We start from the raw sequence: 72089 nt of genomic DNA, 5'->3' as shown, positions 1-72089 counted from the left end.
GATCTTCTCCAAGTCATTAAGGTTTCGAGGCTGACGTTTGGCAACTCAAACCTTCAGCTCCCTCCACAGATTTTCTATGGGATTAAGGTCTGGAGACTGGCTAGGCCACTCCAGGACCTTAATGTGCTTCTTCTTGAGCCACTCCTTTGTTGCCTTGGCCGTGTGTTTTAGGTCATTGTCATGCTGGAATACCCATCCACAAACCATTTTCAATGCCCTGGCTGAGGGAAGGAGGTTCTCACCCAAGATTTGACGGTACATGGCCCCGTCCATCGTCCCTTTGATGCGGTGAAGTTGTCCTGTCCCCTTAGCAGAAAAACACCCCCAAAGCATAATGTTTCCACCTCCATGTTTGACGGTGGGGATGGTGTTCTTGGGGTCATAGGCAGCATTCCTCCTCCTCCAAACACGGCGAGTTGAGTTGATGCCAAAGAGCTCCATTTTGGTCTCATCTGACCACAACACTTTCACCCAGTTCTCCTCTGAATCATTCAGATGTTAATTGGCAAACTTCAGACGGGCATGTATATGTGCTTTCTTGAGCAGGGGGACCTTGCGGGCGCTGCAGGATTTCAGTCCTTCACGGCGTAGTGTGTTACCAATTGTTTTCTTGGTGACTATGGTCCAGCTGCCTTGAGATCATTGACAAGATCCTCCCGTGTAGTTCTGGGCTGATTCCTCACAGTTCTCATGATCATTGCAACTCCACGAGGTGAGATCTTGCATGGAGTCCCAGGCCGAGGGAGACTGACAGTTATTTTGTGTTTCTTCCATTTGCGAATAATCGCACCAACTGTTGTCACCTTCTCACCAAGCTGCTTGGCGATGGTCTTGTAGCCCATTCCAGCCTTGTGTAGGTCTACAATCTTGTCCCTGACATCCTTGGAGAGCTCTTTGGTCTTGGCCATGGTGGAGAGTTTGGAATCTGATTGATTGATTGCTTCTGTGGACAGGTGTCTTTTATACAGGTAACAAGCTGAGATTAGGAGCACTCCCTTTAAGAGTGTGCTCCTAATCTCATCTCGTTACCTGTATAAAAGACACCTGGGAGCCAGAAATCTTTCTGATTGAGAGGGGGTCAAATACTTATTTCCCTCATTAAAATGCAAATCAATTTATAACATTTTTGACATGCGGTTTTCTGGATTTTTGTTGTTGTTATTCTGTCTCTCACTGTTCAAATAAACCTACCATTACAATTATAGTCTGATCATTTCATTTTTTTCAGTGGGCAAACGTACAAAATCAGCAGGGGATCAAATACCTTTTTCCCTCACTGTATGTCGAATTTTATGTTCCTTTTGATGGCATAGAAGGCCCTTCTTGCCTTGTCTCTCAGATCGTTCACAGCTTTTACCTGTGGCGCTGATGTTTAGGCCGTGGTATTTTTTAGGTTTTTGTGTGCTCTTGGGTAATGGTGTCTTGATGGAATTTGTATTTGTGGTCCTGGCAACTGGACCTTTTTTGGAACACCATTATTTTTGTCTTAATGAGATTTACTGTCAGGGCCCAGGTCTGACAGAATCTTTGCAGAAGATCTTGGTGCTGCTGTAGGCCCTCCTTGGTTGGGGACAGAAGCGTTAGATCATCAGCAAACAGTAGACATTTGACTTCAGATTCTAGTAGGGTGAGGCCTGTTGCTGCAGACTGTTCTAGTGCCCTCGCCAATTCGTTGATATATATGTTGAAGAGGGTGGGGCTTATGCTGCATCCCTGTCTCACCCAAGGCCTTGTGGAAAGAAATGTGTGTTTTTTGCCAATTTTAACCGCACACTTGTTGTTTGTGTACATGGATTTTATAATGTCGTATGTTTTTTCCCCAACCCCCTTTCCATCCATTTGTATAGCAGACCCTGTGCCAAATTGAGTCAAAAGCTTTTCTGAAAACAACAAAGCATGAGAATACTTTGCCTTTGTTTTGGTTTGTTTGTTTGTCAATTAGGGTGTGCAGGGTGAAAAGCCAATTTGACATTTGCTCAGTACATTGTTTTCACTGAGGAAATGTACGAGTCTGCTGTTAATGATAATGCAGAGGATTTTCCAAAGGTTGCTGTTGATGCATATCCCACGGTAGTTATTGGGTCAAATTTGTCTACACTTTTGTGGATTGGGGTGATCAGTCCTTGGTTCCAAATATTGGGGAAGATGCCAGAGCTAAGGATGATGTTAAAGAGTTTAAGTATAGCCAATTGGAATTTGTGGTCTGTATATTTTATTATTTCATTGGGGATACCATCAACACCACAGGCCTTTTTGGGTTGGAGGGTTTGTATTTTGTCCTGTATTTCATTCAATGTAATTGGAGAATCCAGTGGGTTCTGGTAGTTTTTAATAGTTGATTCTAAGATTTGTATTTGATCATGTATATGTTTTTTCTGTTTGTTCTTTGTTATAGAGCCAAAAAGATTGGAGAAGTGGTTTACCCATACATCTCCATTTTGGATAGATAACTCTTTGTGTTGTTGTTTGTTTAGTGTTTTCCAATTTTCCCAGAAGTGGTTAGTCTATGGATTCTTTAATTACATTGAGCTGATTTCTGACGTGCTGTTCCTTCTTTTTCCATATTGTATTTCTGTATGTTTTAGTGAGTCACAATAGTGAAGGCGTAGGCTCAGGTTTTCTGGGTCTCTATGTTTTTGGTTAGATAGGTTTCTCAATCTCTTTCTTAGGTTTTTGCATTCTTCATCAAACCATTTGTCATTGTTGTTAATTTTCTTTGGTTTTCTGTTAGAAATTTTTTGATTTGATAGGGAAGCTGAGAGGTCAAATACACTGTTTAGGTTGTCTACTGCTAAGTTTACACCTTCACTATTACAGTGAAACGTTTTGTCCAGGAAGGGATTGAGTTTGTTGTTGCCTATTTGTTTTTGGTAGGTTTCCACACTGCTTTCCTTCCATCTATAGCATATCTTAATATTATTCAGTTCCTTTGGCTTTGATGCCTCATGATTGAGTATTGCTCTGTTTAAGTAAACTGATTTTGCTGTGATCTGATAGGGGTGTCAGTGGGCTGACTGTGAACGCTCTGAGAGACTCTGGGTTGAGGTCAGTGATAAAGTAGTCTACAGTACTACTGCCAAGAGATGAGCTATAGGTGTACCTACCACAGGAGTCTCCTCGAAGCCTACCATTGACTATGTACATAACCAGCGTGCGACAGAGCTGCAGGAGTTGTGACCCGTTTTTGTTGGTTATGTTGTCGTAGTTGTGCCTAGGGGGGCATATGGGGGAGGGAATGCTGTCACCTCCAGGTATGTGTTTGTCCCCCTGTGTGCTGAGGGTGTCAGGTTCTTGTCCAGTTCTGGCATTTAGGTCGCCACAGACTAGTACATGTCCCTGGGCCTGGAAGTGATTGATTTCCCCCTCCAGGATGGAGAACCTGTCTTCATTAAAGTATGGGGATTCTAGTGGGGGGATATAGGTAGCACACAGGAGGACATTTTTCTTTGTTGAGATAAATTCCTTTTGAATTTCTAGCCAAATGTAAAATGTTCCTGTTTCGATTAATTTAATAGAGTGAGTTAGGTCTGCTCTATACCAAATTAGCTACCCCCTGAGTCCCTTCTCTGTTTCACACTTGGTAGTTTGGTGGATGGGACTACCAGCTCTCTGTAACCTAGAGTGCAACCAGTGGGTCCATATCCTCTATACCATGTTTCTTGTAGGATGACAATGTCTGTATTTCAGATTTCTTTGGTGAAGTCCAGATTCCTGCTCTTTAGGCCAAAGGCAGATGACCTCAGGCCTTGGATATTCCAGGATGAGATAGTGAAGGCTTTGTGCTCCATAAAGTGTCCAATGTTGTTAGTCGTGTGGTTTGGCCTCAGACCAGTAAGTGTGAGCAGAGCCTGCTGAGCATCTGGTACATGCCATTGGCTTGGGCTAGTGTAAGAGTGGGGGCCTGTTTGCCTGCTCACGGCCTGGGCGTATGTGTGACTTTCATGTTGAGGCCCTCTTTGCGGGAGTGGGGGGCATGGGGTGGGTAGGAGGGGCATAGGTCTGATCTGAGGGGGCCTAAATGGGGTGTGGACATGGTTGACTTGGGGGGGTGTTGATTGGTTGGGGTGGGGATGTGGCAGGTGGTGCTGTGGTCTGGATGAAGGTCCTCTCGGCGTGGGTCTTCTATGTGTAGGTCCGGGGTGGGGGTCCCGCAGGTCTGGGAGAGTGTCTCGTTGGTTTGGGCGGGGTGTCTGTTGATCTGTTGCTCCTGTGTGAGGTTTTGGGGCTGCGGTTGAGGGTGATGTCCTTTAGGGTCCGGGCGAAGGTGGGCACTGCTGCCTTGTATAGGTGGATCTTGTCGTAAAGGCTGTTCAAGTCCAGGGTGGAGTGGTGGGCCAGGTAGACATTTGGTTTTGAGGCACAGTCCGGGAAGTACTTGCGTTTACCCGCTGTATGGTAGCAGGGTGGAAATCTTTTCGTAGTAGCAGGGTGGAGATAACCACTTGTGCGTTGGGGAAAGTGGAAGAAGCTTTTTCAATCACTCCCTTGAGTGCTGTGGCCACCCTTTCCTGCTGTGTTATCAGGTCGTTTGTGCCTGTGTATTATTATGTGGCTGCGTGATCCTAGTTGGTCCTCAGACAGAAGGTCTAGGGCGCGCTGGGTGTTTGGACACCAGAGTTTAGCCACTGTGGTTTTGGGGAAAAGTTTTCTTGTATGCATTTCCCATTTGAGTCCATAAGGAGTACAATCTGTGGCTTGTGTATGTCCTCAGTGGGTGTGTGGGGGTCATCATGAGGGCTATCAGGGTGGCTGACAGGGGGGGTGCTCAGAGGGGTTGGGATCCCCTGGGCTTGGGGTTCTTCATTTGTTTGTTTGTCTGGCTGTGATGTTGAGGCTATGACAGGGTCTAGGGTGGACTGTTCTGCTGTGGTGTTGAGACTTTGGTCAGGATCTGAGGTGGGCTGTTCTGCTGGCTTCTCTGCGGGAGTGGCCCGCTCTCTAATGGGTTGTTCTGTCACCCGTCATCGTTCTCACCTTCTCCTCCAGCACTCGGAGGAGTCAAGATCTCTCTCTCTTGTTCTCGCTCTCCATCTCTCTCTCTCTTCATCTTCCTCCCTCCCCCCTTCTCTCATCCACTCTGGGGCATTTCCTGTCCTGGGCCATTTTTCATATCAGCAAATATCTACTCCTCCTCATAAGTGCTACTATGCCTATTAATGCTACTACAGGAACCACTGAGCATACAGCAGGCAGGCTCTGGCAGATAGTATGAGAAATACCTCATTTCCCAGATAGCATGTTTGTCCCAAATGGCACCCTATACCCTTTATAGTGCAACGCTTTCAACCAGGGTCCATAGGGTAAAAGTTAGTGGACTATATAGGGAACAGGGTGCTATTTGGGACGCATGCAGCTCCTCCTTTGTCTCGTGCTCACTCACAAAGAGGATGTCCTCTCTCTTATCTTCCATTAACAGTTTAAAGGGGATAAGGAACAGGAGCATGTTACAAAGCCGAGAGGGCCTGGAGAAACTAAACTTGCTTTTAGTCAGTTTCACTCTTGGAAAGAGCTCCCCAGCAATGGGTTTTAATGGAACTGTGGTTTCTGACACCACATCAGCTTCTGTATGTGTCTTAGACAAAAGGGTCAAACAAATAATTGATCCTGAATCCTGAATTTTTTATTTCTTGGTAGTTTTGCTCAAGGCCAAGAAAGAGTCGAAGCCTAACATCCACTACTAGCATGTTTTTCTTTCTGAACACACACTCACTAGCTGTGGCTCTTAGTGCTTTTGGCCTCTTATTCTATTATTCTCCCTGTTATGTGAAGGCGAACTCCCTGTTGTCTTGTATAGAGATGCATTCAGACATCCTGCTATTTACTTGACATTGCCACTCTTAATCAAAGCCTCAAGGTTGTTGTGAATAGCCACTTCTATAAATGGCATGCGTGTTGCTATGTGGACTCTCAAGGCTAACCTTTAATACTGAGATTTAGGGGGTGGGGGGAGGGGGAGGGTCCTTCATTCTGTCCTTTATTAATACTTAATTATGTCCTTTACATTCTGAACGTTTTTGTTAACCATAATTCCCTTGTTTAGCGATGGCTGCGTCCCAAATGACACATTATTCCCAATATAGTGCACTCATTTAAACCAGGGCTCTGGTCAAAACTAGTGCACTATATAGGGAATAGGGTGCCATTTGGGACGCACACCTGTCTAGCTATTCAAGTAAAACTGCAACATACACTCAGTGGCCATCTAGTACTGGGTCGAACCCCCCTTTGCCTCCAAAACAGCCTGAATCAAGGGACCTAACATGTGCCAGGAAAACATTCCCCACACCATTACACCACCACCACCAGCCTGTACCATTGACACCAGGCAGGATGGGGCCATGGACTCATGATGCTTATACCAAATCCTGACTCTGCCATCAACATGACGCAACAGGAACCGGGATTTGTCCGTCCAGGCAATGTTTTTCCACTCCTCAATTGTTCAGTGTTGGTGTCCACTGGAGCTGCTTCTTCTTTTATTTTTTCTTTAGAGGGTAGATCAGCTTTAATATTGCAGATAGATTGTAACTTCCATCAATGTAATTGTCTGCATCATTTCCAATCCCCCATATGTTTTTTTTCTCGCAAATATATATATATATACAGTGGGGAAAAAAGTATTTAGTCAGCCACCAATTGTGCAAGTTCTCCCACTTAGAAAGATGAGAGAGGCCTGTCATTTTCATCATAGGTACACGTCAACTATGACAGACAAAATGAGGAAAAAAAATCCAGAAAATCACATTGTAGGATTTTTAATGAATTTATTTGCAAATTATGGTGGAAAATAAGTATTTAGTCAATAACAAAAGTTTCTTAATACTTTGTTATATACCCTTTGTTGGCAATGACACAGGTCAAATTTTTTCTGTAAGTCTTCACAAGGTTTTCACACACTGTTGCTGGTATTTTGGCCCATTCCTCCATGCAGATCTCCTCTAGAGCAGTGATGTTTTGGGGCTGTCGCTGGGCAACACGGACTTTCAACTCCCTCCAAAGATTTTCTATGGGGTTGAGATCTGGAGACTGGCTAGGCTACTCCAGGACCTTGAAATGCTTCTTACGAAGCCACTCCTTCGTTGCCCGGGCGGTGTGTTTGGGATCATTGTCATGCTGAAAGACCCAGCCACGTTTCATCTTCAATGCCCTTGCTGATGGAAGGAGGTTTTCACTCAAAATCTCATGATACATGGCCCCATTAATTCTTTCCTTTACACGGATCAGTCGTCCTGGTCCCTTTGCAGAAAAACAGCCCCAAAGCATAATGTTTCCACCCCCATGCTTCACAGTAGGTATGTTGTTCTTTGGATGCAACTCAGCATTCTTTGTCCTCCAAACACGACGAGTTGAGTTTTTAACAAAAAGTTATATTTTGGTTTCATCTGACCATATGACATTCTCCCAATCCTCTTCTGGATCATCCAAATGCACTCTAGCAAACTTCAGACGGGCCTGGACATGTACTGGCTTAAGCAGGGGGACACGTCTGGCACTGCAGGATTTGACTCCCTGGCGGCGTAGTGTGTTACTGATGGTAGGCTTTGTTACTTTGGTCCAAGCTCTCTGCAGGTCATTCACTAGGTCCCCCCGTGTGGTTCTGGGATTTTTGCTCACCATTCTTGTGATCATTTTGACCCCACGGGGTGAGATCTTGCGTGGAGCCCCAGATCGAGGGAGATTTTTAGTGGTCTTGTATGTCTTCCATTTCCTAATAATTGCTCCCACAGTTGATTTCTTCAAACCAAGCTGCTTACCTATTGCAGATTCAGTCTTCCCAGCCTGGTGCAGGTCTACAATTTTGTTTCTGGTGTCCTTTGACAGCTCTTTGGTCTTGGCCATAGTGGAGTTTGGAGTGTGACTGTTTGAGGTTGTGGACAGGTGTCTTTTATACTGATAACAAGTTCAAACAGGTGCCATTAATACAGGTAACGAGTGGAGGACAGAGGAGCCTCTTAAAGAAGAAGTTACAGGTCTGTGAGAGCCAGAAATCTTGCTTGTTTGTAGGTGACCAAATACTTATTTTCCACCATAATTTGCAAATAAATTCATTAAAAATCCTACAATGTGATTTTCTGGATTTTTTTTTCTCAATTTGTCTGTCATAGTTGACGTGTACCTATGATGAAAATTACAGGCCTATCTCATCTTTTTAAGTGGGAGAACTTGCACAATTGGTGGCTGACTAAATACTTTTTTCCCCACTGTATATATATATATATTTGCGAGAAAAAAAACATATGGGGGATTGGAAATGATGCAGACAATTACATTGATGGACGTTACATTCTATCTGCAATATTAAAGCTGATCTACCCTCTAAAGAAAAAATAAAAGAAGAAGCAGCTCCAGTGGAGAACAAGTATTTGATACACTGCCGATTTTGCAGTTTTTCCTACTTACAAAACATGTAGAGGTCTGTAATTTTTATCATAGGTACACTTCAACTGTGAGAGATGGAATCTAAAACAAAAATCCAGAAAATCACATTGTATGATTTTTAAGTAATTCATTTGCATTTTATTGCATGACATAAGTATTTCATACAGAAACCTTTGTTTGCAATTACAGAGATCATATGTTTCCTGTAGGTCTTGACCAGGTTTGCACACACTGCAGCAGGGATTTTGGCCCACTCCTCACTTGTTTGCCCATTCTAATGTTCAATCAAACAGTAACTGAATGCCTTGATGCCTGTCTGCCTGCTTTATATAGCAAGCCATGGCCACGTGACTCACTGTCTGTAGGAGCGAACCATTTCCGTGAATGGGGTGGTATACCTAATAAACTGGCCACAGAGTGTATGATCCAAACAAACATTTACAAGGGTTTCTCGGTCGGAAAGTCATATGACCAACATATCTTATTTTTGGAAAGATGAGTTGAACCAATAACACTGGAACAATGGGGAGTATTATTTGTAGTGACATCTGACCAATCCTTCACTGCTCTGCAAATACTTTTTATTAGGAGAGGAGTCAGGGCGGTGTAATCACAATCCTAATATTTCACAGAGCCCCAAATTCCCCTTTGTGCTCTTGAGCTGAGGACACTGGAGCTCCACTCTCCACATAGCAACGTCTGCCTGCTTGCCTGCTTGCCTGCCTGCCTGCCTGCCTGCCTGCCTGCCTGCCTGCCTGCCTGTCTGTCTGTCTGTCTGTCTGTCTCTGTCTGTCTGTCTGTCTGTCTGCCTGCCTGTCTGATCTGCCTGCCTGGTCTGCCTGCCTGCCTGTCTGTCTGTCTGGTCTGCCTGCCTGCCTGCCTGCCTGCCTGCCTGCCTGCCTGCCTGCCTGCCTGCCTGTCTGTCTGTCTGTCTGTCTGTCTGTCTGGTCTGCCTTTCCATGTGTCTAATTGTTTTGGCAGTGCAATTTGGATCTTTCATGCAGTAGTGAATATTTGTTAAGAAGGCCCACATCGAAAGTGAAATCATTCCCTTTTGCTCCTTGCACTTCAAACACTTGGCAGTGCTCTGGGAGCCATGAGAACACGGAGGGTCTCTGGAGAACCCGGCAGCAGAAAGGCCAGAGCTACGCTGTGTCCCAAATGGCACCTTATTCCCCATTTAGTACACTACTTTTGACCAGAGCTGGGGCTCTGGTCAAATGGAGTGCACTAAATGGGGAATAGGTTGCATTTGGGATGCAGCCCAGAGTCAAGCAGCTGCAGAGGAGGGGAGGGACCCAGCCGGTCTCTCAGAGGAGGCAATGATACTGGAAAATATTATCAAAACCCCTTTTGTTTTCCTTTCAATTCACTCTCTACACCCCCTTTAAGAGTCCCCTTTTAAGATTTGAAGTTTATCATATATATTTTATTATATGCTGTTTATTGGTTCTTACCACCACCAACAAGCTCATTTGGGCCTTTTGTAGCTACGGGCTGTTTACTTGTGTTTTCAGCTTCAAAGTAGTTTTGTCCTCCAGTACTCCTAGTTTTCTAACTCCCACTCTTCTTCTCCCCACCCGGAGGGGTTGTAGGCCGTCTGTTGTGTTAGCTAGCCATGGGGCTCTCTCTCTCTCTCTCTCTCTCTCTCTCTCTCTCTCTCTCTCTCTCTCTCTCTCTCTCTCTCTCTCTCTCTCTCTCTCTCCTTCTCAGCATCTCTCTCTCTCTCGCTCTCTCTCTCTCCTTCTCAGCATCTCGCTCTCTCTCTCTCCTTCTCAGCATCTCTCTCTCTCTCTCTCTCTCTCTCTCTCTCTCTCGCTCTCTCTCGCTCTCTCTCGCTCTCTCTCGCTCTCTCTGCTCTCTCTCTCTCTCTCTCTCTCTCTCTCTCTCTCTCTCTCTCTCTCTCTCTCTCTCTCTCTCTCTCTCTCTCTCTCTCTCTCTCTCACACACACACACGGAGGAACTGAAAGCTGCCTGAACTTTGGTCCATCTGCTCAGCAGAGACAGACATCCTTGTGTTCGGGCCCTTCCAAATGTTGTTTTGCAAATACACTGTCAATACGAGAATCTAGGCCTTGGAGGGTTTTCGTCCCACGAGACCCACCATGTCTAAAAACAGTGAAGTCTTTCAGATCGCCAGGCTGCTGTTTTCCGTCTTAGCTTGCCTGCGCGGTCAGGCTGGGTACATAGGTAGCCTCTTTGAGAGCTGCCTGCACAGGTTTCAGGCTGAAAACTACTGTCACCATATTGATTGACTGTGCTTGACCTTTCGATGCATTTAAGGTTCAAGCCACTCCAGGGACAGATTGAGTTTAAACTTTAGTAAAGTAAGAACCTCATTCAAATAAGAAAGATATTTGGTAATGATTTTGTGGTATATTCTGTAATGTGAAATTAATTAGCCTATACACCTATATTTTAGTTAGGCCAAGTAAGTCCACCAATATTAGTAACGTTCTTTCTCTTTTTAAACTAAAATAAATAGTCAGAGGGGGTATCTAATAAGCCTGAGGGCCACTGTGGCCTGCCTCTACCATGTGAATTTCCAGCCCTGAGTTGCAGAACACAATCAATCTGTGTGTCCATATTGCAGAGGCCAGGAACTGAACTGGAACCTCGCTGTCATGTGATATACAGTGTCTTTCAAATGGCACCCTATTCCCTTTATAGTGCACTACTTTTGACCAGGGCCCATTGGGTAAGTGGTGCACTATATAGGGAATAGGGTGCCATTTAAGATGCATCCATGGTGTTTTCTTCTTCCTTTGAGCAAAAGTTTATGCTTATCTAGACTGTGAAAGTCTCCATACTAATCAATACAACTTTATTTTTCCCCGTTAGGGCAATTAGTAGTAGGGTCTATAAGACTCTTGTTCAGCAGTTTCCTCCTTACCCATCTAAGGCTTTTATATAAATGTTAAGAGTCTCATGTCAACTAGTCTTAAGTCTACTATAAGAACTTGAATGTCAAGGCAAAACCTCATAATGTACTGTATGTATTTAGCAGATGCAGGCTAACTGTGATGTGGCTGTATTTGATCTAAGTGGAGTAGCCATGTAAGAGAGCTCTTGGTTAGGAATATATTCCTTTAGATATCGTAATAACATGGGGTCCTTGAATGTTATAATAATAATAATAATACATGCCATTTACCAGACGCTTTTAACCAAAGTGACTTAGTCATGCGTAAATTAATACATTTTCTCATGGGTGGCCACAGTGGGAACCGACCCATGATCCTGACATTGCAAGCGTCATGGTCTACCGACTGAGCCACACAGTTCATACTTCACAAATCCAGACACTCTATGAATGGGTTAGTGGCAGACAGAATCAACATCTCAAAAAGTATTTTTGACTAACCTTCAGAGAAACTAAGAAATGAACCTCTTCCTTGGCTCCAGTCAGTGCTGTCTGTCAGAACATTTAGAATTTTAATCCGAGGGTATCCTGCTATTGACACACTTGTTGAATTATGCAAGAGAACGTGACAACAGTAATTAATGAGGCAGTCTAGACAGCGCAGGTAGGGTAGACAGAGCAAGTGTTTGGTGGTTGCATTCCTGTTCCACTCCTTTATGTTAATTTATTAATATATGCAAATACAGCCAGTGTGTGTATGTATGCAAATGAAGCACATATAATTTTCTTCATTTTAACACAAAATATAAAAAAAATACCTAATAAAATAAGAAAATGTGTACACAGGTCAACTAGCTCTCACAGTCTCAAGTCAGAATTAGACGTTCATCCATGTTTATCAAATGTCAAATTTCTAAGTTCCAAATTTCGAAGTGTTTAAGGTTAAGGTTTGGGGTAGGCTTAAAAAAATCTTTAAAAAAACATTATAGCGCTGGATTCAAACTTGCAACCTTTGGAATCAGAGGCAGGTGCTTAGGCCCATCCGCCATCCCTGTTCACAATGCCATAGCAAACCCGAGACCCACTTGAAGGTAACAACGCTCACTGTTGCCCCTAGTGGCCGGTTTCCATGTCATCTCCCGACGTCCTCAGACATGGATGGGCGTCGAATACTGACTTGTATCACGGGTGACCTGGCTGATACAGGTATGAGGGCATTCTAAGAATACAATTGTGAAATTTTACAATAAATCAAAAAATCCCTGAACTCCATTCATTATCTGTGCCAGTCAAATGTTTAATGTGCTATAATTGTAGCTCAATTGGTAGAGCATGGCGCTTGAAACGCCAGGGTAGTGGGTTCGATCCCCGGGACCACCCATACGTAAAAATGTATGCACACATGACTGTAAGTCGCTTTGGATAAAAGCGTCTGCTAAATGGCATATTATTATTATTATAATTAAGTCAATATCTGATGGATTATAAACATTCAAAACGTTTTGAGTATCTTCATCCATTGTCCAACTGTTGCATTTAGTAGAATTGCTTTTAAAACCTTTTAACAATTTCGATGACCGTTGCTACTAGTCTACGCTGGTCAGGCCAGCAGAATAATTGATTTAGTGAGTGATGTGTGTTTGTGTTCCAGGGGAGCAGGCCCAGCAGGGCTCCAGAGTGGTGGCCGTCCGGCTACCATTCACCGGCCCGGAAGAGGAGGAGGAGGAGGTCTCTGTCAGTCTGGGGCTCAGCACCGCTGGAGGAGGAGGAGGTCTCTGTCAGTCTGGGGCTCAGCACCACTGGAGAAGGAGGTCTCTGTCAGTCTGGGGCTCAGCACCACTGGAGGAGGAGGAGGTCTCTGTCAGTCTGGGGCTCAGCACCACTGGAGGAGGAGGAGGTCTCTGTCAGTCTGGGGCTCAGCACCACTGGAGGAGGAGGAGGTCTCTGTCAGTCTGGGGCTCAGCACCACTGGAGGAGGAGGAGGTCTCTGTCAGTCTGGGGCTCAGCACCACCGGAGAAGGAGGTCTCTGTCAGTCTGGGGCTCAGCACCACTGGAGGAGGAGGAGGTCTCTGTCAGTCTGGGGCTCAGCACCACTGGAGGAGGAGGAGGTCTCTGTCAGTCTGGGGCTCAGCACCACCGGAGGAGGAGGAGGTCTCTGTCAGTCTGGGGCTCAGCACCACTGGAGGAGAAGGAGGTCTCTGTCAGTCTGGGGCTCAGCACCACTGGAGGAGGAGGAGGTCTCTGTCAGTCTGGGGCTCAGCACCGCTGGAGGAGGAGAAGCAGGAGACACAGACTCATCAGGGGATAATGTGTTCTAGTTCTGCTGCTGACTACTGACCTGCTGTAGTCATTACTGAGACATTACAGAGAAGTGCCTTCATCAAACGACCACCATTTCCATGTCCACCTCCTCCCACTCAGGCTGCAGTTCAGAGGATCGATGATGAGACCACTAAAGCTTTATTACCAGACCTGAACAGAGCTGAGCAGAGAGCGATAACATTACTGAACATTATACTGTACATGTGAAGGCCTTCAGACGGTCGTTAATTATTTACCTCTGTAACCAATAACCATGTGTTTGGACGAAATTGCCTGTCAGATAATCAATATATTGTAAGTAGCAACAATGAATAATTTAGATTGCCTCTTTTTTATTATTATATTTCTTTTTTTTACCAATAAAGTTGATACTTTTTTATGTTTTAATAACTTCTCAACAGTTATCTTAACTTCATACTGACCCTTTGTAAATTAGAGATTTTTCATTTGAATACAAATATTCATTCAAATACGCCCAACTCCAGGGATATCAGTTATGCAGTTGTTTTCATAGCTCTATTGTGATATTCAGACAAGCGAGCCAGTCGTTAAAATGTTTATTTGAGTTATTTCCCAAATCCATATAAATAGTGTGATGATATTGTACAGCTAGCTGTCATGGTAATGGTATTACAGCACATTACACTAGACTAGGAGATTGGGTTTACACTTCATTAGACACACATTTGCTTCCTGCGGCCCCAGATAAAGATGGTGGCTGCGTCCCAAATTTACATTTTTGTCATTTAGCAGGCACTCTTATCCAGAGCGACTTACAGAAGGAATTAGGGTTAAGTGCCTTGCTCAAGGGCACATCAACAGATTTTTCACCTAATCTGCTCGGGGATTCGAACCAGTGACCTTTCGGTCACTGGCCCAACGCTCTTAACCTACTTTTGACCAGGGCCCTCTGGTCAAAAGTAGTGCCCTATGTAGGGGATAGGGTGCCATTTGGCAGTCAGCCATAATGTATCTGATGTTGGTGTGCAGTATTGTATGCAGCACTAACAACGCCAGCCTCATGAGCATCCTGTTTCAATGCACCTAGTTGTTCCAAGAGGAGAAACGATATAAACATTCCTCTCCCTCTCAGCCAAACCGAAGAGAAGAAGTCTGTGGGTTAGGGTTCGGGTTAGGCCCCATTTATTAAACAAACTAAGTTCACCAAGTTAAGGGGATGGTGACTCTGCAATAAACTGATGGTCTCTTTCTCCCTCTTTTTCTCTGGAGTAGCCTGGAATCTAAACTGAATATCGCTCTGTTTCACTAGTGTTACACTTCACTGATGGACTGAATCAGTAAAGGGAAACCGAGCGATGTTCAGGTTGCAGCTCTGGTGAGGACCGGTGTTAAATGTGGCTCCATGTCTGGCCATGCAGTAGTGATAAGTTACGATGATAAAGAGGAGGAAATGAGATTAAAGACAAGAGGACAGATGGTCTGGCATGACACTGAGCAGGAAACTGTCCTCTCTCTCTCTCTCTCTCTCTCTCTCTCTCTCTCTCTCTCTCTCTCTCTCTCTCTCTCTCTCTCTCTCTCTCTCTCTCTCTCTCTCTCTCTCTCTCTCTCTCTCTCTCTCTCTCTCTCTCTCTCTCTCTCCCCCTGCCTTGTATCTTCTTTTAAATTGTCAATTGTGTTTATGTAACATGTCAATTGATTTCAGCATTTAAAGGGCAAATTCATCCTACATTTCTGGAACAGTTTTTTGGGATGGGAATGGTCTTTTGAAACCTGCTCCCATTACAGACTGGGTCTTTCAGTCCATTTGGGACCATGACAGAAGTTCCTGCCCAACAGTAACACTTCCTACACTACAGTACGATGACCTCAGATTGTGTGTAACTAGCTGGGACTGTCCACGGGAAGCTATCAAACTACAGCTAATCTCTGAGCTGGCCTTAAATCACAGAAACTCTGTAACTGTTTAGTAAAGGCCAGAGGTTGAGGGTCATTCACTCCCCACCCCCACCCCAGCGCCTCCAGCTCTCTCTCCGCCAGCCCAGCTATTTATCAAAGACTGATGTGAGGGGAGGGAAATCGAGCGTGAGATTGACCGCTCTCCTCTCACAGTCAGGGACCAGAGTGAACTGTAGTGAGGGACAAGACACCACTTCTTTTTATCCACAACCCTACAGCAAATCCAGCCTGGTCCCAGATCTGTTGGCGTGTCTCGCCAATTGAACTCCTTGGCATGACAATGAATGACCATAGGACAGCAAGACAGCACAAACATATCTGGAACCAGGCTACAGGTTATTTACCCTTATTTTAGATGTTCATTGGCAGTCCAAATGTGGAGGTTTCTAACCCTGACATGAACCACTGGCTTGCATCACAAATGGCCCCCTCTTCTCTATATAGTGTAGTGACTATGTAGGAACAGGGTGCCATGTAGGACAAAGACACCGACATCCTTATGGAGATACCGTAGATTCTGTATTTGCATTCAGTTATGGCTGGAACACAGCAATAGCGTTTAGCTGCCGAGAGAGTACTTGCAAACCAATTTTACATGTAGAATTGCGCAGAAATGTCAGCAGGAGATCCCCATTCAGTGTGATGTGTGTGGCCCTTTAGACTTAGACTTAAAAAACTTTATTTTACCCCGCAGGAACTTCGAAATTGCAGTTATATCAAATCAAATCAAATTTGAATTGCCACATGCGCCGAATACAACAGGTGTAGACATTACCGTGAAATGCTTACTTACAGCCCTTAACCAACAATGCATTTATTTCTTAATAAAAAAGTAAAATAAAAACAACAACAATAAAAAAGTGTTGAGAAGAAAAGAGCAGAAGTAAAATCAAATAACATTAGGGAGGCTATATACAGGGGGGTACCGGTGCAGAGTCAATGTGCGGGGGCACCGGCTAGTTGAGGTAGTTGAGGTAATATGTACATGTGGGTAGAGTTAAAGTGACTATGCATAAATAATTAACAGAGTAGCAGCAGCGTAAAAAGATGGGGTTGGGGTGCAAATAGTCTGGGTAGCCATGATTAGCTGTTCAGGAGTCTTATGGCTTGGGGGTAGAAGCTGTTGAGAAGCCTTTTGGACCTAGACTTGGCGCTCTGGTACCGCTTGCCGTGCGGTAGCATAGAGAACAGTCTATGACTAGGGTGTCTGGAGTCTTTGACAATTTTGAGGGCCTTCCTCTGACACCGCCTGGTATAGAGGTCCTGGATGGCAGGAAGCTTGGCCCCAGTGATGTACTGGGCCGTACGCACTACCCTCTGTAGTGCCTTGCGGTCGGAGGCCGAGCAGAGGCTTGTACATTTGGGAGTGTTTTGATACTTTTAAGCATTTTAATCACATTCCATTTTAACCTAAGGCTTCCACTGTGAGGCCGGGAGTGTGTTAAATGGGCTAAAATGAAGGTTTGATTTCTGCAGTAGGACATGAATGATTCATACTTGGGGTGGAATAGAGCAGAGCATGTATTTAGTTTGAAGATGTTGTTATGATGACTTGGAAAACACTAAGTACTGTTGACTAGTGTTTATCCTCCTGAAGACGCCACCCGTTTATTTGTGTGTTTGTTTGTGTGAGTGTGTTGGCTGTTGTTGTACAACACTGCAACATTCTCAATCTCAAATATTGTCATTCATATTTATAACACTTTAATTTGGGTTACATGAATGAATGAGTGCCTCATCTGAAAATGTTAACTCCACTGTTGCTTCCTCTGAGCACAGTAGACCACACAGCAAGACACTACTCTACTGGCTCAGTTAAAGCTATAGTCATGTTAATCATGGCTTTCACAATGTTGATGATCATTGTTTGAACCCACATTTCTCCATTTAGAGTATGTCTCTGTTTCTGTATTTTATTAAAGGAACTCTGAAGTTGCATTCTAATGTCAGATTGCATTGATGGAGACCATCAGACATGAACGACTGTATTTGTAGTCTTTGTTTAAACATACAACCTCTCATTTCAAAATTGTCAACTCTTTCCAAAGGATCCCTGATGCCTCTCAAAATGGCAATTAAATCTGCATATCAAATTAGCCTTTTCCTTTAATTAATCATGTGGAAGAAGGACTTGATTGTATGTCCCAAATGGCACCCTATTCCCTACATAGTGCTCTTATTTTAACCATAGCCCTTTGGGCCCTGGTCAAAAGTAGTGCACTATAAAGGGAATAAGGTGTCATTTTGGATGCAACCGCTGTACTTCTCTATCTATCCCCCTGCCTGCTCCAGTCAGTCAGACAGTCAGTCAGTTAGCTTCAGTGAGCCAGTTAGTTAAAATAATCTACTAATGAGATTATTTAGATCCTGAGGAGTTTGTTTGGACTCAAGCAACAGCTTTTGTTTCCTTTAAAGTGATGGACTCTATTAGGTAGAATCCTGGGCTTGTGTCCCAAATGGCACCCTATTCCTTATATAGTGCATTACTTTTGACCAAACCCCTATGGGCCCTGGTCAAAAGCTGTGCACTAGAGAAAAGGGGGCCAATTGGGATGCAAGCCAGTGGTTCATGTCAGGGTTAGAGACTTCAATGTTTGGACTGCCAATGAACATCTAAAATAAGGGTAAATAAAATGTAGCCTGGTTCCAGATCTGTTTGTGCTATCTTGCTGTCCTATGGTCATTCATTGTCATGCCAATGAGTTCAGTTGGTGTGTAGGAGGAGCCTTGTTATTTGTCTATGCTGTGTTTTAATGGGGATAAACCTAGCAGGAGGGCCATAGTAAGTGTATTGGGTCCAGAGCCGCATCACTGACAGGCTCGGTGTCTGTCCTAGTCAGCCACATTACCCTTGCTGGTCAATGATACATGGAATTCTATACGCCAGTGATTGCATTTTACTCTTACCGTGTCAATTGTTTTCTGTTTCCATCGCAAGAAAAACTGCATTCCAATTAGCTCATTACTTTACACTGTTTTCTCTCCCAGTCTGAGATAAATGATGAGGTGTGTGTGTGTGTGTGTGTGTGTGCGTGTGTGTGTGGCAGCTGTTAGATTGAACATGAAGGGTGTCAGATCAGAACATCTCCACCTCACCTTCTACCACCTGTGAGAGAGTGATTGATGGATGGATGAGATTAAGAATCCTGGCCGCACCTTTTAATTTCTCACTAGATACTGCAGCCCTCAGAGCTTAGCTCGATATTTCAAGCCAGTTGTCATGGCTATGTAGATACAGTATGTCTGATTGTTATGTAGAGTTGAGTACAAATATCGTCCTGGCTGCCTGGCATATTGTCAACAATCAAGCTCCTTGGGGTGTGAAAGGCATAATTGTATTCAAATAAATTCCAACAGGAGATTCTGCAAACCAAAAGGGAACAACAGACATCTGACTGAACCATGCAAATAGCAAGCATTGATTTTAACAAGCCAGCCAACAGGGAACAACAGACATCTGACTGACCATGCAAATAGCAACATTGATTTTAACAAGCCAGTCTACAGGAGATTTCACACATTCAGTTCACCTCGCTTTGTGGATTGAATTACATCTACAGTACATTGGTAGAACTATATTGTTTTACATTTTATATACAGAACAACAAGAAAGGGACAAGCACCGGAAATTCGTGTAAGCTAACGTGTGACGGTGCAGATGTATCTGACTGTTATGTATTCAATGTGTCAATGTTGTAATTGTAATAAAAAGGCTCACGGTTCCTGGATCCTGGTGAGAGAAAGACATCATGTCTGTCAATGAGCGATTTATCTAGATATTTGTCCATGGTGTTTCTAACTGTAAGACAACACCAGTGTCTGGATGTTCCGGTCTAGTGGTGATTAGCTTCCTTGTGACGTCACACTGTCACAGAGGGAGCAGTTGTGTCCACATGCGTGGAAGTAAGCGCTCAATCGTCTTACCCTTTTTTCTGGAAGACAGGAATCTTTTTGTCAGGAAGACGGAGAAAACGGAAGACCAGCTGAGAGGAAAGGACGGGAGGGAAGCAAGACAACAGTCAAGCCCCTCATGTCCTCCCCCACTGCCCCCTGTCTATGTTCAGTCCAACCCAACCATGTTACAGGCAGCTGTTTTCTGCAGCTGTAGACTCCAGGACATTGGCTATCCACAGTACACATACAAAGAGCCTTCTATTTGTACAGATCAGGGGCCCAAAATTGCGTAGCAACGCGTAGGCTGTAAGTGTCTAGGGTTCACAAAACAAAACAAAAAAAACATTTACCAGCAAAGTACAGTAGTTATTTGTTATGGATATCTACAATTTACTGGAGTAATTTGTGAAATCCCATTGTCATTTTAATTTTGAATGTCAACCTGTGAATACAGTAAATGTATTAATTAAAGACATAGACAGACATTATTACAGTGTATAGAGTGATAAACCGTATAGGCCTATATACTGTGTATATCTGAGTGAAGGGCAGTGGTTTGAGCACGGTCCCATATAGTCCTGATGACTTATTTAGCAGACTGACATTGCTGTGTGTCTGGGGATATTCACAGGTGGAGCGTAGGAAAACCAAAGGAGAGCAGAGGCAGTGAGACAGACGGTGAATAATGCAAGGATGTAAAACAAATTAAGTAGAACTGAGACTCAGGACAGAGGCACTGGAGTAAGCTGTATCAAGTAAATATATACTGAACATTTCACGACTGGGCAGGGGTGCATCCATAGGTGGGCCTGGGAGGGCATATGCCCACCCATTTGGGAGCCAGGCCCAACCAATCAGACTGAGTTTTTCCCCACAACAGACAGAAATACTAATCAGTTTCATCAGCTGCCCAGGTGGCTGGTCTCTTATTATCCTGCAGGTGAAGAAGCCAGAAGTGGAGGTCCTGGGCTGGCGTGGTTACATGTGGCCTGCGGTTGTGAGGCCGGTTGGACGTACTGCCAAATTCCCTAAAACGACGTTGGAGGTGGCTTATGGTAGATAAATTAACATTACATTCTCTGGCAACAACTCTGGTGGACATTCCTGCAGTCAGCATGCCAATTGCACGCTCCTTCAAAACTTGAGACATCTGTGGCATTGTGTTGTGTAACAAAACTGCACATTTTAGACTGGCCTTTTGTCACCAGCACAAGGTACACCTGTGTAATAACCATGCTGTTTAATCAGCGTCTTGATATGGCACACCTGTCAGGTGGATGGATTATCTTGGCAAAGGAGAAATGCTCACTAACAGGGATGTAAATAAAAATGTGTGTACGAAATTTGAGAGAAATAAGCTTTGTGTGCATATGGAACATTTCTGGGATCTTTTATTTCAGCTCATGAAACATGGGACCAACACTTTACATGTTGTGTTTATATTTTTGTTCAGTATAGCAAATGAATACGATTCTGCCTACTAGTTGCTCCTGACTGGATAATCGGCATCCTCAGGCAATGTGTCTGTCTGTCTGTTTGTGTGTATGTCTAACTGTACAGTGAGGGAAAAAAGTATTTGATCCCCTGCTGATTTTGTACGTTTGCCCACTGACAAAGAAATGATCAGTCTATAATTTTAATGGTAGGTTTATTTGAACAGTGAGAGACAGAATAACAACAAAAAAATCCAGAAAAATGCATGTAAAAAATGTTATAAATTGATTTGCATTTTAATGAGGGAAATAAGTATTTGACCCCCTCTCAATCAGAAAGATTTCTGGCTCCCAGGTGTCTTTTATACAGGTAACGAGCTGAGATTAGGAGCACACTCTTAAAGGGAGTGCTCCTAATCTCAGCTTGTTACCTGTATAAAAGACACCTGTCCACAGAAGCAATCAATCAGATTCCAAACTCTCCACCATGGCCAAGACCAAAGAGCTCTCCAAGGATGTCAGGGACAAGATTGTAGACCTACACAAGGCTGGAATGGGCTACAAGACCATCGCCAAGCAGCTTGGTGAGAAGGTGACAACAGTTGATGCGATTATTCGGAAATGGAAGAAACACAAAATAACTGTCCATCTCCCTCGGCCTGGGGCTCCATGCAAGATCTCCCCTCGTGGAGTTGCAATGATCATGAGAACGGTGAGGAATCAGCCCAGAACTACACGGGAGGATCTTGTCAATGATCTCAAGGCAGCTGGGACCATAGTCACCAAGAAAACAATTGGTAACACACTACGCCGTGAAGGACTGAAATCCTGCAGCGCCCGCAAGGTCCCCCTGCTCAAGAAAGCACATATACAGTGGGGAGAACAAGTATTTGATACACTGCCGACTTTGCAGGTTTTCCTACTTACAAAGCATGTAGAGGTCTGTAATGTTTATCATAGGTACACTTCAACTGTGAGAGACGGAATCTAAAACAAAAATCCAGAAAATCACATTGTATGATTTTTAAGTACTGAATTTGCATTTTATTGCATGACATAAGTATTTGATACATCAGAAAAGCAGAACTTAATATTTGGTACAGAAACCTTTGTTTGCAATTACAGAGATCATACGTTTCCTGTAGGTCTTGACCAGGTTTGCACACACTGCAGCAGGGATTTTGGCCCATTCCTCCATACAGACCTTCTCCAGATCCTTCAGGTTTCGGGGCTGTCGCTGGGCAATACAGACTTTCAGCTCCCTCCAAAGATTTTCTATTGGGTTCAGGTCTGGAGACTGGCTAGGCCACTCCAGGACCTTGAGATGCTTCTTACGGAGCCACTCCTTAGTTTCCCTGGCTGTGTGTTTCGGGTCGTTGTCATGCTGGAAGACCCAGCCACGACCCATCTTCAATGCTCTTACTGAGGGAAGGAGGTTGTTGGCCAAAATCTCGCGATACATGGCCCCATCCATCCTCCCCTCAATACGGTGCAGTCGTCCTGTCCCCTTTACAGAAAAGCATCCCCAAAGAATTATGTTTTCCACCTCCATGCTTCACGGTTGGGATGGTGTTCTTGGGGTTGTACTAATCCTTCTTCTTCCTCCAAACACGGCGAGTGGAGTTTAGACCAAAAAGCTCTATTTTTGTCTCATCAGACCACATGACCTTCTCCCATTCCTCCTCTGGATCATCCAGATGGTCATTGGCAAACTTCAGACAGGCTTGGACATGCGCTGGCTTGAGCAGGGGGACCTTGCGTGCGCTGCAGGATTTTAATCCATGACGGCGTAGTGTGTTACTAATGGTTTTCTTTGAGACTGTGGTCCCAGCTCTCTTCAGGTCATTGACCAGGTCCTGCCGTGTAGTTCTGGGCTGATCCCTCACCTTCCTCGTGATCATTGATGCCCCACGAGGTGAGATCTTGCATGGAGCCCCAGACCAAGTGTGATTGACCGTCATCTTGAATTTCTTCCATTTTCTAATAATTGCGCCAACAGTTGTTGCCTTCTCACCAAGCTGCTTGCCTATTGTCCTGCAGCCCATCGCAACCTTGTGCAGGTCTACAATTTTATCCCTGATGTCCTTACACAGTTCTCTGGTCTTGGCCATTGTGGAGAGGTTGGAGTCTGTTTGATTGAGTGTGTGGACAGGTGTCTTTTATACAGGTAATGAGTTCAAACAGGTGCAGTTAATACAGGTAATGAGTGGAGAACAGGAGGGCTTCTTAAAGAAAAACTAACAGGTCTGTGAGACCCGGAATTCTTACTGGTTGGTAGGTGATCAAATACTTATGTCATGCAATAAAATGCAAATTAATTACTTAAAAATCATACAATGTGATATTCTGGATTTTTGTTTTAGATTCCGCCTCTCGCAGTTGAAGTGTACCTATGATAAAAATTACAGACCTCTACATGCTTTGTAAGTAGGAAAACCTGCAAAATCGGCAGTGTATCAAATACTTGTTCTCCCCACTGTACATGCCCGTCTGAAGTTTGCCAATGAACATCTGAATGATTCAGAGGAGAACTGGGTGAAAGTGTTGTGGTCAGATGAGACCAAAATCAAGCTCTTTGGCATCAACTCAACTCGCCGTGTGTGGAGGAGGAGGAATGCTGCCTATGACCCCAAGAACACCATCCCCACCGTCAAACATGGAGGTGGAAACATTATGCTTTGGGGGTGTTTTTCTGCTAAGGGGACAGGACAACTTCACCGCATCAAAGGGACGATGGACGGGGCCATGTACCGTCAAATCTTGGGTGAGAACCTCCTTCCCTCAGCCAGGGCATTGAAAATGGGTCGTGGATGGGTATTCCAGCATTTACATTTTCATTCAGCATGACAATGACCCAAAACACACGGCCAAGGCAACAAAGGAGTGGCTCAAGAAGAAGCACATTAAGGTCCTGGAGTGGCCTAGCCAGTCTCCAGACCTTAATCCCATAGAAAATCTGTGGAGGGAGCTGAAGGTTCGAGTTGCCAAACGTCAGCCTCGAAACCTTAATGACTTGGAGAAGATCTGCAAAGAGGAGTGGGACAAAATCCCTCCTGAGATGTGTACAAACCTGGTGGCCAACTACAAGAAACGTCTGACCTCTGTGATTGCCAACAAGGGTTTTGCCAGAAAGTACTAAGTCATGTTTTGCAGAGGGGTCAAATACTACAATTTTATTTAAAAAATTACATTTGTTTTTCTTGATTTTTTTGTTGTTATTCTGTCTCTCACTGTTCAAATAAACCTACCATTAAAATTATAGACTGATCATGTCTTTGTCAGTGGGCAAATGTACAAAATCAGCAGGGGTCAAATACTTTTTTCCCTCACTGTATGTGTGTGTCTGTCTAACTGTCTGTCTAACTGTATGTATCTGTCTGTCTGTCTAACTGTATGTGTGTGTCTGTCTAACTTACATTTTACATTTTAGTCATTTAGCAGACGCTCTTATCCAGAGCGACTTACAGTTAGTGAGTGCATACATTTTCATAACTCTGTGTGTGTGTCTGTCTAACTGTCTGTCTAACTGTCTGTCTAACTGTATGTGTGTGTGTCTGTCTAACTGTATGTCTGTCTATCTGTCTGTGCTGCTGAAGCGCTATGCTACTCCCTGTAGGGAACAATAAGGTTCCAGATACTAAATTAGACTGGGAAGGCTTTTGTGTCTCTTTTGTTAATTTTCAGCACACAGAATGAATTGTTTCTGTTGGAAATAGTATACCAACTACAGAATACAAATTCTAGAATAAACAAAGGTGAATTAACCTGATTCCTGTGTCGTCTTCATGAGAGCATAGCTTACTCATGTGAAACATGCTCTGTGCTATGTATGTAAATCAATACTACACTGTATTACCATAGAAATCAATTTCAACATTTCTCAAAATGAGCCTTTGCTTGTTTTTGGAGATTCATATGAGCAGTTCTATAGGCTCCATGTGTTAGTGTCAGAGAAAAGGAAGGAAGAGGGAGGTTAGGTAGAACTATCTGACATTTCTGGTTTTCACACATCTACCCCTCTGGGGCCAGGCTGTCACTGTGGCTTGCCTGACTCCACACACTCCAGATGTGTCTGTCACTAAACATGTTCTCATGGAAATGACTAGTGTAGTTTCAGCTATCAAATGAGGTTCTCTATAATCACGATTTGCACATTATCTAAAATAGTATTACAATTCAAGAGTTTAGTTTTGAGATTTGGAATTTAAAGGGAAAATTTGTATTTTGTGGTATGGGCCTCCAACCAAAACTACAGAAATCCTGGCACTAGGGCAGAATACATCTCTGTTTGCCAACATGTCCTAACGAGTGAAACCATGCATGTGTTGAGAATATTAGCCGGCTCATATCATAGCACTCCAACATTTGATCTGGATGTTGAGGAAAAAATCCTGCCTGGCTGGAAAGCTCAAACTGAATCTTTAAATGGCCAATCTAGGATTGGTACATTAAATCCTTTAAACTTTTATATTGATGATATATAGGCATTGATTCTTGAAGAATATAATGTACAAATGCCCCATCGGAACCCCCAAAAAGTGGCAGGGTGACCGCTTTATTGTTGTTTGAATTCCGGATTGCCCCTTTACAAGTGAGTGACCTCTATTTTCCCCTTTCTGGACAGCATGTCTGAAATAGAATTAATGACCAATGTAGACGTAAAAGGGTTTTAGTCTAAGAAGAATAATGCTGCATTGTCTTTCTATTTCTGCAGATGGTGTCAATACTTTAAAACATGTCTAAGAGAGTTCATGACTTTGGAAAGGATTTGTGTAAATGTGATAGGTGATTTGAAGGAGTCAGGCGCAGGAGGGTAAATCACAGAATACAGAGTTTATTCCCCCGGCCGGTCCTGGCAGTAGGACTGCAGGAACCTACCCACATCCTGATTTACCCGTTCCACCTGCCCATTAGACTCGGGGTGGAAACCAGAGGTCAGGCTGACCGAGACCCCCAGACGTTCCATGAACGCCTACCAGACCTTAGATGTGAACTGAGGACCCCGGTCAGACACTATATCCTCAGGTACCCCGTAGTGCCGGAAGACGTGTGTAAACAGGGCCTCCGCAGTCTGCAGGGCCGTGGGAAGACCGGGCAGAGGAAGGAGGCGGCAGCCTTGGAAAAGCGGTCCACAACAACCAAGATGGTGGTGTTACCTTGAGAGAGGGGAAGATCAGTAAGGAAATCCATACTAAGGTGAGACCATGGTCGTTGTGGAACTTGTAAAGGTTGTGACTTTGGAAACCTAGGCACCGCTGGGAGGTGCCTTACTCTGGGTGCACACCGAGCAGGAGGAGACATGCACCCTCATGTCCTTAGCTAAGGTAGGCCACCAGTACTTTCTGGTCAGGCAGCGCACTTTACGACCGATACCTGGGTGACCAGAGGAGGGTGACGTGTGTGCCCAGTAGATCAGATGGTCACGGACAAGAGCAGGCACATACTGCAGCCCAGCTGGACACTGAGGTAGAGATGGCTCTGTGCGTAACGCCTGCTCTATATCCGCGTCCATCGCCCATTCTACCGGCGCCGCAATGCAGGAGGCCGGGAGTATGGGGGTGTTGTCTCTGGGCCTCTACTCTGTGTCATACAGCCGTGACAGTGCGTCTGCCTTCACGTTCTTCGTACCCGGGATGTATGATAGCGTGAAATCAAACCGGGTGAAGAATAGGGCCCACCTGGCCTGGCGAGGTTTCAGCCTCCTCGCTGCCTGGATGTACTCCAGGTTACGGTGGTCCGTCCAGACGAGGAAAGGGTGTTTCGCCCCTTCGAGCCAGTGCATCCACACGGTCAGGGCTCAGACAACAGCCAACAGCTCCCGATCACCAACGTCGTAGTTCTGCTCCGCCGGGCTGAGCTTTTTGGAGAAGGCACAGGGGCGGAGCTTGGGTGACGTGCCCGAGCGGACAGCGCCTATATCTTCCTCGGACGCATCCACCTCCACTACGAACGGTAGTGATGGATCGGGGTGGGCCAGTACCGGGGCTGAGGTGAACAGACCCCTCAGGTTACTGAAGGCCCTGTCAGCCTCAGCAGACCAGCGGAGCCGGGACGGCCCACCCTTCAACAGAGATGTAATGGGAGCTGCGACCTTGCCAAAGCCCTGGATTAACCTCCGATAGTAGTTGGCAAAGCCAATAAAGCGCTGCACCTCCTTAACCGTGGTTGGAGTCGGCCAATTACGCACGGCTGAAATGCGATCTCCCTCCATCTCCACACCTGAGGTGGTAATGCGTTATCCAAGGAAGGAGACACTTTTCTGCCTTGGCATCAATGTCATTTTCCAACAGTCGGGCCAGCACTTTGCGAACCAGGGACACATGCTCGGCGCGCGTAGTGGAATACACCAGGATGTCATCGATGTAGACCACTACACCGCGACCAAGCATGTCCCGAAACACCTCGTTCACAAAGGACTGGAAGACAGATGGAGCAATCATCAAACCGTAGGGCATCACCAGGTATTCATAATGCCCCGTGGTTGTGCTGAATGCTGTCTTCCACTCATCCCCCAGGTTGTACGCACTCCGGAGATCTAATTTGGTGAAGAAGCGCGCCCCATGCATTGACTCGATCACTGAAGGAATGAGGGGGAGAGGATAACTAAATCGTATCGTCTCCTTGTTCAGTGATCGATAATCAATGCAAGGGCGAAGACGCCGTCTTTCTTCTGCACCAATGGAAACACTGAGACACCTACCCTGACACTCTCGCGACCACCCCACGAGAACCCTCTGCGGCCATGAGAAGGTGGGGTTGTGGAGTGCTAACCAAGGAATACCTAATACCACAGGGAAAGCAGGAGACTCAATAATAATAAAAGTGACTTGCTCGCAATGAGTCTCGTGGGTAACCATGGTGACTGGTGCTGTAACTTCCCTAATGGTCGACTGTCAAGTGCTCTGATGGGGAGTGGAATGGATAGGGGAACCAATGAAATGCCTAGACTGTGTGAGAATGCCCTGTCCATAAAGTTCCCAGCGCACCTGAATCTACTAGCGCCTTACACTGGGGAACTACAATGTGATCAGGAAAGTGGATGGGTAGGGTACAGTGCGCAGCAGAGGGCAATGAACGAGTGTGGGTGTTCGATACCTGGGGTGAAGCGAGAGACCCAAAAGAATGCTGACGGCAACGTGCGGTGTAATGTCCCTTCGTGCCACCAGAGTGACACTGGCGCTGTCGTCCTCCGCTCTCTCGGATCGCCGCTCCACCCAGCTCCATCAGTTCGTGATCAGGTGCGGTTGCGGTTGGATCGGGTGCGATTGGAACGGGCAGACCCCCTCCAGGACGTCCTCTGCACGCCAGCAGGTTGTCCAAGCGGATGGCCATGTCCACCAGTTGCGTGAAGGACAACATGGTGTCCCGGCAGGCTAGCTCCCTTCGGACGTCCTCCCGCAGATGGCACCGGAAGTGGTCGATGAGGGCCCGCTTGTTCCACCCGGACCCAGCTGCTAGAGTCCGGAACTCCAGGGTGAAGTCCTGCGCAGTCCTCGTCCCCTGCCTCAGGTGGACCAGCCGCTCGCCCGCCTCTCGACCCTCGGGCGGGTGATCGAAGACAGCCCGAAAGAGGCGAGCGAACTCCCCGTAGTTGTCCAACGCGGCTCCTCCTTCGTTCCAGACCGCGTTGGCCCATTCCAGGGCTTTCCCCGAGAGGCAGGAGATGAGGGCGGACACCTTCTCCCGCTCCGATGGGGCCGGGCTGATGCTGGAATAATAGAGCTCTAGTTGGAGGAGGAATCCCTAGCAGAGAGCAGCTGTCCCGTCGAACTCCCGTGGTCAGGATATATGGATCCCTCTGGGTGCTGGGGTGTGGGTGGCTGGATCCGGTCGCCCAGCTGGTCTCGACAGATCGGGTTCTCTCCTCTCCAGGTGTTGGACGACCTGGACAACCCGATCCATCGCTTCTCCCATGCTGGCTAGCATCGTTGAATGCTCCTGGACCCGTGCCACGACTCCAGGCATGTGCTCCTCTCCCGCTGACTCCATAGCGGTGGGTGATTCTATGATAGGTGATATGAAGGAGTCATGCGCAGGAGGGTAAATCACAGAATAGAGAGTTTATTTCGTAGCACAGAGTTACGCTGGATAGCGTCAAACAGTCCAGTGCGCAAAACAGGCGCACCGGAACAAAACAGGCACACAGGGAAAATATACCCCGGCAATACAAAATACACGTAGCTCAACCGAGCTACTCTCTCCCCACAGTAAACAATCACCCACAAGGACAAGGGGGGCAGAGGGAACACTTATACATGTACTAATGAGGGGATATGAACCAGGTGTGCAAAGACGAGACAAAACAACTGGAATGATGAGATATGGAGCGGCAGTGGCTAGAAGGCCGGTGACGACGAACGCCGAAGCCTGCCCGAACAAGGAGAGGAGGCAGCTTCGGAGGAAGTTGTGACCGTAAAGGCCACCGGAGACAATAGAAAGTATGTTTATCATATTTTCAAGAGGACAACAATGGAAATAAGTCCCATACTTTATTGTGTGTTATTTTCCATTTTCCATTTTTGTCATTTAGCAGACGCTCTTATCCAGAGCGACTTACAGTTAGTGAGTGCATACATTTTTTTGTTTTTTTTCATACTATCCTCCATGATTTTACTCCTGTACAGTACATGTAGGTCTTTTTCATGTTTGATGCATGCTTATTTTTTAAATAGTCGAATTAATAAACTAAACTAGTAGTACAATAAGGGTGATTGTTTATTTTCTTTTAAGGAAAGTTTGTGATAATATTTGACTCAAAATGTTAGGATTGGTTGCATTTTGGGTTTCTTAGCTGTATAGTCCCTCTATGGAAATTATCAAATTCACATCATGAATGTCATCTATACATCAGGGAAGTATGCCTTTTTTATGGTTACTTCTATGGAATCTTTTGATGTTTTTCATTACAAGAAACTGGTTTTCTATGGCTCTCTGTGCGATCGTAGTGAATGCGCCCTTGTGTGCATGATGGTGATTGATATGCAAAATGTTAGACATAATAACTGGAGCTACTGTATAGCATTAGACAACTGTGAGGGCAAGTTCAGAGTTTAATTTACATCAAGCATCCTCTCCGGTTCTATTTGATGGAAGCCCAGCACATAGACCCTGTTCACTCTGATTCTTCTACTACCGTTGTAGCCTACGACACACCAGATATTCAAATGTTGTGAAATATGTCATGCGAAAGGGGTCATATATGACACACGTGGCTTTATACTGTTTATGTGCTGTGGATTGTCTGTGGGCAGCAGGCTATTTGCAACTCCTATAACCTCACTAACAATGATCATTCTGTATTGCAATGACCATTTACATAGTCCACAGTCCACTACCCTCTGCATAGAGTCTCTGTTTTCAATAGATCAGGCCATAGATTGAAAACAGCTGTTTCTAGGAGCCAGACCAGACACCAAACCAGCCGCCATTCTGGAGACTACGAGTCATCACTGAAAGAGCCTTTTTTTCTTCTGGCAAGCTCCCTCAACCTCCTCCTTCTCCTCCTCCATTTTAGCACCTGAATGCCAAGTCTGGCCTAATGATGCATGATACAGTCTGATCCATGCAGCCAGTGGTGCAGGAGGAATTAGTGTTGAGCAGCCAAAATGCCTCGGAGGAACTTTAACCTCGGTTAAATGAGGGCAGATCCTCTGGTTCATCTATCTATTCTATGCCACTCTGAGCACTGTGTTTTAATTGCAAACAAATCACTGGGAAGGATAACTGGGACTAGAGGGTGTGGGAGGAGAAGAAATGAGAAGGAGAGGAGGGGAGGGAGGAGGAGAGGGAGGAGGAGGATAGGAGGGAGGAGGAGAAGGAGAGGAGGAGAGGGAGGAGGAGGATAGGAGGGAGGAGGAGAAGGAGAGGAGGAGAGACAGGAGGAGGATAGGAGAAGGAGAGGAGGGAGGAGGAGAAGGAGAACAGGGAAAAGGAAGGAGAGGAGGGAGGAGAGGGAGAGGAGGCTGGTGGTGATGATGATGAGGAGTTGCCATGACGACTGCATCGGCGCTGGTGTAACCTTGCCGTAGCAACGCTGGGAGGATTAAGAGAAGAGAAAGACGTAACACCCCAGCTCAGCTGTCTGAATTAGAAGGAGAAGGCTGATGTTGGCTATTGTTATCTTTCTGCTCAGACACAGACACCTTGGCGGAAAACCCAGACTGCATTTCCTTGGAGATATTTTGTTTGGTTTGCCTTAAAGATATAAAAGTACATGTTGAAAGGCCAGACAGAGTCTGAAGGTAGAAGACTGGTTTCATGTACAATTTAAAAACAGTATTACATTTACATTTGACATTTTAGTCATTTAGTATCTGAACATGCCCAGAATTCTGGGACCTCTATTGCATTGTAGCCTCTAAGGAACCGTCCAAAAACACAAAAATAATTATATTCATGACTCATTAGTCTGTCAGACCATTGACCACTGAGGCTGTGTATAGAGGACCTGTTCTGTTGGGGTAATCAGACATCCAGAGGTTCAGGTGGACACAATCTTATAATGAGCAGTTTGTTGACTAAATAAACAAAGACTCAGATGCAGCCTGTATCTCTCACAGCGAGAGTTGCAAAAATAATCTCCCCAACAGAGATTCTCATCCCCTGCTAGCAGCATAAGGCTGATATACTGCCAGTGGGCTTATCTGAGTGATTTGCTTAAATGATCGCAGTGACAGTAACTGGCTGTATGCTCCAATACAGCCTAATATTGTACTGGTCATGCTTTTAACAGGATGTTCGTTTTGGGGCAATATACTAAAGCCAAAGTGAGTGTAAAACCAAAGAAGATGTAAAAAACATGTAGAGAGACCAAAAGCCAGTAAAGTAAGTCAGTTCTTCTCAGTTCCGTCCATCCAAGATGTGCCAAATCTGCAAAGTCATCCACTCTTATCCGGACTCTCAAGTGACACTTCCTCATTGACATATTATGCTAAATAAGTAATAGAGTCTGGACTCCCGTAAAGGCCTCTGAATGTAACGGAGAGATTGGTTCTAAAGTAGGTGGTAGCTATTACAGCAATGGGGCAGACAGACATCACTGTGCCAGACCAGTGGGTGTGAACTGTCAATGCCCAGATTACATGGTGGGTGTTCATGACAAGGGCTGGCACCAAATAGCACCATACTCCCTATACAGTGCATAACTTTTGACCAGTGCCTTTTGGGACGCTACCATGGTAAATTTGAGATTAGTGAGTAGCAGCAGATGGTTACATTGCTAATTAGCTCTGTTTAGCTCAGAGGGTTTTAGATGATACTGTGAAGGACAAGCTGCCTCTAAGCATATCGTCCCCAAACCATACTCTTCACTCATCTCTTAGGGTGTGCCTGGAATTGTATTCTATTCCCTATGTAGTGCACTACTTCTGACCAGAGCCCCACAGCTCTGGTCAAAAGTAGTGCACTATGTACGGAATAGGGTTCCATTACAGATGCGTCCTTACATTTTACATTTTAGTCATTTAGCAGACGCTCTTATCCAGAGCGACTTACAGTTAGTGAGTGCATAAAAAAAAAATCATACTGGCCCCACAACCCTGGCGTTGCAAGCGCCATGCTCTACCAATTGAGCTACAGCAGCAACCCCTTGCTAGCTGTATTTTCTTCACCAGTGGAAAAGTGACAGCAATCAGCAGCCCTATATACTCTAACTGGCAGCTTACTGCTTTCTGTCTGTAGAGGGAGGAGGCCCAAAGTGGCTTTTAATGCTTAGTGAAACTCCACCATCGTTTTGTGGTTAGCAGCTTGTAAAACCCTCATCACTTGTGTCTGCTAAGATCAAACTGTTGCCTTGCTTAATTACACTGTATAGACTTATGCTCCAGAGCTAGGTACCATAGCGAGAGAGAGAGAGTGTGTGTGCGTGTGATGCTGTGTGTTGGAGTATTTGCAGCCACGAGGGACTACTCCAGACCTCTGTCATATCGTATGGCCCCTCTCAGGATGAATGCCTTTTGAATGGTCCTTTGAGTATTGGCCATGAGGCTGGGGTAATTGGCATTGTACACACACACACTCACACACACCACACATTACCTAACCATTAATAGTCTTAATGGCGGGGAGGCGGACAGTTAAAAGGCGCTGGATAACTGCCTCGCTGGCTGACCACAGTGTGTGTGTGTGTGTGTGTGTGTGCATATATTTTCTCTACAGAACAGTAAGCGGTCTGCCATCGCAATGCTTTCTGAAAGGAACACTTTTTATGGTGTTCTAAGACAGAGGGCATGTTTACCTTTGTCTTTCTGTTTCATTTTGTTTGACCCAAGGAATGCACACGCTTGTCGGCACAAGAGATCATTCGTACCGTAAGTGGAACTATCGTGAAAAGTACCGGTAAGCATTTGTGTGGTAGGAGGAAAGAGCAGTGGACAAATCTTAATAATCATAGTTGGACAAAAGCAGCTTAGCTCGCTCAAAAATCTATTTCCACTGTGTTGTTTTAACTGGAACATTGTGTTCAACTGTGGATTTGGGATTTATGATCTGACTGGGGTCATGTGAAATGTATAATTCAACAATATCTCTCTCGCTTTCTTTCTCTCTCTCCTCTCTCTCTCTCTTTTTCTCCCAGCAACTTCAACCCCTCAGCTATTTTAACACTTTAATATTTCAGTTGTATAAACATCAGTTGACATGAAATCAGATTTCACATCTTCCACTTACGGTATGACATCAAATCAGATTTGACATCTTCCACTTAGGGTATGACAAATCAGATTTGACATCTTCTTAACCCCATGTTAAACCAACTAGCTCTCACAGTCTCAAGTCAGAATTAGATGTTCATCAATGTTTCTCATTGTCAAATTGTCAAATTTCGAAGTTTTTAAGTGGAACTGACAGTGTTTTAACTACTTTGTAGATATGAAACAAACTATCATAATATCAGTCAAAAATATCAAATTCCCAGTTTATGCTACAAAACTAAAAATAGGCTCTATTTGACTTAACATTCCATGACGTACTCTAAGGCATTGTTGGCAGAATAGATGGATGCAGTTCAATGCATGATTCATATAATTCACCAGTGCATTTCTTGGTAGTCCAAAAAATATGGCTATCAGTTTGTAAATCACAGCTGGCCTGATGCAGGGTTTGCTGGCTACATTCAGGATGCACTGTTTCAGTTTCAATGACTCAATATTTTGGACAATAACGGACGAATGCAACTAAGGCTGGGAATGTCAATACAATCAAACTATCAAGAGCAATGATCACAAGTCAGTCATAACGTGGCTAATAGGCTAGCGTATCTATTTATGTAGCAAGCTAAAAACACGAAGCATAACGTTAGCTAGCAAGCAAGCTGCTAGGACAATGTCATGTCATGTCATTGGAGGAGTGGGTGAGTGACTGATTTTTCCCCTCATATCGTTTTTCGGTGGCTATACACAGCTAGAGATGCAGGTGTCATTTGGTTAGCTATCAAGAACTTTAGCATATCTCTTGCGTTCGCATATTCACTCTGGCTATCTACTCCGATTTCAGAGCACTCTCGTCTGTGTGCCAGAGCATAGAATAACTGATGGATTTACGTACGCGCAACACCCCCTGAATATGATCTGTGTCAGTAAATGTAGGCAAAAAATGTTATAGTTAGTCACGAACACTCTAGATAACGTATAAACAGCCTAGCTAACCAGCTCTGCTAGGGTGAGTAAAATGGTCAGAGTGAGGTGTTCTCTCATTTGTGCCAATAGGACTGTAATGTTCCCAAATGTAAGAGGACTCCTGTGGTATTGACATATTTGCAGAAATCCATTCAGGTGTATTTTGTGGCTTTTGGCGAATGCGTTCTAATTATCTAAAGTCGCAACTGCCTGTAAACACAAAGTACAGTTCAAAGTGAATGATGGTAGGCCTGTGTGGCAAATGGCTTGTTTGTGTAGCCGGCGCGGTCTGCTCGTCGCCGACTACTGCGTTGTGTTCCGGTGCACTGAAGACAAGACACTGGCGTACTTGAAGGCACTTTATTGTGTACAACCCTCTCAATCTGTTCAACATCAAGGAGAGAAAATTTTCAAAACTCTACCCTCGACCAGAATCCGCCTCTCTCAGTCGAGTACAATGCAGACTCAGTATAATCACATTCAAAAATACAAGGAATAAAATACAACATAATTGGAAAATAAACATTGCATCTGGTGTATATCTTATGTATGTGTCATATTGCATGTTATCTCTGCCAAAAACTCTGAGCTTTTAGCCTTTACATTAATACTGTGCAACATGACATAAACCATCTTTCAAATAGGTAATACATACAGTAATATGCACGAAGCAACATGTAATCCTTCACATTTGAGCTTTTCAGTGCCATTAAACACTAATCAATACATGAAAACATTTTAAATGAACACATATTTTTAACCTGATATAGGGAATACATACCTGTTCAACATCAAGGAGAGAAAATGTTCAAAACTCTACCCTCGACCAGAATCCGCCTAACATAAAAAGAACAACGTGGGCTTCGTCACAAGAGGATAGAATGACGATTGCTAACTTACAGCTAAACAAAACACGAGGTTAGCTAAGTTAGCAATTTCTCAAACTCTCAAAAATAGCTAAATTCACGACACAGCTTGATTAAATGTACGTACACTCATCATATAATATACATACAAGTTACTATGTGCACTGAAACGTTTTAGTTTTAACAGGTATATCAAGTTTATATCACGCCGAAGTGAACACATACCTCTCTCAGTCGAGTACAATGCAGACTGAGAAAAGCATGACACCCCTCCGTATATAACCAAACCAACACTCTAGAGGGCGCACTTACACAACTAACTCTCCCAATATCTGTAGACTACACGAAATGCTGAACAATACAATATTTTGGTGAAATCAACTCACAAAATAAAATAAAAAATAGAAAATGAACGGTTGCAAAAATCTGTAATTCTTTGACCTGTTACATTCACCCCTCTTTAATTTCACCAAAATCCTTCACACTTCGAGGGTGGAAAATAACCAAAAACATATAGAATAAATCTCTTGTCCACTTGGTCCAAGATAGCCCTGGGACTCCATTTCCCATATACAGCGTATAAAGCTACTTACAAAGTAAGTTAAAAGAAAACAGCAGTTGATCAGGCTACTGCCCCTTCTAGTGAATATGATGCCTTATACATCATATGAAATCTTGGAATACTTTCCCTCCAATATGAACATCTCATGACCCAGGTCATACTACTGGTAATAAAGAAAAATATCTTAATCTCAAAAATGTATCTAAAATAAAGAACGGAAAGACAGTGACCTTCTGACTCCTGTAACAAAACCCTTGGTGAGTGGTTTTTGCACCATGTTCTCTATCAAGCGATCGACTGCCTAAACAACCCTGCCAGTACGTGTTCTGACAACCTGACTTTCAAACCCTTGTACTTGGGAGGGTATCTGACTATCAATCAGTGTAACAGGTGAATTGACGTCCGAAGACCCTGTCTCATCTAAGTCAGGAACATCAATTGGGGCAACAGCGTCAGTGTCAGTCATGTGCAAATCAGGGGGGTCACTGATTTGTCTCTCACAGGTGAGTATTCATTTTCCCCTTGGCCTCTGACCTCTTTAGACTGGGCTCTCGTGGGTGTCAGTTGAACAGACTTCCTGGACAGAGAGTGGGGCATCTCATTCTCCATCTCAGACTCATCAGCTTCTCCAATAGACTCAGAGTCAGAGGATGCGTTTAACCACGAACATGTACGGTCCTCAGAAGCGTCTACTGCTAGGCCACTCAAAGCATCAACAGAAGGAGGCTGAAACTCACTGGCCACATCCGAGGCAGCTCCATTCATCTCTTCATCGCTTAGTTCTGGCATGGGCAAGAAGCTCACGTCCAACATCAAATTCCGATGAACAACTTTTGTTTTCCCACTTTCGTCTCTGACTTTGTAAACGTGAGTCTGAGGGTTCCGGTCTATGATGGTATACATAGTGGCTTCCCACTTATCCGCTAACTTCCTCTTCCCTCTCTCTGCTTTATTAGCTAACAAAACTCGGTCGCCAACGTTCAAGTGGGTTCCACGAACTCTCTTGTTGTAGCCATCAGCTTGATGTTGCTGTCCTTTCCTCGCATGCTGCTGAGCTATGTCGGCAGCCACATGGAGGTTCGCCATCAGTTTCTCTGCATAGGTCTTATAATTCACCACGACTGGATCCCTCAAGACTTGTTTGAAGACCATGTCTACTGGGAGTCTGGGGACTCGACCATACATCAAATAGAATGGAGGATATCCAGTTGTTTCATGAGTGGTGGCATTATACGCAAAAGTCAAAGTCTGTATCTGTTGGGCCCAGTGTTGCTTAGCTGTCAGGGGTAGGGCACGCAACATACTGCCAAGTGTCCTATTGAACCTTTCGGTTTGCCCATTTCCCATGGGATGGTATGCTGTTGTGTGTGTTTTCATAGTCCCTGTGAGGCTGAGGAGTTCAGCTATGAGTTTGCTTTCAAAATTGGCCCCTTGATCAGAATGTATTCGCTCTGGGAAACCGTAGATGCAGAATACGTTATCCCATAACTTCTTTGCTATTTGCTTTGCAGTTTGGTTTATGCAGGGAAAGGCATGAGCCAATTTTGTAAAGTGGTCTGTTATGACTAACACATCGACAGATCTTTGCTTACAGTCCTCAGCACTCCAAAAATAAATGCACACCAGCTCCATGGGTGCCGAAGTGTGAATGCTCTCCAAGGGAGCTCGGGCAGCTGGTTCAGGGGTCTTTGCAAGGATACAGCGTTGGCAGCATTTCACATATTCCTTGATGTCTCTTCCATTTGCGGCCAGAAGAAACGCTGTCGGGCGAGGTGTGCTGTTCTAGCCTGCCCTTGATGCCCAGCGAAATCATGCACACCAGCGAGAGCTTTGGCCTTCAAGCTAGCAGGCAGCACAAACTGATACCTCTTCTCTCTGCTTAATGGGTCTTTGGTTACCCTATATAGGACTCCGTCCTGGACTTTTAGATGATGCCACTGCTTGCACAGTGTCTGGGTCGTAAGAGCTAACCTCCTCCTCCCTCGCCTAGGTGGTGGCTCACCCCTCTGAATGAGTGGCAGGACTTCCCTGATAACTGGATCTATTTCCTGGCTGTGCCTCAGCTCGCCGATGGAGAGGGCTGGAAGTGTGTCTTGTTCTGAGGGCACCGCCTGGGGAAGAACATTGAGAAACTGTGTTGCTCTTATCTCTGCTCCCCTTTCCCACTCTACATGAGCTTCACAAGCAGATTTCACATGAGAGGGTTCTTGACTGCCGGCCAGCCTGTCTTGAGTGGGGTCCATAGTTACACAGCACCCTGCATCAAGTGCCTGGAGACACTGGGTCTTACTCCGGAAGAGATCTTGGACTTTCTCCTCTTTGGTTCCCTCCGCCTCGGCCAAAATACTTCCATAGGGCTCACTGATCAACCTTTGGCTCACTGATTTAGCAAACGGATCTCTACTCAGGGCATCTGCCACAATGTTCTTTACCCCAGGAATGTGTTTGATACTGAAGGTGTAGGGGGAAAGCTTTGCCACCCACCTCTGTTCGCAAGCGTCAAGTTTTGGTTTGGTCATTATATAGGTCAAAGGATTATTGTCGGTCCACACTGTAAAAGTGTGGCCTTTCAACCAGTGGCTGAATTTTTCACAAACACTCCATTTGAGCGCCAAGAACTCCAGTCGGTGAGCAGGATACCTCTTTTGTGAGCCAGTGAGGGTCTTGCTGGCAAAGGCGATCGGGCGTGCCTTCGTTTCTCCTTCTGGTATCTGGGACAGAACTGCCCCAAGGCCATCAAGAGACGCATCAATGGACAGAACCAAGGGCTTAGAAAAGTCTGGATGGCTAAGGACCACACAATTCAGGAGCTTCCCCTTAAGGCCGGCGAAAGCGGAATCGCAGTCAAGGGTCCAATCCGCAGGTTTGAGCTTTCTGTAAACTCCCGCATTCTGACTGTACTTCCCGGCCTTTCCTCTCCATTTCTGGCCAGCTGTGAGAGCAAACAGGGGTTTTGCGATGGAGGAGCAATTTGGTATGTAGTGTTGGTAATAAAATACCATCCCCAGGAACGACTTCACTCTGCGAACTGAAGGAGTGCAGCCATCATCTTCCATCAAGTCACTCTTTGACATTTTGGTGATGACCTCGACCTTCTCTGGGTCAACAGCAACACCGTCACTGTCAACGATGTGTCCGAGAAACTTCACAGATCTCCGCAACAGATGGCATTTTTTTGGACTCAACTTTAGATTGTGCTCCCGTAGCCTCTGGAAAACAACCTCTAATCTGCTGAGGGCCTGCTGTTCATTGGGGGCAAATATCAAGAGATCATCTAGGTAGCACAAGAGACTGCTGAAGTTAAGATCGCCAAAAATACTCAGCATCATCCTCATGAAGGACGCTGGACTGTTGCAAAGCCCCTGTGGCATTCTGTTATACTCGTGCAGGCCTAATGGTGTTGTGAAGGCGGTATACTTTTTGTCCTCCTCATGCATGGGCAAGTTATAAAATCCAGACGTGAGGTCCATGGTGCTGAAGACAGCATTACCGCCAAGGGCAGCCAAGCAGTCCGATTGATGGGGCAAAGGATGAGCATCCTTGATAGTTCTTGCATTCAGCCATCGAAAGTCTGTGCATATCCGGAGGTCGCCATTTTTCTTCCAAACCATCACGAGTGGAGAAGCATATTCACTCATTGATTTCCGTATGATTTCCTGTTCCTCCATCTCGGTGAGAACTTGGCGCAGCTTTTGATAGTGGGCTGGCGGCACTCTGCGATATGGAAGACGGAAGGGACGGTCGTCAGTGAGGTGGATCCTATGGGCAAAGCCCTTGGCTTCTCCACAGTCAAGATGATGCTTTGAAAATACAGTGGGGGAAAAAAGTATTTAGTCAGCCACCAATTGTGCAAGTTCTCCCACTTAAAAAGATGAGAGAGGCCTGTAATTTTCATCATAGGTACACGTCAACTATGACAGACAAATTGAGGGGAAAAAATCCAGAAAATCCCATTGTAGGATTTTTAATGAATTTATATGCAAATTATGGTGGAAAATAAGTATTTGGTCACCTACAAACAAGCAAGATTTCTGGCTCTCACAGACCTGTAACTTCTTCTTTCAGAGGCTCCTCTGTCCTCCACTCGTTACCTGTATTAATGGCACCTGTTTGAACTTGTTATCAGTATAAAATACACCTGTCCACAACCTCAAACAGTCACACTCCAAACTTCACAATGGCCAAGACCAAAGAGCTGTCAAAGGACACCAAAAACAAAATTGTAGACCTGCACCAGGCTGGGAAGACTGAATCTGCAATAGGTAAGCAGCTTGGTTTGAAGAAATCAACTGTGGGAGCAATTATTAGGAAATGGAAGACATACAAGACCACTGATAATCTCCCTCGATCTGGGGCTCCACGCAAGATCTCACCCCGTGGGGTCAAAATGATCACAAGAACGGTGAGCAAAAATCCCAGAACCACACGGGGGGACCTAGTGAATGACCTGCAGAGAGCTGGGACCAAAGTAACAAAGCCAACCATCAGTAACACACTACGCCGCCAGGGACTCAAATCCTGCAGTGCGAGACGTGTCCCCCTGCTTAAGCCAGTACATGTCCAGGCCCGTCTGAAGTGCATTTGGATGATCCAGAAGAGGATTGGGAGAATGTCATATGGTCAGATGAAACCAAAATATAACTTTTTGGTAAAAACTCAACTCGTCATGTTTGGAGGACAAAGAATGCTGAGTTGCATCCAAAGAACACCATACCTACTGTGAAGCATGGGGTTGGAAACATCATGCTTTGGGGCTGTTTTTCTGCAAAGGGACCAGGACGACTGATCCGTGTAAAGGAAAGAATGAATGGGGCCATGTATCGTGAGATTTTGAGTGAAACCCTCCTTCCATCAGCAAGGGCATTGAAGATGAAACGTGGCTGGGTCTTTCAGCATGACAATGATCCCAAACACACCGCCCCGGGCAACGAAGGAGTGGCTTCGTAAGAAGCATTTCAAGGTCTTGGAGTGGCCTAGCCAGTCTCCAGATCTCAACCCCATAGAAAATCTTTGGAGGGAGTTGAAAGTCTGTGTTGCCCAGCGACAGCCCCAAAACATCACTGCTCTAGAGGAGATCTGCATGGAGGAATGGGCCAAAATACCAGCAACAGTGTGTGAAAACCTTGTGAAGACTTACAGAAAACGTTTGACCTGTCATTGCCAACAAAGGGTATATAACAAAGTATTGAGAAACTTTTGTTATTGACCAAATACTTATTTTCCACCATCATATGCCAATAAATTCATTAAAAATCCTACAATGTGATTTTCTGGAATTTTTTTTCTCATTTTGTCTGTCATAGTTGACGTGTACCTATGATGAAAATTACAGGCCTCTCTCATCTTTTTAAGTGGGAGAACTTGCACAATTGGTGGCTGACTAAATACTTTTTTTCCCCACTGTATATCCCGATATTTCTCCAGCAATGTCACAAGTTGGAGCTTGGTGGAGGGGCTCGCTTCACAATGATCAATGTCGACATTTCCTAGACCAGACTTCTGCAGTCTGTCTTTCAGGTCACCGTTGTCGTCCTGTTTCACATGAGTCACTCCAACAGAGCCAGCATCACTCTGACAGGAACCCTGGAACAGTGTGAGATCTTCAGCTGCAACACAAGTAGAGACGTCCGCAAGCTTGCTGTTCCTTTTCAGTGTGAGTGGTTTGTCTGAGATATTAGTGATTTTCATGGGAGTCCAGCCATCTCCCCATAGCGGTGTTAGTGTTACCACTCTCCCCACCATAATTCCCCGAGGCACACACCTGGAGGTTGTAGGCTCCACCATAACTGTACTCCCAGGTGACTTGGGTATATTACTTGGCAGTCTTCCCCACAGCAGGTACTCTTGTTTGGGAAGGAGAGTCACCGCCTGAGTTAGCTTCACTGTCCCTACTTTTCCTGGGACATCTTCACCCCTCCATCTTGTGAGACTGGTCATCATTTCTAGAAACTGTTCGCCATCTGGAGACCCTTTTGTGTTGCTCAAGATAAGTGTCCAATAACTGTTCTCGTTTTTCAGCTGATGCAGTACACGTTTCAACATGTTGGTGCCTACTATTATGTCGTCTTTCTGACCAGTGATCACCAGAACTGGGACCATGCACTTGACCCCATACAGACTTAGTTCCATGTCATACATGCACTTGGGGCGCACTTGTACTCCTCCACAGCCAACAAGGATGATATGCTGTGAGAGTTCTTGATGTGGGGTCAAGACGCTATCCGATAGTAGTCTCTGCTCTGCCTCTTCACTTATCGTGCAGGCCATTGAGCCTGTATCGAGGAGCCCTTGCAACTGAGCACAGCCATTAACTGTCACCGGTGCGTGAAATAACTCACTGAACGTCTCAACTCTGTGAATATTCTGAACAATTACCGTGCAATTATCAGACATTGCTTTACAGACATTGACATACATCTCCTTCAATTCTTCACTTTCTTCAAGGGTTGAATCTTCAACGCTCACACATCCCCTTTCCGTATGTGAGCTATCTAGTTTAAACTGGCTCCAACTTGCTCAGAGTTAGGTGGTGTGTGCGCTAACTGTGGCTGAGCGTTAATTCTTGGCCGGCGCTGTTGGCATTCTCTCTTCCAGTGGCCGGGCTTGTAACAGCCCATACAGAGGTTCGCCTGTCTACAGTGTGCAGTAGTTGAATGTTCGGCAGACTGACAGACTTTACATCTACTCTGAACAATGGCTGCTGGCCCCCTGCTTGGTGGCACGACTGCTGTTGTGTGTGCCGTCTGCTCTAGCACACGGTTCAGCAAGCCAATGAGAGACTGCATGCAGATGCTCTCTGTCTGAGGAGAGGATGGAAGCCCCATTGCCTTTGGGTAACCAGTAAGGTCTGTTGGGTTTTCAGCAGCGACTGTCTCTGTGGTTAATGCCTGAGCATGTGCACCAATGTTCTTTGGCCGATAAGATTTGGCTTGACACATTGTTCTAGCCTCTCTCTGATGTTCAACGAGGTGTTCCTGAATCTCATTTGCTGTCCACTTTTCAGCTGTTTTGCACTTTAGGACACTTGCAAGAGCGGGGTCGGGACAGTGTTTCACCAGCATCATTGTGACTTCGTGAGAGGGGTCCTCAATGTTTCGCCCCTGCCTTCTCAGACACTCATCTGCGACATCCACAGCCTTGTTCAAGCGTATCCAATAGTCCATGGGACTTTCTCCGGCCAGAGGAATTGTGTTATAGAAATCTGCTAAAGGCATAGAGGAGTAGGTTAACTCACTGAAATGTTGTTTCAGAATATCAAAGACGAGCTTGGAGTTCTCAGCTGGCTGCAGCGATGGCATACTGCGCAGGGTAACTTTAACAATGTCTCTAGCCTTTCCCATTAGTCTTGACATTATCTCCTGGGAGTGCTCTTGCGGGTGTACACCCCTCTTATTCAGGTAAACGCTCATAATCTCTTCCCACTCATGCACTGTGTGTTTGTCTGTTCCATCACCCCTGAAGTACGGCGGCTCTTTGACATCTGTCTTCATGACTAACTTTACTCCTGTCATGTTCAAATCAGACTGTCCATATCCTAAGTTCAGGCTAGGCGTAGGAGTGGTTTGGTTATCTGCACTACCAACAGATCTCTGTAATTGGCTAGCAATGTTCTCTCCTATTTCATGAGCTAACTGTGTGATGAGACTCCCTAGGTCTGCAGAACTCACATGTGAACTAGACACTGGCTGACGTGGAGAATGTTCATCTGTTTGGGTGTGAGTGTATGAAAATGCAGGACAGCCCACTGAACTAACGCTGCTTGCAATGTCTGGAGCATCTCCTAAGCTACGCATGTGTGGTGCGGGGGAATATTCATCAGTGCGTAAGCGTGTGGACGAGAGTACAGGTCTGCCTAGTATACCAGCACCCCTAACCGGCGTGCTCTCCACCCTACTCATAAACCTGCCCCTCCCCAGGCTTACCCCTGCAGCATCTCGACACTAAATGGTGTCTGCGCATCCTTACCATCAGTCATTTTTTTTAAAAATTTGAAAGTTGTAATAGACTATGGTAATGATATGTGAATCACCAGAACATGTAAATATGAAAAAAAAAAAGTAAAATGATAGGAGTAGCTGAGGTAAGCAATTAAGAGCTACAATTTACACATTAATGTTTGCCCTTATACTTGTCAACGTTCCGAAGAGGTTCCTACTCGTCACAGCAACCACCGGCGATCACCCTGGCGATGATCTGAAGCGAAGATATCCGGGTCACGGCACCAATGTAGCCGGCGCGGTCTGCTCGTCGCCGACTACTGCGTTGTGTTCCGGTGCACTGAAGACAAGACACTGGCGTACTTGAAGGCATTTTATTGTGTACAACCCTCTCAATCTGTTCAACATCAAGGAGAGAAAATTTTCAAAACTCTACCCTCGACCAGAATCCGCCTCTCTCAGTCGAGTACAATGCAGACTCAGTATAATCACATTCAAAAATACAAGGAATAAAATACAACATAATTGGAAAATAAACATTGCATCTGGTGTATATCTTATGTATGTGTCATATTGCATGTTATCTCTGCCAAAAACTCTGAGCTTTTAGCCTTTACATTAATACTGTGCAACATGACATAAACCATCTTTCAAATAGGTAATACATACAGTAATATGCACGAAGCAACATGTAATCCTTCACATTTGAGCTTTTCAGTGCCATTAAACACTAATCAATACATGAAAACATTTTAAATGAACACATATTTTTAACCTGATATAGGGAATACATACCTGTTCAACATCAAGGAGAGAAAATGTTCAAAACTCTACCCTCGACCAGAATCCGCCTAACATAAAAAGAACAACGTGGGCTTCGTCACAAGAGGATAGAATGACGATTGCTAACTTACAGCTAAACAAAACACGAGGTTAGCTAAGTTAGCAATTTCTCAAACTCTCAAAAATAGCTAAATTCACGACACAGCTTGATTAAATGTACGTACACTCATCATATAATATACATACAAGTTACTATGTGCACTGAAACGTTTTAGTTTTAACAGGTATATCAAGTTTATATCACGCCGAAGTGAACACATACCTCTCTCAGTCGAGTACAATGCAGACTGAGAAAAGCATGACACCCCTCCGTATATAACCAAACCAACACTCTAGAGGGCGCACTTACACAACTAACTCTCCCAATATCTGTAGACTACACGAAATGCTGAACAATACAATATTTTGGTGAAATCAACTCACAAAATAAAATAAAAAATAGAAAATGAACGGTTGCAAAAATCTGTAATTCTTTGACCTGTTACATTTGCATTAAGGCCTACTGTAGCTCTGATTGGCTATGGTGCACCGGTCTGCGTAGACTCCGGTCCAGGGCGAGACATGTGTTTTTATTAGGTTTTATTTTTACATTTATGTCATTTAGCAGACGCTCTTATCCAGAGCGATTTACAGTTAGTGCATACATTATTCTTTTTTATTTTCATACTGCCCCCCCGTGGGAATCGAACCCACAACCCTGGCGTTGCAAACGCCATGCTCTACCAACTGAGCTACCTCCCTGCCGTCCATTCCCTCCCCTTAAGTTTAGGCTTTAGCTCAGAAATCTTAAGGTTAGGCATTCACTCCGAATGGTTAAGGTAAGGGTTAAGGTTTGGGATAGGCTTAAAACAAAAATCTCAAAAACAACTTTCTATTGCTGGATTTGAACTTGCAACCTTTGGAATCTGCCGTCCCTGTCCACAACACCTACGCAAAACAGAAACCTAGTTTAACGTAACAGCACTCACTGTTGCCCCTAGTGGCCGGTTTCCCCATAATCTCCCAACGTCCTCAGACATGGGATGTGTTAAACAGCTGTAGTAGGAGTGGCATTTCAAACAACAACATAAATACGCGCACACACTAAACGCTGCCTGTCTGCGTCCACCAAGGTGAACTTGATCATAGCCCGAGGGCCTGTAGTTCTGAATATAGGCTGCAGCCATGTGAAGGTGTTATTAATCGCATCTGCTACAAGACCATGGTGCTTGCCTACGGAGCTGTGAGGGGAACGGCACCTCCGTACCTTCAGGCTCTGATCAGTCCCTACACACAAACGAGGGCACTGCGTTCATCCACCTCTGGCCTGCTGGCTCCCCTATCTCTGCGGAAGCATAGTTCCTGCTCAGCCCAGTCAAAACTGTTCGCTGCTCTGGCACCCCAATGGTGGAACAAGCTCCCTCACGACGCCAGGACAGCGGAGTCACTCACCACCTTCCGGAGACATTTGAAACCCCACCTCTTTAAGGAATACCTGGGATAGGATAAAGTAATCCTTCTACCCCCCCCCTTTACTCCAAAAAAAACAACAACAACAAAAAATTTCCCACTGGCTATAAGGTGAATGCACCTATTTGTAAGTCGCTCTGGATAAGAGCGTCTGCTAAATGATGTAAATGTAATTAATTAATGAGGAAGCCTGTGCCTCCTCGCTACGGAATGGGAAATTAGTCTTCTTCCAGTCTAAAATACCCCCACTGAGAACTAGACACTGTTCAATTATGAGAACAGTCAAAGTGAATAAATGAGGAGACAGCAACTTCATGAAATACTTTGCAGTGCTGAGATAATGCCATTTATAATTGCTTCATACAGAGACTTGACTTTTTTTTGTCATTTAGCAGACACTCTTATACAGAGCGATTTACAGGAGCAATTAGGGTTAAGTGCCTTGCTCAAGGGCACATCGACAGATTTTTCACCTAGTCGGCTCGGGGATTAGAACCAGTGACCTTTCGGTTACTGGCACAACGCTCTTAACCACTAAGCTACCTGCCACCCCTCCAGATATTCATCAGGACTTTACCTTGATAAATGTTATATTTTAGTTATTTTTGTATCTCTCTCTCTCTCTCTCTCTCTCTCTCTCTCTCTCTCTCTCTCTCTCTCTCTCTCTCTCTCTCTCTCTCTCTCTCTCTCTCTCTCTCTCTCTCTCTCTCTCTCTCTCTCTCTCTCTCTCTCTCTCTCTCTCTATATATATATATATATATATATATATATATATATATATATATATATATATATATATATATATATCTGTCTCTTCTCTCTCAGTCCCTCTCTTTCTCTCTCTTTCTCTCATTTTCTCTCTCTACTCTCTTTCACAGAGGGGTCCCTAAAAAGCATTAAAACTTAATGATTGTTATTTTATTTGGTCATGCGTTTTGCTGGAATATCTGTTTGACATTTGACAGTAGGTTCTACAGTATCTGTGTAATTATTCGATCAATAATAGGCCTACTGTGCAAAGAAAGGCTGTCTATTCAGCTGCTCTATTCAATAGTGGGGTGTGTAGAGTCCTCTATGCTTCACTGTGTGTAACAGAAGGCATAGCAAAGCCCACACAGCTCAATAACTTACCCATAGCCTTGACTCACACGGAGTATTTGTCCAATCAGCATTGGAGAGAGAGAATATTATATTGACTGCAAGGATACAAGATTTAAATACAATTAAATTAAAATATATTGACTTTAGAATTTCATCAACATACATTATGTCCCTTTTAGAAGAGCGTGTAAGCAGACATCGTTCATATATTTGGATTTATAAGACAGCCATCACCACACAATGTTCCCTTCAGAGTCGATAGGAGGGGAAGAAAAGAGGGTCTGGAATATAGTCATATATTAAGCCTCTTGTGAATAAACCTTCAAGGTGTACTGTGCTATGCTTGTTCAATTTGTACCACGGCATCTGAATTTGAACCGCCAGCTTTTGATTGATTTAGATGTATTAATTTATTCTGTGTATTATTGCCAGGGCTTCATAAGGGCCTCCCTTTCTTGTTAAATTGGCTTTACTAAATATATGAGGTAATTCATCACTGGGATTATAGACGGAGAAACTCAAACTCCACTCTCGTCTGTGTGTGTGTGTTTGTGTGTGTGCGTGCGTGCTTGTGCGTGCATGCGTGTGTGTTTTAAAAGCGGGTAATTTGTGGCAGACAGCCCATCTTCTGAAAAGAGCCAGTATGACAGGGGCCATTTTGACAGAGTCATAATAATGATAATGACGCTCTCATCGAGGGGCCACAGTCCCATCATCATCAGAGTGCTGCCTGCCTGACATTAATATATGCAAGAACAAGTAACTGGATTAGAACACTGGTCCTGTAGGGGTTTATATCACAGCATTGTGAGCACAGACATCCCAGCCCATTTCCTTCTGTCACTACAAATCATAAAGATCCTTAAGGAAATTGAACTACGTTTTGCATAGCAAGTGGAACTACTGTGCTAATTCAAGTGGATCTATTAAAACGTTTTACATGGCAAACCAACCACTCCAGGCATGTTCACTGCTTTTGAATATGGCTGGTAGGTTTTGATATGGTGCACTAGTGCAGTCACAGTGACATAACCTGGCAAGCTGCGACAGAGTGGAGTGTTCTAGTGTTCTTGGACTGTTCTAGTTGGTTGCCAATAGTGTTTGATTAGAGAGAGCAGCACAAAGGGCCCCACTCCACTGACTGATCTCATTAACCTTAAGGTGCTTGTATTTATCCCCAGGCACTTTCTGTTCCCCTTTTCCTTATATGGTATTGCCCCGGCCCCCTAGAGACACACACACACAATTTATGGTTCATTGTTGCTAATTGTAAATTGTAAATTGATTCACCCTTCCTCCTGTCTCTCTCTAATTTTATTTCTCTCTCTTTCTCTCTCTCTATCTCTCGCTCTCTCTTCTTCAAACTGCTTTGTGTGTTTGTTTGAGTCCATGTTGGAATGCTAGCTGGATGATGACATGTCGTCCAGAGGATGTTTGTTTAGGTCACAAGTTTCTATGTCAAACATCTGCTTCTCATAGAGCTACCAATGAATCCCATTTCCTAAATCCCCTGTCATGTTTAGAGAGAAGGATTAGCTTTGTGTTGCCCTGGAAACTCCCCCCACAGTTGTGTTTGATAGTGTGTGTGTGTGTGTGTGTGTGTGTGTGTGTGTGTGTGTGTGTGTGTGTGTGTGTGTGTGTGTGTCTGTCCTCCTGACTCCACAAGCAGAAAATCACTTCAGCTAATATCAAACAACTGTCTGTGAGATCAACTGTATGTCCTCTACTGACTGGAATAGGTTTGAGATGTGTTTCTGTGGTTTTAATTAGCCTGCATGGGAACGGCTGGCTCCTAAATATCTGAGCTAATCCATCAGCTATGCAAATCGTGATTCCAATTTAGAGAGATGCCGTCCAGAGGCAGTTTCCATCATGGCTTTCTTCTTCATTCTTTTTATTTTCTAATACAGAAAACTGATACCGTGATTTTATGTTTTCTTCAACATTTGTATCGATTTAATTTGTATCGACCTGCACCATAAACCCTAATTAACAATGTACAAATGTAGGTTAGAGAATGAAATAAGTGTCTGTGGGGATAGCAGATGCTTACAATGCTGTCCAGAAGGATATTCTAGGCATGACTGTATGTTTAAAATTAGCTTCAGACATGATTTCCTGTCCTCTGTGATCGGATGGTGTGGAAACCTTCCCTGGGTAAATACACACATCAATAGTAAAGATGCAGAACAGGCACAAGGGATTGATAGAGAGGCTGGTATTGAAAACCTATATGTTTTCTTTTCATGCACACCCCAAGGGAATAAAGGAAGGTTGGTTGTTTATTAAAGGGGTAATATCATCTGGTAAGCTATCATGACTGGGTGTTATAGCTGCTCCCATTGTTATTTAATATGCACTGTGAAGTTTAAGGACTGAAGACATAATGAATACAATGACCATTACTGAAACATTACTTAGCTGTCAATAAAATGTGTTTGTAAACTTGGTACATACTGATAAACTCTCTCCTTTAAATTTCATGAAAATAGTATTTATCAATAGATCTACAATGTAGCCTGTAGAAGCTCTCTGTTCTTCCCTGTGATTTCTTAACACAGGATGGCGCCCTCATCTTTAGGTAAAGAATACAACCTCATTCTCATGGGAAAAAAGGCACACCCATTGCATACCATATCTGTCTTAATAAACATGACGTAATTGCCTAATGAATTGTTAATAAAACGTAATTAAGAGGTGCGAATTGCACGAATGTTTTTTTGCCATTTGAATTGCAAATCAGATTTTACAGTAGGCCTAGCCTAGTCTGATAATGTACCACACCTTTTCCAAATACCAGACGGGTAAATGTTCATTAAATAGTTGTATGCAAATGTATGCACTCACTAACTGTAAGTCGCTCTGGATAAGAGAGTCTGCTAAATGACTAAAATGTAAATGTCAAATGTTTTTGCATTTATTGTCATCGATTGATTTATAGTTAATATGTAGGCCTACTAAAGATTCAATAGCCACAAGGCTGACAGCAGAATCTCAGCTCTTTAAGTTATTAGCCTACTTGCAATTGTTAGGCGAATTATATTTAATAAAGCACATTTTATATCTGGAAGAAGATTAAAGGAATCATATATTAAGTGTGTAACTCCAAGTTATTATTATTTTATATCACATAAAGGGGAAGGGTAGATCAATTAGGGAGAAAGGTAGGACTGGCAGGCACTAAGACATGTTGCTACCACGGAGAAAGTAGATGGGTCTCCAAAGAGAGACGTGGTCCCACACTACTCACCACTATCCTCAGAACAGTGGAGCTGCTTGCCAGAGAAGCATCTACATCCTGCCTACCTGACATTACATTTAAACTTTTGATCATGCAACTTTTTCTGATTTCTGCAAACTGAAAAGCACTAAGATTTATCGCTTCATCTTGGAGTCCGCGACGGTGTTTGAATAACAAACGGACCAGTTTTTACGCACGCAATTTGTGTCCAGTGTATGCAGGTTGTTGGGATAGCCGCTCCAACAGACAGAAAAGTTATGGATAAGTCGTTTAGTGGTCTGGAAGATTAGACCATGGAATGTGCGTCCACAGATGAACGTTTTTGATGCGCGTCATGATTTTCTAGGCTCTTCACAGTGAATGTATGTGGCCCGCTGTTGCCAGTTACATGTTGTAAATAATCGCTTCTTGGATATGGATACAATGAAACAAACAGCTGCTGTTGCAGAGATGCTGGCCTCCAAGGATTGCACATTACAGTTGCGGGAAAGGAGACAATGCGATAAGCACTCTCGGGAAAGAATAGAGGCAGAGATGGATCGGGTGCGAACTCGGGAGAGATTGGAAGCCACTCTAGCCGGTCTCGGAGAGCTGGAATACTTGAGACAGCGACAGGAATTACTGGTCAGAAATGTGTTGAATCACCAGGAGTACTCTATACCAACAGAAGATCCAATGTGCGTTACCCGTGAGGAGAATTACTTGAACTCGGAGGAAAAACTTCTAGAAGAAAATATTTTATTGCTAAGAAAACAGCTGGTATGTAGACTGAATATAAAGTCATGTATTTATTCCACCAAAGTGTTTTGGATAACATTAATACTTATCATCATAATTAGGCTGAGTTTTATTTGCATCCGTTATATTTTATAAACTTATATTTTGGTTAGCCTACATTTCAAAAGCTGTCGTGGTTAAGGGCTTGTAAGTAAGCATTTCACGGTAAGGTCTACACCTGTTGTTTTCGGCGCATGTGACAAATACAATTTGATTTGATTTGAAATACAAGTCACTCTATTAGTGTGTCGTTGGATTGAGTCCATCCGAATTGTTAAACAAGAGGTCTATTTTCTGACTGAGTCGCAGCTCCAGTCCATTCACGTCCAGGGAAAATGAGAACATAGCGGAACATAGCCAAGACAAGCCTACTGATAAAAGTTGGCGACATTGTTTGCTTCGCCAGGCAGGCGCAGACAAGAGGTGCGAAGTCTGTGAAAGGTTGAGGGATATGTCTATGATAAAGGTTTACAATAAAAAAACAGCCCTGTAAATTAGATTTCCAGAATCATTTTATAATTGTGGCCCTTTAGTAGCATATGACCAGCTGTAGCCTTTTTTCACTCACTCACAGATAAAATCATTGATACATTTGTAACCTAATATTTTGGAAAAGTTCTATGTAATTATTTTCTTCTGATTACAATAAATGAACGATTCCATTAGATCGATCTGGCATTATAAACCAATGCAAGCAATTGGGCGTCCAAAGGCCGAAGTTCGCACAGAAATGGAGAGAATAGCAAGATGGCTATTAGAAAGGAATGAGTGTTATTTAAATCAAACTTCCTGAAGGGAGAAGGAAACTCCTGATGTACTCATGTGGTCTGCGAGGGGGTCCAGCCGCTTGAATGAGATTTACTGATGAGTTACAATGGATGGGGAGACTGAAATGAACTTTTGCAAGCAGATCTCCCACCCCCTGCTGCTGTTAAAGGATGCCAGGGAGTTATTGGCTGGTTGTTTGAGATTAGGCCATTTAAACCGACCAAAATACACCTGGGTTCAATTAGGCAGAAAGGCAGTAAGGGCAAAAATCATGAATGGACTCAGTATTAAAATGTATTGGGAAAAAGTTGCAATTGTTGTATTATACCCTAACCCCATAGGGTTTATTGTAGGCCTAAATTAAATCAGATTGGTTTTCAAATTCATTCTATCATTACAGACCATTTCCCTCTCAGCCTACACAGACATTCCCTAGTAAAATACCATTTTGACATTTACACATTCTCACTGGTTTGTTAAATTACCCTGTCAACCCAGTGGGAGGATAATTTTATTCAGCAAAACAACCATTGGTCTGCCTCTGCTAGAGATGCCTTTCCCAAATGGTACTTTGTGTGGAAATGTTTTCTGAAGCCATAGCATGCTCAGAGCACATTAATCACCCTCTGCCTCCTGTCATAGGCCTGGTTTTATGGCCTGCCAATCTGCTGCAGAGAGAGAAGAGAGAGAGGAAGTGTTGCAGCTCAATATAGCCTGGAGTGTGTGTGTGTGTGTCATTACTAGCCTCAGTCATGGAGCAAATGGTAGCTAAAATGCATAATGCACAGGGGACAGGCCTCCTGAGATGGCTACAGCCTATATCTGTTGCCACATAATTGTCACAAATGTAGTGAATGTAAATAGGGTCTGACTGTCACTGAGCCTTCAGGGTTGACATTTTCAGTTGGTCTTTGAATTCAAACCACACTCTAGAGCGGAATGGTGGAATGTAACCACCACATGATCTGGGTGATGTCATGTATGACCCTGGCTGTTCCACATAACCCGCATGTTTGATCGAGGAATTGTTTTGCTCCCACAAGACGTGATTCTAATTTAGTTGGGATACTAATGGGTTTTGATAGGGCGACATGGTCTCGCCAAGATGTTGAAGACTTGCAGCACAGTAACTAGAGGCTTACTTTCAATGACCAACATTCAAGGCTATAGAATTAATCAGAAATGTAACCAAAAATAAGGAGATAAACATTCTGTTGCTATACAGAACAACACTAAGGATTAAGCTATAATAATAATAATAATAATAATAATAATTTGGTGGGTGCTTATATTTGTCCTATTTCACACATGTACAACTCAGTGGCCTTGTGGTTAGTGTCCGCCCTGAGATTGGAAGGTAGGGAGTTCGATCCCCGGCAGTGTCATACCAAAGACTGTAAAAATGGGACTCAATGCGTCTCTGCTTGGCACTCAGCATTAAGGAGATAGGTTGGGGGTAAGGCCACCTACTTACAAGTGTGTATTAATATGCATGTGTGAATTGGAAATGTGATTTTTGCATATCCCAACTCTCCCTGAGACACCCTCAGTGGGGCCAGCTGTAGATGTCATAGGCAGAACTAGCTGTAGTCCAGGGCTGAAGGCAAGCTGCACTAACGCCCTGGACAAGAGCTAAGGCAGAACTAACTGTACTTGCTGTACAACTGTAACTAACTGTGTTACCTGTGTGTGTGTTTCCCTCCAGAACTGCCTGAGAAGGAGAGATGCTGGTTTGATCAATCAGCTGCAGGAGCTGGACAGGCAGATCAGTGACCTCCGATTGGACACTGAGGTGTCACGTGAGCATGTGGAGACAGACAGCCGCCCAAGCTCAGGTTAGTCTGGTTCTACAATAGAATTAGAATGGATTCTAAAGGTTCTACCTCAGAATGTTACCCTGTGAAAACTAGACATGATTAGTAGTATCTGTCAACTGAGTCAATTCAACTTAACTGAAGTAATTGAGGATACTGCAAAACGTGTAATCCCCCAAAGGTATAGGGTTTTTAACACAGGGATTCTCAAATGAGGTCCATGGACAGATCTAAAAATATATAACAAATATACAGTGGGGAGAACAAGTATTTGATACACTGCCGATTTTGCAGGTTTTCCTACTTACAAAGCATGTAGAGGTCTGTAATTTTTATCATAGGTACACTTCAACTGTGAGAGACGGAATCTAAAACAAAAATCCAGAAAATCACATTGTATGATTTTTAAGTAATTCATTTGCATTTTATTGCATGACATAAGTATTTGATCACCTACCAACCAGTAAGAATTCCGGCTCTCACAGACCTGTTAGTTTTTCTTTAAGAAGCCCTCCTGTTCTCCAGTCATTACCTGTATTAACTGCACCTGTTTTAACTAGTTACCTGTATAAAAGAGACCTGTCCACACACTCAATCAAACAGACTCCAACCTCTCCACAATGGCCAAGACCCGAGAGCTGTGTAAGGACATCAGGGATAAAATTGTAGACCTGCACAAGGCTGGGATGGGCTACAGGACAATAGGCAAGCAGCTTGGTGAGAAGGCAACAACTGTTGCCGCAATTATTAGAAAATGGAAGAAGTTCAAGATGACGGTCAATCACCCTCGGTCTGGGGCTCCATGCCAGATCTCACCTCGTGGAGCATCAATGATCATGAGGAAGGTGAGGGATCAGCCCAGAACTACACGGCAGGACCTGGTCAATGACCTGAAGAGAGCTGGGACCACAGTCTCAAAGAAAACCATTAGTAACACACTACGCCGTCATGGATTAAAATCCTGCAGCGCACGCAAGGTCCCCCTGCTCAAGCCAGCGCATGTCCAGGCCCGTCTGAAGTTTGCCAATGACCATCTGGATGATCCAGAGGAGGAATGGGAGAAGGTCATGTGGTCTGATGAGACAAAAATATAGCTTTTTTGGTCTAAACTCCACTCGCTGTGTTTGGAGGAAGAAGAAGGATGAGTACAACCCCAAGAACACCATCCCAACCGTGAAGCATGGAGGTGGAAACATCATTCTTTGGGGATGCTTTTCTGCAAAGAGGACAGGACGACTGCACCGTATTGAGGGGAGGATGGATGGGGCCATGTATCGCGAGATCTTGGCCAACAACCTCCTTCCCTCAGTAAGAGCATTGAAGATGGGTCGTGGCTGGGTCTTCCAGCATGACAACGACCGGAAACACACAGCCAGGGCAACTAAGGAGTGGCTCCGTAAGAAGCATCTCAAGGTCCTGGAGTGGCCTAGCCAGTCTCCAGACCTGAACCCAATAGAAAATCTTTGGAGGGAGCTGAAAGTCCGTATTGCCCAGCGACAGCCCTGAAACCTGAAGGATCTGGAGAAGGTCTGTATGGAGGAGTGGGCCAAAATCCCTGCTGCAGTGTGTGCAAACCTGGTCAAGAACTACAGGAAACGTATGATCTCTGTAATTGCAAACACAGGTTTCTGTACCAAATATTAAGTTCTGCTTTTCTGATGTATCAAATACTTATGTCATGCAATAAAATGCAAATTAATTACTTAAAAATCATACAATGTGATTTTCTGGATTTTTGTTTTAGATTCCGTCTCTCACAGTTGAAGTGTACCTATGATAAATATTACAGACCTCTACATGCTTTGTAAGTAGGAAAACCTGCAAAATCGGCAGTGTATCAAATACTTGTTCTCCCCACTGTATATATTATTAGGTACACCCGTCTAGTACCGGGTTGGACCCCCCCCTTTGCCTCCAAAACAGCTACAGATATGCTGTGGTGTTCAATCGTTGCTCCGTTGGTATCAAGGGACCTAATGTGTGCCAGGAAAACATTCCCACACCATTACACCACCGCCACCAGCCTGTACCATTGACACCAGGCAGAATGGGGCCATGGACTTATGCTACTTACGCCAAATCCTGACTCTGCTATCAGCATGACACAACAGGAACCGGGATTCGTCGGACCAGGCAATGTTTCTCCACTCCTAATTTGTCCAGTGTTGGTGATTGCCTTCCCACTGGAGCTGCTGCTTCTTGTTTTTAGCTGATAGGAGTGGAACCAGGTGTGGTCGTCTGCTGCAATAGCCCATCCGTGACAAGGATCGACGAGTTGTGCGTTCCGAGATGCCGTTCTGCACACCACTGTTGTACAGCGCCGTTATTTGCCTGTTTGTGGCCCGCCTGTTAGCTTGCACGATTCTTGCCATTCTCCTTTCACCTCTCTCATCAAAGAGCTGTTTTCGCACACCGGACTGCCGCTGACTGAATGTTTTTTGTTGGTCGCACCACTCTCGTTAAACCCTAGACACTGTCGTGCGTAGAAGGCCCAGGAGGCCGGTCGTTTCTGAGATACTGGAACCGGCGCACCTGGCACCGACGATCATACCACGCTCAAAGTCACTTAGGTCACTAGTTTTGCCCATTCTAAGGATTAATCTAACAGTAACTGAATGCCTCAATGCCTGTTTGCCTGCTTTATATAGCAAGCCACGTGACTCACTGTCTGTAGAAGCGAAACATTTTCGTGAATGGGGTGGTGTACATAATAAAATATTTAACATTTCATTTTTTTTAATGAATATTACTAACAACAGATTAAACAAATGTTGGCCAAAGGATCCGTGGAATAAGTTGATAGGGTGTAATATAATGTAATTATTTATTTATTTATTTATTATTGGGCATACAATAACACTTTCATTCTAATGGTGCAGCCTTCTTATTGGTCAACAAAAGACGGACCGTTTCTTGTTGTCAAATTAACTGGGGCAAGCTTCAAACATGTAGAAATCGCTCAGCCCCAGTCAATTTGACAACAAGAGACGTTTGTCTTTTGTTGACCAATATGAAGGCTGAACCATTAGTTTCACAATATTTTTCCACAAAAAATTGCATTCTATCATTCCACCATTCCACATATCCACAGTACTCCACCAATTATGCATTTTCCAACTCAATACTTCTTGTATTCCCCTTAAAAAAATGTGAACATAAATGCACTGCAATTCAAGCTTCAAAACGGTAATTTTTTCTCTCTGCCTCAAAATGTGTAGAAATGCAGGATTTTAGCCTTAAAGCTGCAACAACAAAAATAGTCTCTCTGCCCCATGACAAAATGTGTAGAATTGCAGGAAATGAGCTTGAAGACTGGGTTCCCAGGGTCCAAGACTTGGTTTGTCAGGCCATGCACTGCCAAAGTCATAGTAAAACTCCTTGTATGATATTTTTATCTCACTCGAGTTGTGTTCTGATTTGATGGGGTCCCTGATGAATTTACTATCACAAAAGGGGTCTCCGGCCACAAAGTTTGAGAACCCCTGTCTTAGCAAATAAACACAAACATGACATAGAAATGACTGGCAATGCAAAAAAGATATATAGTTTTAAATGGGCAACAATCTCACACAGAGAATTAGCATTCCACCAGTCAAGCGTGCCAAGAAATTACAGAGCGGATGTAGGGTATGCTATGCTGCAAATAGAAGAAACGTTCATCTAGTCTAATATAAACCCTATCTACACAAAAAGCCTTGTTTTCTAAGTGCTTGAGATTTTCTGCCTTAATTCTTTTAATAGCCGCAGCCTGTCATGTAATAAATTGTTGGACGACAGCTTCCTCCGTGCGGCGTGTAAAATCAATGTGTTAAAATGTTCCCTTCTGTTTCTCTGCCCTCTCTCTCTGTGTCGCTCTCTCTCTCTCTCTCTCTCTCTCCCTCTCTCCAGGCTTTTACGAGCTGAGCGACGGCGCTTCAGGGTCGCTCTCCAACTCATCCAACTCGGTGTTCAGCGAGTGTTTGTCCAGCTGTCGCTCCAGCACCTGTTTCTGCAGTCCCCTCGACACATCGCTGTGTGCCTCCGAGGGAAGGCTCAAATCTGCAGGTGAGGGAGAAGCCTCCACACCACAGCCCCCGTAGCACTAGGGTTTGGGCCAATTCCATTTCAATTCGGTTATTTCAGGAAGTAAAATGAAATGCAGCATAAGACAGCACAGCACAACATAGACCCCCATAGCACAGCCTCCCATAGCACAGTCTAGGCCACCACTGCACAGCCTAGCCTAACATAGGACAGCACAGCAAAGCCTAGGGCCCATGGAAATGACATGGTCCTGGTGTTTTATGTCACATGGTCTGTCTAGGGAGCAACAAACAGGCTGAATCCTTTTGTTGTCCTTTGCTGTGTAAACACACACTCTTTCCTTCTTTCCCCAAAGACCCCCGTCAGGCTGTCACACACCCCCACCATCTATGCACTTAACTTGGGTCTCAGTGTCGTCTTTTAGTTCAATGCTCCATTCCAGCTGGCCCCAGTTCAACTTCTAATAGTTTCCTTGGTGTCATTGCCATTAGTGGGGTTTGTTGTGACAACACTTTGATTAAGTTTCAAACGAGCGATAGAAAAAAAAGAGTAGGAAGGAAACACAAAACACTATTAATGTCCAAATGGCACCCTTTTCCCTACATAGTGCACTATAGGCCCTTGTCAAAAGTAGTGTACTATATAGGGAATAGGGTGTCATTTGGGACATGGCTACTGTCAGTTGAGCTAGATTCCCAGCCAGGCCAGGCAGATGGCTCAGCTCTAACTAACAGCCACTTATGATGATAAGACACAAACAGAAGGTCCATTAACACGTCCAAACCAACTGCCCCCTTCGTTAGCATGTTGAGAGGATGCTTTGCTTCACCCTGTCAACACTACATGCCTACTGTAAGCTTCTGTGTGGCATTATTGTTGAAACTAGGAAATGGTATGGAAACTGGTGGTATCTGTTGTTTTATACCATGGATGCGCAACTTGTAGGCCCGCAGATCAACTTCCAGTCGGGGGGGACTCAGTCGGGATCTCAACTTAATGTTGAGAGTTAGAATAGTATAATACACAAGGTGCAATTTTCACACAGATATCATATCAAAACAGCAAACATTTCTCTCCACCCTATGGCAAAATGAGTCGAATTGCAAGAAACTTGCTTTAAAACAACAACATTTTCTCTACGCCCCATGGCAAAATGTGGAGAACTCAATTTTTTAAATAATTATCCGCTGTCAAGAGGGGGGCCGCTAAAATGTTTTACCATCACGGTTTTATACTGTAGTCGTGTGTGGTTTCCATATGAATGACTAGTGGTGTATCTGTTGTTCTGGAGTCCTTATATTCTGTCTCCTGTCTGGTTTTCAGATGAGCTGGGCAGCTGTGCTGAGTGCGAGGGCCAGTGTGAGGAGCAGCAGATGACAGGAACAGTCAGGAGGTCCCTCTCCGCTACCTACTCCCCCTCTACAGACACCTCCTCCACTCAGGACATCCAGTCCAAGTACCACTGTGACCTGATCGCCAAGAACGGCAGTGATGTGTATCGCTATCCCAGCCCCCTCCACGCCGTGGCCGTACAGAGCCCCATCTTCTTACAGTCTCTGGCCGGCCACATCAAAGAGGACGGAGGGCTGTCAAAGAGCACCGGCTGCAGCGAGGGCTCCGGTGACTGTCAGAAACTGGAGCAGCAGCCTATTCTGGTGCCCCAGAGCACTTCCTGGTCTGCCTCCCACTCGCTCGCTAATAAACGACTGGACAATTATATCTTCGGCCTGCTTCAGAGGAGGGCGCAGCCCATGAGGACCAACAAGCCGCGGACGAGCATCAGCACAGACCCCTCCAAGAGCATCCTAAGGCAAGGTAGTCTGTGTGTGAGGCAGGCTAGTGTTAGCCAGCAGCCACAGGGACTGTGGACTGCTCCTGTTCCTGACCTCAAACCAGCCTGGCAGACGTGTTTACATGCAGGAGGTGCCAGTAACAATGATCCAGGAACAGGCTCCCAACAGAGACAGTGGTCAGTGGAGAGCAAAGGGGAAATCCTCTTAGAAAATGGGATTGTGTCCCAGTCTTTGGGCCAACCTCAGAACGGATATGCCACAATCAACAGCAGTGACATTCACATCAACAGTCTGGTGACCACCAACAGTCTGGTGAAAAAGAAGGCATCAACCAATAAAGGACTTCCATCGTCGACCGGTCCTCTGTCTAAGGATTACCAAGACCTGGGCGCCCCTAATGCCAACTCCTCCCCCAAAGAGAGAAAGCAATCTTATTTCCCTGCTGCTCCAGAGGAAATCAGTACTAAACCCTCCCAGACACTGCCAAGAGACCTCACCAAAACAGGCACTCCCAAGAAAAGCCCTAAGAGCAACGCGGTCCAGACAGCCCAGAGCACTATGGAAAAGAGGCCAATGCTGGAGCTGGTGAGTCTGGGGTCTTCCTCCCAGAGCCAGGATGAGGGTCAGGGTCACATGGTCAATGCCCAGTACATCCCTGCCCAGAGGCAGGCCGTCAAGCTCCGCAAGGGGGGCAAGAACGTCAAGATTGTGAAGGTGAAGAGCGCCTCCCTGAAACCACACAGGGGGATGCACGCACACGCTGAGCCTGTGTCATCAGAGGCGGCAGGGACAAGGGAGAAGGGTCACCGATCTGGAGGGTCTAGGAAGTCTCGTCAGCCTGAGGAGGTACAACATGTGCACAAAGTCTCCTCCAAGAGGGGGGCATCCTCCAGGGCCAAGCGCACCGTCCCAGCATCTATCCCAGAGGGCCGGGTCCTAGAGAAACACACGGCCATGGTGTCCACAACAAGGTCCACTGTGACCAGGCATCACAGCCACCATGGCAGGGAGGTGGTGGTGGCCAAGCCCAAGTACAAGCGGACAAGCGGACAGGACTACAACCGTGGAAGGTTGAGAGCCATCACTGAGGTGCCTTACGATGAGGCCCTCAGGAGAGCCCACCGCAGGCAGAAGAGGGAGCTCCTCGGCCAGGTCTCCACCACCACCACCACCACCACCATGTACCTGCCCTCCAACGTGCAGTTCACCAGCCCTTACGCCTACGTGGCCGGAAGCGACTCTGAGTACTCTGCAGAGTGCGCCTCGCTCTTCCATTCCACCATCATGGACACCAGTGAGGACGAGCAGAGCAACTACACCACCAACTGCTTCGGGGACAGCGAGTCCAGCCTGAGTGAGGTGGACTTTGTTGCGGAGAGCACTACCAGCAGTGACTCTGAGGAGAGCGGAGGGATGAACTGGCCCCAGTTTGCAGGGCAGGGTGCTGGGCCTCAGGAAGTAACCGCTGCCCAGGCTAAGGCCTTCGTCAAGATCAAGGCCTCTCACAACCTGAAGAAGAAGATCCTCCGCTTCCGTTCTGCGGGCTCGCTGAAACTGATGACGACTGTATAAGGGAGGGACTTTATGGTGTCGGCAGGAAGCAGCGACTAAGCCAATCAAATTGGCTGCTCTCTCTCTGCCCAACAAGTGCCTAGGCTGATTTTCTTATTTACAGAAAGTCTCTGCTAAAGTCAGTCTCCGAGACATTTAAAGAAACATTTTAATTGGGTTGGTACAAAATGTCCAGCAGACTCCCTCTCCCTGCACTTTCTGACAAACATTGGACAGGGTGAAAAGCATCTGAGTAGCCCCATTATTTTGTTGTATGTAGCCATTTTTTGTATTTATTATGGACTTTACCCTTGCTATAGTACATGGCAAAAAATCTGTAAATGCTTTTAATGGTTCTGGTTTACTTTTTGGATTAAAGATATTTAAAACGTAATATATTTGGTTGGTACTTCTTGGATACATATTTGACTGATGATTGATGATTGAAGCATAGTATTACTTAAAAGTGGCTGTAAGGAATATTCATGCATATATAGACGTAGTCTATTCTGAAAACTGACATGTTCCTACTTGAACTGCTGATGATACCATGGTAACGCTTTGATATATGTACACATAAGATCTGCATGAGCAACTGCTTTACCTTCATCTGTTGTTGATACCAAGTAGCTAGCTGTACATTGTCAATTGTTGTATAAAATGTCTGTGTGTTAATACTGGTACTTAACCTTTTTTATGCTTTATTAAATGTCTGCTTTAAAATCAATATTTGGTTGTCACCCCTTCTGAATTGTGCACTGAGGTAGCATAGTTTGTTGACAACTCGACATTATCATATTCAATGTGATCTTTCACTCAATTTTGTCTCAATAAATCAATGTAACTTGGACATTCTAGAACCTTATCTACCTTAGGTCATTCTACAGCATAGAAATATAATTGTATTTCTATGTTCTACAGTACTAATGCGTATTCCAGAACCTCACCACCTTCATATACTGAACAAAAATATAAACGGAACATGCAACAATTTCAACGATTTTACTGAGTTACAGTTCAAATAAGGAAATCGGTTAATTTAAATAAATAAATTGGACCCTAATCTATGGATTTCACATGACTCTGCAGGGGCGCAGCCATGGGGGGTCATAGGCCCACCCATTGGGGAGCCAGGCCCAGCCAATCAGAATACGTTTTTCACCACAAAAGGGCTTTATTACAGACATAAATATTCCTCATTTTCATCAGCTGTCTGGGTGGCTTGTCAGACGATCCCGCAGGTGAAGATGCTGGATGTGGAGGTCCTGGGCTGGCGTGGTTACACGTGGTCTGCGGTTGTGAGGCCGGTAGGACGTACTGCCAAATTCTCTAAAACGACGTTGGAGACGGCTTATGGTAGTGAAATTAGCATTAAAATCTCTGGCAACAGATCTGGTGGACATTCCTGCAGTCAGCATGCCAATTACACGTTCCCTCAAAACTTGGGACATCTGTGGCATTGTGTTGTGTGACAAAACTGCACATTTTAGAGTGGCCTTTTATTGTCCCCTGCACAAGGTGCACCTGTGTAATGATCATGCTGTTTAATCAGCTTCTTGATATGCCACACCTGTCAGGTGGATGGATTATCTTGGCAAAGGAGAAATACTCACTAACAGGGATGTAAACAAATGTGTGCACATAATCTGAGAGAAATAAGCTTTTTGTGCATATGGAAAAATTCGGGGATCTTTTATTTCAGCTCATGAAACATGGGACCAGCACTTTGCATGTTGCGTTTATATTTTTGTTCAGTATTTAGATCTTTCTAGAATCTCCAGTACTGAAGCGTTGCTTCAGATTCACAAATGACTTATAGACAACTAAACAAATAGTGTTTTCACTCCACATATTGGGCCGTATCACAGTCCTGTCTGTGTTTGTGCCCAGATGCTCTCTCTTTGGTGTGTCTGTCTCGCTCAAACGCTAAACTCACTGATCACGTCACAGTGTTAACATGACACCCTGTCTCTGTGTGACACTTAGGCAGTCAACCCTCTCAGGCTCAATATTCCAATCCACAACCTTGCCTGGCTACAAGAGGTGGGAGGAAAGACGGAAAAAATAAGTCAATTTTCAGCCGCTGTCTGGGATTTAATTAGTTACAGAAAATTGTATAGGATATTTATAGGGAGTGGGAGGATATGTACAAATGGCAGCAGTACTGTACATTATGCATTCACGTTTGACCTTTAGATTATTGTCGGCACCATGTCCTCAGGGCAAATATCATCCAGTTTACATGTTGAATTTTTCATATCTATATAACAACATGGAGTCAGGCAATGACACATGCAATTTGTAGTTTTCCAGTGACCCTCTTTCTCGTTACCCTGCAGAAATGAAAGCCAGGGTAGCGTGTGTGCGTGCGTTGGGTGTGCGTGCGTTGGGTGTGCGTGCGTGCGTGCGAACGTGTGTTCGGAATAGATAACAGGATCATTTCTGACCCGTTGTTTTGGGTCAGACATTGCTGCTTTGGGTTAGCTTTCATCCCAGTCACGTTAATATGCTTTGTTTAAACTTCCACATCTCTTATGAGATCCCGGCCCAACCAACAACACATTACTGTTACGTTGGGAATAATTGTTTTGTTTCTGGCTGTAAATTATTCCAAAAGTCATTCTCGATGGAGGCAAACTAATTTATGAAACCATGGTTGAGACCCAAATGGCACCCTGTTATTCCCTATGTCGCTACTTTCGACCAGTCAAGTGATTGTTAGTACACTATATAGGGTATAGGTTACAATTTAGGACGCAACCTCTGTTTCCATTTTAATAAGAGGTCCAAATTGACCCTTGTTTATAATGTAAAAAGAAGAGCAGCTCAAATTAAGAAGGTCTGTTTCCCAAATGGCACCCTATTCCCTATGTTGTGCACTACTTTGGCCCTGGTCAAATGTAGTACACTGCATAGGAAATAGGGTGCCATTTTGGACAAATCCAAGGATTTGTCTACAATAACTATGCATCGTGTCATAAAAGGTTTATATGTATAATAATTTATTTACATGATACAGTGAGGGAAAAAAGTATTTGATCCCCTGCTGATTTTGTACGTTTGCCCACTGACAAAGAAATGATCAGTCTATAATTTTAATGGTAGGTTTATTTGAACAGTGAGAGACAGAATAACAACAAAAAAATCCAGAAAAATGCATGTCAAAAATGTTATAAATTGATTTGCATTTTAATGAGGGAAATAAGTATTTGACCCCCTCTCAATCAGAAAGATCTCTGGCTCCCAGGTGTCTTTTATACAGGTAACGTGCTGAGATTAGGAGCACACTCTTAAAGAGAGTGCTCCTAATCTCAGCTTGTTACCTGTATAAAATACATCTGTCCACAAAAGCAATCAATCAATCAAATTCCAAACTCTCCACCATGGCCAAGACCAAAGAGCTCTCCAAGGATGTCAGGGACAAGATTGTAGACCTACACAAGGCTGGAATGGGCTACAAGACCATCGCCAAGCAGCTTGGTGAGAAGGTGACAACAGTTGGTGCGATTATTCGCAAATGGAAGAAACACAAAATAACTGTCAATCTCCTTCAGCCTGGGGCTCCATACAAGATCTCACCTCATGGAGTTGCAATGATCATGAGAACGGTGAGGAATCAGCCCAGAACTACACGGGAGGATCTTGTCAATGATCTCAAGGCAGCTGGGACCATAGTCACCAAGAAAACAATTGGTAACACACTACGCCGTGAAGGACTGAAATCCTGCAGCTCCCGCAAGGTCCCCCTGCTCAAGAAAGCACATATACAGGCCCGTCTGAAGTTTTCCAATGAACATCTGAATGATTCAGAGGAGAACTGTGTGAAAGTGTTGTGGTCAGATGAGACCAAAATCGAGCTCTTTGGCATCAACTCAACTCGCTGTGTTTGGAGGAGGAGGAATGCTGCCTATGACCCCAAGAACACCATCCCCACGTCAAACATGGAGGTGGAAGCATTATGCTTTGGGGGTGTTTTTCTGCTAAGGGGACAGGACAACTTCACCGCATCAAAGGGACGATGGACGGGGCCATGTACCGTCAAATCTTGGGTGAGAACCTCCTTCCCTCAGCCAGGGCATTGAAAATGGGTTGTGGATGGGTATTCCAGCATGACAATGACCCAAAACACACGGCCAAGGCAACAAAGGAGTGGCTCAAGAAGAAGCACATTAAGGTCCTGGAGTGGCCTAGCCAGTCTCCAAACCTTAATCCCATAGAAAATCTGTGGAGGGAGCTGAAGGTTCGAGTTGCCAAACGTCAGGCTCGAAACCTCAATGACTTGGAGAAGATCTGCAAAGAGGAGTGGGACAAAATCCCTCCTGAGATGTGTGCAAACCTGGTGGTCAACTACAAGAAACGTCTGACCTCTGTGATTGCCAATAAGGGTTTTGCCACCAAGTACTGTCATGTTTTGCAGAGGGGTCAAATACTTATTTCCCTCATTAAAATGCAAATCAATTTATAACATTTTTGACATGCGTTCTTCTGGATTTTTTGTTTGTTATTCTGTCTCTCACTGTTCAAATAAACCTACCATTAAAATTATAGACTGATAATGTCTTTGTCATTGGGCAAATGTACAAAATCAGCAGGGGATCAATTACTTTTTTCCCTCACTGTATATTGCATGTGTATAAGAACTAGTATATTCATTTAATTGTTCTATCGTCAGAGTCCAAACGCCTGAAAACAGCCGAGGGAAGTCTAACTAGTGTCTAAAACGAACATCTTGTACTAATCTCAAGTATGGTTTTCTACAACTATTTGTCTCGTAATTTCTTTGTGGTATCTCTAGGCTGTAAAATATGTCATTTACGAGCATTCATGGAGGTTAATTTTTTAATTTTTATATATATGTTTTATTGTCACATACACCGGATAAGTGCAGTGAAATGTGTTGTTTTACAGGGTCAGCCATAGTAGTTCGGCGCCCCTAGGGTTAAGTGCCTTGCTCAAGGAAAAGTGAGTGAGTATACAGTTGTGCAATTAGTATCAACCACATATCATTACATTCCCTGTAACTGGTTCATAAAGAGTTCAATCCCAGCCACAAAAATGTCCTCCCAAAGTAGCTTTCATTTTTGTGGCTCAGACAGCAATAACACTGACACACCTAGCTTAATGTTGCAATAAAAACAAATACCATGCGACTAGATCGCAAATGCATTTAACTAATTGTAAACTTCCACTGCTTTAATGAGTCCAGCTGTAGGACCATGACACACAGCTAGATGTAGGGATATGTCTAGCTGTATTTAAAGTTTTCCTAATGTATTTGTAGTTTATCATATTATCGTCATCAGAACCTTGTTGTTGCAGTAATTTATGGGAGTTTCTATCACCTTTCCTTTTCTGGAAGTGTTATGAATTCTTCAATGTGAACATATCAAGAATGTCAACGCTTGGAACCAAGATGGCCTCCTAGTCAGGTGACCTATCAGGTGACCATCATTTCACTATAAGGATGGCCGACAATAGCCCTCAAAACATTTCATGGTTTGGCAGCCATCGGAAGACTTAATCAAATCCCTCCTGGTGGTCTTGGCATAAGTGATTACCAATCACCACTGATTTATCATAACCTTTGTTCAGACTAGCTCAGTACAAGTAGCTTAGGCCAGTTGCACTTGTGCGGTGCAGAGGTGGAGCATGTTCACTTCGGTAGCCTTAGCTCAAGGTCAACAGTCTCCTCAAGGAAAAGGGAGATTGAGGAGCTGAGAGATAGTTCAAGACTGTGTGCTATGTGTGGCATCCGGACAGTGTTGATTTAGCCATAGTCTGTGGTGGCCCTCCAGGGCCCAATGACTCTCAGACTCTTCAACAGAGATGAAACAGAATGCTGCATCCAAATGGCATCCTATTCCCTACATAGTGCACTACTTTCGACCAGAGCCCTATATGAATAGGGTGTAATTTGGGACGCTGGCAGAATGCTGGCCTTTTAGACAGGGGCCTGTCTTCCAGGTCACTGCAGGGCCACGTTGGATAACTTAATACCTAGACAACTGGTAGGAACACACACGCACACAGAGGCTGCACGGATTTAAAGCAAAAGGGTCCCAAAGGGGGTTTGATGTGGACCTGGGGAGGGAGGGAGGGAGGGAGATGATTATCAGATGGCATGTGGCTCTGAGGCATGTTGTGTATGCTGACTGCTGGGGACCAGCTGGTGTATAAGGAAGGACATCTCTGTCTACAGTATATATCTGTCCTCTAATGAGAGGCTATTGTTGGGGATTGATTCAGAAATTATAACTATAGCTGGTGGTAAATCATTACATCTTCTGTCTGCTGTATGCGTGCCCTGCAACTGAAAAGATCTTGCTCCCAAGCCAAGGACCTAGACGTCCTAGTCAAGTCAGTATTTTAAAGCTTTCTATGCTGACTGCCATTAAGAGCAGCCTTCACTGACTCCTCCCGGAGTTCAGCCACCCCAGATAGCATATTAACACGTTGGTGCCATGATTTTGTATTTTCCTTATAATAAATTAGCTTTAAAACTCCAAAATGTATAGAATAGCAGGAAATTAGCTCTAAAACAGCAACATTTCCTCTCAGCCTCATGACAAAATGTGTAAAATAGCATGAGATTAGCTATACAATTGTGGAGATGATTTACGGACACGTCTGGTGCCCACATTGATTACATTTGTCCAAATTGATTATGTTTGTAGCACAGTGAGAGCAGTGGCGTGTATTCATAGATGCCAAGGGAAGCCAGACTATAAAATAATTAATCTTTCGTCTCTCTGTGTTTCATAATTGTCCTTCAATTCGGAAGAGGCTGAATGTATCTCACCGGAGAACGCATCAGAGCGAACGAAACGGCACCCCTCTGTCTCTGTATGTGTTGCCCATCTATCTGATGCTGTCTGGTCAAAAAATTGTATGATATTGTTGCCGCCCGTTGCATTGAATGCAAGGGAAGCCAGCGAGCACTTGATAAAAAAAGTATACAATAATAGTCAATCAGCGTTGAACTAAACTGAGTGATCTCATCTGTGAATGGTCCTGGCGCATCAAAAATAAGTGTCAAGGAAAGCCAGTTTGGATTTTGCTTCACACCAATCACATCACATCAAAAGCCAAAAGTAATTGACAGAAAAAAGGTGATTTGTTGCATCTCGTTGTGTTGTTGTCCTCCAGTGGCTAGTTAGCTAGCAGAAATTTGCACTTTCCTAAATTAGCCATCGGTGGAGATAGGGATTTGGACTTATGGTTTTACTTAATTCTCCATACTGGCCAATGATTATAATGCCGATTCTGATCCAACCATAAATTCATATATTGTGCCTCTGGCCTGAGAGGATGGAAATTCAATATGTAGCTAGATGTAGTAGGCTAATGTTAACTAGTTGGCTAATCGTTGCCCATGAAAGGAAGTTAGGTTAACGAGCAAGCATTTTAGCCAGAAAGCCTAGGACAACAAAAACTAAACACGTGTACTGTATGACAGAGTCATAGACCATTTCGTCAACATGTAAGAGAGGAGAAAGGCATTGGCGTTTCTCTACAAGTATTGTGTCAACATGCTTTTTCTACTTACGCACACAAACAAACACACACAAACACACACACACACACACATACACACACAGAGAAATCAGCCCCATGGACAGCCACATGATATTTTATGTTTATGTTGATTGGACTAAATTGTTTTTGGAATCTTTTAGTTGTCACTGTATTAGACTAAGCATACCTTAGGTGATTTGATGATGTTGAAATGTTGAAGTTGAAATGGTGCTGGAATAGTGGAGGCAGCTCATTTTCTTTGCGACTTGCGGTTCTAAATTAATAGTTGTTTAGTAGTCCAAAAATGTTGGAAACATTAACTTGATTGACCATGCTGTAGGTCATGTAACTGTTTGTTACGTGCAAGATAATATGCCTTTTGGACTCCACCGGAGAGATGTTGCTCTCCAGTTTTGTGATGAAACAAAGGTGTGGTTGAATTTATTCTGCCATTGTGTCTTCTTATTGTCTCGGCCTATAGGCCTGTATATCACACTTGCAAGGCATATGAACTAACAGGTTATAGAGGAAACAACGCAATTATCACAACACATAGGTTGTAATATGGCTAATATGTGATCAAATCAAATCAAATCAAATCAAATTTTATTGGTCACATGCGCCGAATACAACAGGTGCAGACATTACAGTGAAATGCTTACTTACAGCCCTTAACCAACAGTGCATTTATTTTAAACAAAAAAAGTAAGAATAAAACAACAACAAAAAAAAGTGTTGAGAAAAAAAGAGCAGAAGTAAAATAAAGTGACAGTAGGGAGGCTATATATACAGGGGGGTACCGTTGCAGAGTCAATATGCGGGGGCACCGGCTAGTTGAGGTAGTTGAGGTAATATGTACATGTGGGTAGAGTTAAAGTAACTATGCATAAATACTTAACAGAGTAGCAGCAGCGTAAAAAGGATGGGGTGGGGGGGCAGTGCAAATAGTCCGGGTAGCCATGATTAGCTGTTCAGGAGTCTTATGGCTTGGGGGTAGAAGCTGTTGAGAAGTCTTTTGGACCTAGACTTGGCACTCCGGTACCGCTTGCCGTGCGGTAGCAGAGAGAACAGTCTATGACTAGGGTGGCTGGAGTCTTTGACAATTTTGAGGGCCTTCCTCTGACACCGCCTGGTATAGAGGTCCTGGATGGCAGGAAGCTTTGCCCCAGTGATGTACTGGGCCGTACGCACTACCCTCTGTAGTGCCTTGCGGTCAGAGGCCAAGCAGTTGCCATACCAGGCGGTGATGCAACCAGTCAGGATGCTCTCGATGGTGCAGCTGTAGAATTTTTTTGAGGATCTGAGGACCCATGCCAAATCTTTTTAGTCTCCTGAGGGGGAATAGGCTTTGTCGTGCCCTCTTCACGACTGTCTTGTTGTGTTTGGACCATGATAGTTCGTTGGTGATGTGGACACCAAGGAACTTGAAGCTCTCAACCTGTTCCACTACAGCCCCGTCGATGAGAATGGGGGCGTGCTCAGTCCTCTTTTTTTTCCTGTAGTCCACAATCATCTCCTTTGTCTTGGTCACGTTGAGGGAGAGGTTCTTGTCCTGGCACCACACGGCCAGATCTCTGACCTCCTCCCTATAGGCTGTCTCATCGTTGTCGGTGATCAGGCCTACCACTGTTGTGTCGTCGGCAAACTTAATGATGGTGTTGGAGTCGTGCCTGGCCATGCAGTCATGGGTGAACAGAGAGTACAGGAGGGGACTGAGCACGCACCCCTGAGGGGCCCCCGTGTTGAGGATCAGTGTGGCAGATGTGTTGTTACCTACCCTTACCACCTGGGGGCGGCCCGTCAGGAAGTCCCGGATCCAGTTGCAGAGGGAGGTGTTTAGTCCCAGGATCCTTAGCTTAGTGATGAGCTTAGAGGGCACTATGGTGTTGAATGCTGAGCTGTAGTCAATGAATAGTATTCTCACGTAGGTGTTCCTCTTGTCCAGGTGGGAAAGGGCAGTGTGGAGTGCGATAGAGATTGCATCATCTGTGGATCTGTTGGGGCGGTATGCAAATTGGAGTGGGTCTAGGGTTTCTGGGATTATGCTGTTGATGTGAGCCATGACCAGTCTTTCAAAGCACTTCATGGCTACAGACGTCAGTGCTACGGGTCGGTAGTCATTTTACCCACGCACCGCTGCTGTTCACTGTAAAAGTAAATGGGGAGTGGAAAGTGCATGTCTTCATTATGGTCAATCAGCGTTTAATTATCTCCTTGGTAGGAAAAGACACAGCTATAGTCTATTAATAGCTCTCAAAGATAGGATGCTCAGTGACAATAAATTGGAACCTTTTTCTTTACTCTGTCTGTCCCCCAGTGTCTGTCAACAAATTTTGCGGATAGCATCGCTGCTACTGCCTTCCTGAGAAGGACCAAGAAAGGCTTTGATCTAGTCACCATTATCCCTAGGCCACTGGCTTGTCAACATCAACCCCTCCAAAGGTTGTTTTTCTAGTCTTGAAGCGTCTTCAATCTTCTCATTGGAAATGCAGTGCTTCTGAAAAAACCTCACTGAGACCTCCTGTAGACTGCCTGTAGGGAGCCTGTAGACCTCCTGTAGACTGCCTGTAGACTGCCTGTAGACCTCCTGTAGACCGCCTGTAGACTGCCTGTAGTATGCCTGTAGTATGCCTGTAGACTGCCTGTAGACTGCCTGTAGTATGCCTGTAGACTGCCTGTAGACCTCCTGTAGACTGCCTGTAGACCGCCTGTAGACTGCCTGTAGTATGCCTGTAGACTGCCTGTAGACCTCCTGTAGACCGCCTGTAGACTGCCTGTAGTATGCCTGTAGACTGCCTGTAGACTGCCTGTAGACCTCCTGTAGACTGCCTGTAGACCTCCTGTAGACTGCCTGTAGTATGCCTGTAGACTGCCTGTAGACTGCCTGTAGTATGCCTGTAGACCTCCTGTAGACCGCCTGTAGACTGCCTGTAGTATGCCTGTAGACCTCCTGTAGACCGCCTGTAGACTGCCTGTAGTATGCCTGTAGACTGCCTGTAGACTGCCTGTAGTATGCCTGTAGACTGCCTGTAGTATGCCTGTAGACTGCCTGTAGACCTCCTGTAGACTGCCTGTAGACCTCCTGTAGACTGCCTGTAGTATGCCTGTAGACTGCCTGTAGACTGCCTGTAGACCTCCTGTAGACTGCCTGTAGACCTCCTGTAGACTGCCTGTAGTATGCCTGTAGACTGCCTGTAGACTGCCTGTAGTATGCCTGTAGACTGCCTGTAGTATGCCTGTAGTATGCCTGTAGACCTCATGTAGACTGCCTGTAGACCTCCTGTAGACTGCCTGTAGACTGCCTGTAGACTGCCTGTAGTATGCCTGTAGGCTTTGGAAAAATCTGTCAGGATCTCTAGCTACTGTTACTGTTACTGTTTTACTGTTTGGTAGGTAGCAGATGCCTGACAGGCATGTAATAAAAGGC

At 44.6% G+C, this 72089-nt stretch overlaps 1 protein-coding gene across 1 annotated transcript; it reads left to right on the top strand.

Annotated features, from left to right (window-relative positions):
* Nucleotides 1–50423: 50423 nt before the first annotated feature.
* LOC121544694 (dapper homolog 1) lies at nt 50424–61874 on the top strand. The gene is made up of 4 exons (XM_041854764.2): nt 50424–51180; nt 53672–53801; nt 57669–57824; nt 59127–61874. The coding sequence occupies exons 1-4, from the start codon at nt 50782–50784 to the stop codon at nt 61166–61168; spliced, it is 2727 nt and encodes a 908-aa protein (XP_041710698.1). The 5' UTR covers nt 50424–50781; the 3' UTR covers nt 61169–61874.
* The last annotated feature ends 10215 nt before the right edge of the window (nt 61875–72089 follow it).

The sequence above is a fragment of the Coregonus clupeaformis genome, chromosome 29 (genome assembly GCF_020615455.1).
Source record: "Coregonus clupeaformis isolate EN_2021a chromosome 29, ASM2061545v1, whole genome shotgun sequence".
Classification (NCBI taxonomy): domain Eukaryota; kingdom Metazoa; phylum Chordata; class Actinopteri; order Salmoniformes; family Salmonidae; genus Coregonus; species Coregonus clupeaformis.
Note: the sequence above shows the minus strand (reverse complement) of the source record. Positions and strands in the feature narration are given on the sequence as shown.

Excerpts from the sequence above, each read along its gene's own strand:
- LOC121544694 (XM_041854764.2), top strand. The coding sequence starts at position 50,782 with ATGTATGTGGCCCGCTGTTGCCAGTTACATGTTGTAAATAATCGCTTC. Across the intron at positions 51,181-53,671 it reads TATTGCTAAGAAAACAGCTG|AACTGCCTGAGAAGGAGAGA; the intron begins GTATGTAGACTG and ends GTTTCCCTCCAG. Across the intron at positions 53,802-57,668 it reads AGACAGCCGCCCAAGCTCAG|GCTTTTACGAGCTGAGCGAC; the intron begins GTTAGTCTGGTT and ends CCCTCTCTCCAG.